The sequence below is a fragment of the Aythya ferina genome (genome assembly GCF_964211825.1).
Source record: "Aythya ferina genome assembly, chromosome: 15".
NCBI lineage: Eukaryota > Metazoa > Chordata > Aves > Anseriformes > Anatidae > Aythya > Aythya ferina.
In genome coordinates this window covers 12,891,856-12,949,334 of record NC_140314.1, presented here as the reverse complement: position 1 = coordinate 12,949,334, position 57,479 = coordinate 12,891,856, and the positions used below count along the sequence as shown (strand labels likewise).

The window sequence follows — 57,479 nt, the reverse complement described above, 5'->3', positions numbered from 1 at the left end:
ACGTCTGGGTGTGAGGCAGCCGTGGAGCCAGATGCATGACACGAGGGTGGGAAAGATCCTAAAGAGAGCAGGAAGCATCAAATGGGGACGGAAAGGCTGGGATGGGGAAAGCTGAGGGCAGTGCTTGCAATGTCCATGCGTGGAGAGCCTCTCCTGGAGCAGAGGGAAAGGAGGTGAGGGTGCAGCAATGGACGCATGCAGGAGCAGAAGGAAGTTGGGCTGCGAGGCAGAAGGTGGGCTGCGAGCGGAGGGGTGAAGGTTTCGTGCCCCAGTTCTCAAAGGAGATTGCATGGAGTTGAGCTGGAATATGGTGAATTTTCTGGTTGTTAAATGGAGACTGATTCGGGGGAGCAGGACGCATGAGCAGATCATACAAGCACAGCAGGTTCTTCGTGGGAGAGAGCTGGCTGAAGCACGGGGTGTGAGCAGGGTTGTATCGACAAGGAGACACCTCTGGGGTGCCTTAGGTGACACTGTGAGAGCTGCCCTCTGCCAGCCCAGAAAAAGCAAAGGAAGGAGGAGATCTCCTCCACTTCTTACCCTCCCATTCCCAGTGCATTTAAAGAGAGTGAAATGGGCAAGGGTACGTGGAAAGTGAAAAGGAGGAGAAAGTGTCTTAGTATTGGTGCTCAGGGACTTGACCACAGAAGTTTCAGAAGGTTGTGGGGCCTTCTGGAGGGTCCAGGGGTGATGAAATGCACCCCGTTGTAGGACAGAGCTCACTGCTCTGCAGGGGAGGTGGTGGGGTGCATTGTGTCCCCAGCCTTGTGGGGACCCGGGCTCATAAAGAGTATAGAGATGGACCACCAGCCCCAGAGGTGGGCCAGGGGGAAGGCTGCGAGGACATCCCCAGGGCAGGTGGTCCCAGGCTGTGGGACACCAACATGGGGCTGTCAGACCTCACATCAGGCCAGCGAGAGAAGAAGAAACCTGTAAGCAGAGAAAGAAACCTCAGAGGTCACAGAAAATGAAAGAAGTTATGGGAACCTTCCAAGGATCACACCAAGCACGAAGGTTGCATCAAAGCAGCCTTCCAGCCCTTGGGAACAGGCAGGGTAACTCTGTGGGGCCGTTTTGACCTCCAGGAGCCCTGCACATCACAGGCATGACACAGGAGAGCTGGCCAGTGCCTTCCTCTCCAGACTCATGGGCTTCTCAACCCCTCCAGCCCTCTCCAGATGGTTGTCCTTGTCCCCTGCCCACCATGCCAGCTGGGGGCACCACCTTCTCTGCACGCCTTTGGGTGCCAGCCACACTGCTGACCCTAGTGGCTTGCACACAGCCACTTCCCCTCTACTCAGCCACACATTTTCATCTGGAGACTGATGTTGTCTTCACATCTGCAGCTCTGTGTGCAATTGAGCCACGAAATCCATGGCGGGGTGCCTGTGCTCTCCTGGGGCTCCACGAGCAGGTGGAAGCAGAGGTGGAGGGAGAAGCAGGGAAACCCTGCGGTGGGGCCCAGACACGAGCTCGTGCGGGTGGCTGATGTGATGTGGAGAGACAGACTTACATCTCCTCAGCAGGACCTGCCTCCTGCCCTGGGGGGCTGCGGCACGGAGGGCTGCGGGAGGAAAGCCTTTTGCGGTGGAGCACGCTCGCCTCTATGGGGAGTAGCCTGGAGGCTCTCGCGGCCTCGTCTCATCTCTCCTGGAGCCTGTGAGCTGCGTGTCACGGGTGGAGGGCAGCAGACAAGGCTCTGACCCACCGGCGCTTGGTTGAACGCTCGCCACCACGCCGCTTTCCACGGCATGCCGGGGTTGCCTCGGGGGGACTTCAGGCTAAGTGAGGCTCAGGGAGAGACGGCTGCTTTTTGGGGCCAGGCTGGAGGCAGAGAGCTCAGGAGAGGTGAGAGATGTAGAAATGCTTCTTGAACAAGGGCACAAGAGGGAGGAGAAAATTTGGACCCAGGAGTAGGGAAGGCTTGTGTACACAAAAGTGCTGTGGCTCGTGCATGCAGCAGGGAGCAGGTTCATCATGGGGCTTGCAGGACTCACTCCAGAAGGCAGCAGTGCTCACCGAGACTCCTCATGTCTGGGAGCCACCACATGTCTGGGCTGGTGTTTGGGGTCGGACTGGCTTTGGGGCTGCAGGTGGCCCTCACCAAAAGCTCTCCGTAGACATGAGCTTTCCAAAGCAGAAACGCCAGATCCTCCAAAATGCTGGAAGTCTAAAGGTTGGGAACCAAATGCAACCAGATTTTTAGGCAATTGGGTTTGGACATTTTGCCTGTAAAGCCGTTTGGGCTGCAAAAAGGTGAAAAAAATATTTAGAGATGAGTGCTGTCAGCGGAGACCAAGCAGGAGGAAGGCAAACATCCAGGTGGGCATTGTCCCAGATCTGTTGACACAGGGACCCCAAAGGATGGCCTCACGCAGTTGTTTTATGGCACACAAGAGCAGTTCAGCTCTCAGCCCCCACACGGGTTGAGGTTCAGGGAGGTTGGGAGCTCCCGGGCCCCACGAGGCTTCCCCCCTCGTCCGAGTGCCTGCTGCTTCGCCATGGCCAATTGCCCTCACCCCAGCCTCTGATAAACGCTTAAAAGCTCAAATCACACAACCTCAGGCTATGAAAACAAAAAAGGACCCGATAGCCGCTAATAGCCAAGTAGCCCCTGCAGCAAAAGCATGTAGTGTAGGGAAAGTGGTTTGCATTGATCGGCGGCTCCCCGCTGCCACCCGCTCCCTGCAAAGCCTCTCTTCCAGCTCCAGGCTCGGCACTGCTGAAAATGGGATAAAACCCCCCAGGAAGCCCCAAATTGGGGGGTTCTGGGTAATGGCAGGAAAGGGGCGGTTTGTGGGGCTGGATCAGGGTAAGTGGCACATCCCATAGAAAAGCTGCTGTGCCGTCCTGCTGAGCACCACCATTTGGGCAGCCAGCTCCCTGCTGCAGGACGTGCTGCTGGCAAATTGCCCTGCAGGGACCACAGAGGTGGTGGCGATGCCCAGACCCTGGAGCACGAGCGGTTTGGACACCAATGTGTGGGGATGTGTCTTGCCCTGCAGTTGTCCCTGACACACAGGGTGACAGCTGTGCAGGGTGGAACCAGCTCACGAGAGCACAGGACCCTCAGCGCTTCTCCCATGGCTCTTATTCCTTGCCTTGTGCTATGGGAAAGGCTGATGGCTACCAATTTCCATGGTGGTGTGGCTCCCTGGCAGCCTACGCACTGCGTTGGAGGACTTTGAGGGCAAAGGGAGGACAGCAGTTTGAGAGTGGGCTCCTTGCTCCAGCCAGAAAAGCTCTGAGGTGTCTGCAAAGACAGGCGTCAGGGCAGGTTCTCAGTGGCAGGGCTTCTCCGACGGACATGCTGTGAAGACCTCTTTGAAGCAGCCCTCTCCACTTCAGCAGTGCTTTTGTCTCTCCCTTCCCTGAGCAGGGTGCTGGGATATGGCTATGTAAGGGGGGAGAGGGCTGCAACGGCTGGCCCTGTGTCCAGCTTCAGCCTGGAAAGAAGGTGGTGAAGCAGGGGTGTGATGGCAAGCCTCAGACTCCCCCCACGAGGTCAGGGACTGCGGTCTCTGTCTTCTGCAGCCGAAATATTGGGGGACATCGAAGGGAACTTGGGGGAGGAACCAGCTCAGGAAGCAGCACGGTGTGCAGGGAACTCCCTGCTGCGGGATGTTTTGGGGGCTCAACATTCCCGAGGCTTCAAGAGAAGCCCCTGTAGTTTCATGGAGGGTCACCAGCGGGTGCCCCAGAAGCACCGTGTCTGCCCTGGGGATGAGCTGCGGTGGCTGAGGTTTGGGGAAAATTGGAGCAGTACTGTAGATGCTTGCCCTACATCCTGGGCATCTGTTTCAGTTGTTATTAGAGGCATGAGCCGGGTGGGCTGTTGATGAGATCCACTCCAGCTGTCCTTAATGTTGCATGGATCGCTTATAACCCTGCAGCTCAGGCTGGGTCTGAGATTTTTTAAAGCGCTGGAGCACCAGAGACTGCGTATCTCTTTCCTGAGCATCTCTCCCTTCTTCGCTCCCTTTGTTTCTCCATCTCTTTCTTTTCCCCTTGCCCCTCCACTCCTTCCATCTGACCGTGCCCCCCTCCCCGCATCCCGGGGAGGAGAGCAGGGATGCTGCAATTCCCAGGCACAGGTGCACAGTCCCTGCCGCGCGCTGCCCCCAGGCACGGCCCCGCACGGCCGCAGCTGACAGCCCACTGGAAATAATGCGTTGTGGCAGAGCGAGACTCAGCAGACCACGAAGATCTGCTGGTGCGGGAACTGCTCAGCAACCAGGAGCCACAACGCCTGGCTCCCGGCTCCGCAGGGCCTGATCCAGCTCTGGGGATGCCTGCACTGCACCCGAGCCTTCTTCCCCGACCCCTGGCTCTCAAGCGGGGCATTTTCCCACCCCATCCCCATCTTCTCTGCTCCCCCCTTTCCATTCCTCTCCGTTGTGCTGGGAGTGGGGGTGGCCACATCTCCCTGTCCCCATGCTCCGTGCTGTCCCCACAGCACCAGATACAGGGGGAACGGATCCCGCAGCAGGGTTGGAGGAGAAAGACCAAGTGTACAGGAACGGAACAAGCAGTTCCAGTCTCCCAGGAAAGATTTAATCTGCCTCTGGTGTATAAACAGCAAGTGTTTGTTCAACTGACCTGCAAACGTGCGGCACGAGGCACGGCTCCCACTCGGCTGCTCCGTGTTTCTCGCCCTCTGATGGGGAGGGGGGACAGGGTACAGCCCAGCCCAGGGCCCGCGAGGCTGCACGGAGCTTGGTGGCTGGAGCCAGGAGTGATGCTGGGGAGAACAGGCAGGATGTGGCCAGGTGCTGTGGCTGCATGGAGGGCACCCATCCTGCTCAGCCACCTCCACATCCCTTCTGCTCGCCTGGCTACCACAGCTCCCAGCCATGACACACGCAGGTGGCCGAGGTCTCAAGGACAAGCCACGGGCTCTGGGCGTGCTGGGGGGCTATTGCCCATGTTGGTGACCCCCCCAGGCAGGAGGCCCTGAGCGCTGCCTGCACATCCTGCTGAGATGGGCCAGTTCTGTACCCGCTGCTCCCCTGTGAGCTTCAACAGGTTCCAATCAAAGTAGGGGACATGGGTTCATGGCACAGGGATTTTTTTTTCTCAGTGGCAGGGTCAGCTTCCAACTGGCACAGTGGGCATGCAGTGCTGTCCCCAAGTCCCATTCCCTGCCCCCTGTCCCCACTGCAGGCAGGATGCCTGATGACAGATCTCAGTATGAGAGTGGGAAGGGTCCTCCGCAGGTCTTCCCTATCCTGGCCTACAAATGCTCTTGCTGTGCTCCATGTAAGAGGTGGGTGGTGATGCCAGCTGGTCCTGGTGATGAGCAGAACGTGGAGGAGCCCCCAGCACGTGAGAGCATCCTCCAGCCCAGCACAGCCACCACCTGAGTGCAGGGCTGGTGGCACTGTCCCTGGGGGCACAGGGCATGAGGAGGGCCCATGAGCAGAGGGTGCCTGTGGATGCTAAGGATACCCGGGACTCTGCAACCTTGAATCAGCCCTCGGGTGCTGCAGCCAGGCTATGGCTGGGCTGGGCTGGGTGCACACCAGTCTGGTGGGGACAAGTGCCCATGGCAGCTTGGAGCGGCCGCCTGAACCTGCCCTGGCCGCTCTGGTCCTGGCTGCCCTGCCTTGGGCCTCCCTTGGGCTCAGACCACGCTGTCCCCAGTGTCCCAGCTTGTTTCTCTGCATGGCCCCAGGTGCCTTCGGCAATCTGGAGATGGGGCTGTCCATATCCAGCAGCAATGTCAGGTTAAAGTCAGTCCGTCTGCCTCTCCCCAGCAGGTCTGTCTGTCTGACCATCCTCTCTGACAACGTCTGTGCACGGGCAGGACTTGGCAAGGCTGCACAGCTCACCAGATCCCACGTTGTCTCCTTCCAGGGCACACAGCAGTCCCCGGGGAGGTGCAGGGAGATTCAGGCGCTGAGCCCCTCCATTCTCACCAGGAGCTGCCTCCAGGTACCCACTACCATGTCCAAGGATGACGTGGGCTGCAAGCTGACCTCTGTCTACAAGCACAAGGAAAGGAAGCCAAAAAAGCCCCACTACATCCCGAGGCCATGGGGCAAGCCGTACAACTACAAGTGTTTCCAGTGCCCCTTCACCTGCATGGAGAAGTCCCACCTCTACAACCACATGAAGTACAGCCTGTGCAAGAACTCCCTCTCCCTCCTCATCGAGTCCGACTGGCCCTACAAGAAGGGCAACCTGCTCCACCCCGAGCTGCGGCTCCTGCATGCCACCGAGGCCACCCGGCTGCGTGGGCACCGGGACGAGCCGGAGACCTGCGACTCCTCGGCCACATTGGGAGGGTCGGGGAGGAGCAAGCAGCCCCCTGGCAGGGATGGCCACGAGGAGAAGCAGATGCCAGGCGTGGAGATCCTGCCTGCTGAAGGGGCTGGTGAAGAAGGCGGCCCGTTCCAGGAGGAGGAGGAGGATGTGGCTGGCCTCTTGAGGCAGATGGATGCGGGGGAGAAGAAGGAGAAAAACGAAGAGGCGGGTTGCCAAGGTGACCCAGCTGAACCAGAAGTGAACACTTTGGTCTTTGGTTTCAAGAACAAGCGAGACAAACCTTGCAAGGAGGTGGAGCCCGACTTCATCATCACGGATGTCTTCTCCCTCAAGAACCATGTCATGAAAAGCAGGGAAATGGCCTCCCCAGACCTAGAAGCTAAGCCAAAGCATTGCAAAGTGCCAAAGAAATGCCTGGCAAGCAGTGGGATCCTCATGGAGCAGTGGAAACTGGTGGCAAATGGGCAAAGAAGGAACACACCTGAGGTCTCCCCACCTTGTACTGACAGCAACATCATCCCTTGCTACCCCCCTCCAGCGTACAGTGACTACCACGAACCTCAGGGCCTCAACCTCTCGCTGCTGGGTATTAACTACCCGCTGAACCCCAGTCTCTTCTCCTACCTGAGCCCCACCGTGGCCAACAGCGCGACCACTCACCCACACCTGGCTCAGCTGCCCTTCCTGGCCTCCACGGCCCAGCTGATGCACCCGCACACCTCCCACTTCCAGCCCCTGCAGAGCCCCGAGCGCTCAGCCTTCCTGCCCCGCTTCTACTACCCCCTGCTCTTTGAGCACACCTTCAGCTCCACCGAAGGCAAAATGTCCTCCAGCAAGCCGGAGGCCCAGCAGCTGGTGGGCTCCGTCCTGCCCACACCTCCCCAGCCCAAACCTCCCAGTGAGCCAACCAAAGCGGGGCTGCTGAAGGTCCCGGTTCTGAAAACGACTTTTCCTTGGCCCAAAAGCGGCAGGGAGGAGGCCGCCTCCGAGCTCAGCCACGGAGCCATGCTGGGGCAGGAAGAAGAGGAGAAGTGGCTGTCCCAAGAGAAGGAGAGCAACACAGACTTGGGCCTCAACAACCTACGCAAAAAGCCGGCCACTGACATCTACCAAAATCTGGCAGGGATGAAGGACGGCACTTTTGTCCCCAGCGCCGTCCGGAAGGCAGAGTTGCCAGCAGTGACCTGTCTGGAGACCAGCAGCCCCGCGGGCAACAACCTGAAGAGGAAGCTTACCTCCAGTGATCTGGATTTGATAGGACCTGAAATGCTGACGCCTGGAAAACTCAGCTACCAGAGCAGGTAAGGTGTCTGATTTCTGCCTCTTCCTTACATCTGGCTGGCCCTAAGCACCACCTCCGTACCCTGCTGTATCCCCGATCCACCCCTTGCCTCTAGACCATGCAGTGAGTCTCCAAGGGCTCAGCACACTCCATGCTGGTGGTCCAGCCAGCAGCCAGCCAGCTCCCACCCACGGCAAGGCTTTCAGCCCTCCAGGACCTGAACAGCCTTCAGGTGTGTCCAGGCACCTGGGCTGTGTCACGCCTTGCTGCCCCTTGCTTTCCCCATCTCATACGGAGCCAGAAGCTATGTGGGGTCTGTGCAGTGTGGACCTGCTCTCCCCAGGCACCAGGGAATCTCCTCTGGGGTCCCCAAGCGTCCCACAGTTGCTGGAACAATTGTTGACTATTTTTAAACATCCACATTTGCATTCCTTTGATTTGCCTTCTGGTTTCAAAGCCCAGAGGGAGGGTCACGCTTCCAAACATTTCCTTTTACCCGGGGCTAGAAATGTGCACAGCTCCTTTTAACAAAATTTCAGTTCCTCCCCTGATTGTGCACGTCCAGCTGTGGCTCCAAGAAAAATGTCACGGTCAAAACCACAGCTTTTGGCACCCAGAGGAACCTTCCCTGGAGAAGCTCTCCGTGCTTTTCTGTCTCCACCTGCCTCTTCCCTGTTCTCAGGCTGGCTGCAGAGATCCCCCTCCAAGTGCCCTCCCTAGTGACCGTATCCATTTCTCCCCTGCAGTGGTTCAAGGGCCAACACCGGCCACATCCCCAGGGTCCTGGATCACTGGCACACGGATGTCCTTGCAGGCTGGCCTGAGGAACCGGAGAGGGGCAACGACTCTGAAGTCCTGCCCTTGGGGGGTGCTGGCCCAGACCCCAGCCTCTGCAAGCAGAGCAGACCACAAGAGACTTCTGCCACCGTGACAGACTCTGAGGCTACGACCGTGCTTATCGGGGACCTGTCCAAAACCTTAGAGGAGTACCAAGAGGTGGAGAAGAAACTGTCTGATCTGGCGAAGGAGGACACTCCCGGGCAAAAAGAGCTGAGGGACCAGCTAGTCAAAATCCGAAGGGAGCTCTACCACATCCACCAGGCACTGGAGAAAGCCACCAAACCCCACGAGGGGCCTCTGGACCTCTCGGTGAAGAGATCCTCCGAGGGTCCGGAGAAGGGCCAGCAGGCCAAGAAGGAGCCATGCAATATGGGCCTGGCCAGCGAGAAGCTCCACGGCAAAGACCAGGGCACCCTCACCAAATGCACAGCCACGGGTGATGCTGGAGATGAGGAGGGGCTGCCGAGCTGCCTCCTGGAGGCCGAGAACAAAACCATCGACTTGCTGATCAAGATGAGCCGCTCCGAGAGCCTCCGGGCGTCCTCCTCCGAGGACCACCTGGGTGCAGTGATCAAGGCCGAGGTGCTGCCGCTCAGCGTGCCGCTGGAGCTCCGGCACGTCATGGAGCCCTACTACAGCCGCACCACCAAGTGCGAGGCAGACTCCAGCGTCCTGCTCTGCTCTGACGGCAGATCTGGCGCCACCCAGGGCCCGCAGCTCCCGGTGGCCGCCGAGGACGGGCCCCTGGGCTGCCGGGCCATGCAGCGCTCCCTGTCCTGCGGCCTCCCCAGCGAGACAGACGCCGTGTGTGTCCACAGCCCTCTGCATGCCGACCCCTAAGCCCACCTTGCTTGAAAGCTCCTGGATCTCACTAGCCACCTCATGCTTGACCTTCCTCCTGTCCCACCTCTCCGCTCCCCCTCTTCCCCACAGCTGAAAGCTTTGCCACTGCCCGACCCCACAAGGCCCAAGAAAAGAGCCTTGTGCCCCTCTCCCCACCATCCTCCTGGGCTCTGCATGCTCAACAGCCTCAGCTCCCCCGTCCTGGAGCTTGCTTTGAATGGGAAGTTACTAGCAGGCAAGAAAAGAAAGCTGCTAAAAGCACCGGGCTTTCAGCAGGACGCTCGTCCACCCTTCTCATCAGAGACATTCAGGGACTTGTGCAGCCCAGCTCCCGTGGCTTGCAGACAGGGGCAGGACCACAAACGGGTGTCTGCAAGGCCAAGCCTGAGTCCAGATGTGGTTGTGCTCAAATAGGTTCTGGTTGTCACCCTTGTAACAGAGCAAAGCCGTGGCTGCTTCGTCTCCTGGTGGCTTCAGGGTCACAGCAGGCAATCGGTTGCCCAGATGGACCCACCCAGAGGACAAATATTTTCCACGCTGTACACACAAGAACATCCTCCCAGCCACGATGACACGAAGAGGTGAGAGACACCTCGCCTCAATCCACAGCTCCATACTTGGGTGCTGAGCCCTCTGCCGAGAGGCTCCATGAGGACTTGCCATGCGTGGGACTGCTGGGCTGTGGGGACACGTTCCTGCCCACAGCTCTTCCCGTGTCTGGCTCCTTCTCTTGCCTTTTCCACAGAAATGAACTTCCCTCCCTCTGTCCCCTCGGCCTCTCCCCATGCAGACACGATGCACGTTCCTCAAAATGACCCATGCCCCTGCAGGGTACCACTCCCACAAGCTCCTGCCCACTGCTCCTAATTCCCAAAAATGTTGTTAAATGGGACAGCAAAATGGGTGAGGCGATGCTGCCGTGAACCCCACTGCTCAAGGGACAAACACCTGAAAAACAGCTGCAAGGGGACTTTGGGATAGGGGGCTACCTGGCCTGTCCCATGCTGGAATGACCCCGAGCAGCTGCTCCCCAGCCAGGTGGGGAGCCAAGCGCCCTGTCCCCTGCCACCATGCTGGGCAGCATCTGCTCTGGCCAGGAGGTCCCCATGCCTGGGCCAGGCTTTCCTGGGCTTCTTACTAGCACGGTGGGTATAGCATGCTCTCCTTGGCCCTTTTTCTTTCCCTCCACACTCTGTTCAAGAGATGGCGAGTTCTCCTGCCAGCAGCCAGGGCCTCCACTGACTTGACCTGGCTGCTCGTTACCACAATGAGAAGAACCCAGATGGGGGCAGGAGGAGAGCCAAAGGGGACAGAAAGCAATGCCACAAATAGGTGACCCATACAGCCCAGCACGGGAGCTGTAGGCACTGGCTCTTCTCTGGGCACAACGAGGACAATGCTACCGTGGGGCTCCCAGGTGCTTTGATGGACCCAAACAACAGAAAAAGCTGACTCTCCTCACCAGATTGCTCTCTAAACAAAGCTTGCAACTTGTCTGTGGGGTTTATTTCTCACTCGCCATGGCCCTTCTATGGCCAGCTCCACATCTTCCTGGTGGGTCATGTCCTGCTGCTTCCCAGCATGGCCCTGGCTCCATAAGGCTAGTGAAGATCAGGAGACCTGACTGTAAGAAATCCCAGGGCTTGAGTGCAGGATGCTTGATCCTGGAGCCCAGGAGAGGTGGAGTTGGGTCCTTCTTTCTGGGTTTGAACAGTGCTGTGATCTTTGGGTGCCATAACATCACCAGCACAGCAGCCCTCTCCTATACCAAGCCCCTTGCTCACATTACCCACTCCCCAAAAGCCTATCCATCTCTCTCCAGCCTCTTCTGCCACCCTGAGCCCCTGTCACCCCGTGCCCATCCTGCCACCCCACCCCTTCCCATGTCCTTCATCCCACAGCTCTCCCCTGCACCAGCATCTCCCCATCCCATCTCAGGGCTCCCTGTTCTCTCCCCCACACCAGCTTCTCTGTGCATTTTCCATGCCAGACCCCTCGCCCCTGGCCCAGGGAGAAGCACAGAAGCTGGAGCTCTGTTTTCCTGTGATATCCATTCCTGCCCACTTGGCCCTGAGAAATATCAGGACTTTTGTGTCCCTCTGCCTGCCCTGGAGCCCCATCTCCTTCCAGCCCCGAGCATCGTGTTGTGTCTCCCAGCAAATCTTGGGCACCTGGGAGTGCCCAAGAGACACAGGTGGGGGAGTGGGCTCTGTGACCATCATCCATGGACTTCAGCAGGAGGTCAGTGCCCAGACCACCAGACAGTGCCACCTTTCCCCCTTTTCAGCTGCTGTATTGCTTGAACACAGGTCGCCTCCCCTCCCCTCCATCCCACCACCCCAAGCTGGGACCCACCCTGCTCAGCGGTGCCGGGGTGGCAGCCGGTGCCTGCAGCCCTGGCTGCATTGCTCACGGCCTCTCCCGCCTCCGCAGAAAGCTGGAGGGCAGGTGGGAAGCAGAGGTCAGTCACACTATTTATTGTTCACAGTTCTACGAATGTACAAAACAAAAACCAAACCATTAAAGGGAAAAACCTCCAAGCGGGGGCTGCTGCTGTCCTATTTGTTGGTGCTGGGCACTGCAGCTCTCCATCCCACCTCCAGATTTCGGGGGCTCAGGGTCAGCCTCCGGCCAGGTGGGGCCAGCTGCTGGCACTGGCTGCACGCAGTCAGTATTTCTGTGTATGTAGGTTTCTTCTGCCGGATCAGCACTGAGACCCCCACCTGCTTGTCCCACTGCCTTGTCTGAAGCCAGCTGTCAGCAGAAATGCCTCGCAGATCTGGTGTCTGGCTGTGGGGACGGTGAGCATGGCTGTCCCCATCCTCAGAGCTGGCAGCAGGGCACCGACATGTCTTCCTCCCCAGTGCTAGCACGGGAAGGAGCAGAGACAAGAACATGGGGTCAAATTCTGCACCCCCAGTGGCACCCTATCTTGCCCCCATCCCAGTGGTGCAGCACCCACTGGAGAGGACGACCCCCCTTCCACGGCCACATGGGGTGGCCCCTGCCCCATGCTCCTGCTGCATGGCCCCGGTGCCTCCAGGAGGCAGCCAGCCCATGGCACCATTCCAGCCCCAAAGGTGGAAGCATTTACCTTTGCATTTATATAATGGATGGGAGTTGAACTACCGGGGTGCCTTATCCAGGCTGCAATCTGCACCCTGGGGGCTCTCAGCCCACTCGGGCTCGGGGCCCATTACACGGCTATTTGGTCACCCTAAAGGCATCTGATAGCTGACCATCACCCGCCCTTTAGGGCCAGCCCACCTGATAGCCATCTTCCTCGGTCACGGTTGACCAAAGTCCCCCAGCTCACACGTCCCCCCCCCAGTTTCCTGCAGCACCAAGGCCGGTCCCCATCACCCACTGGGGACCCCACTGAGGCCGAATTCTCCCCCATGCCCAGCGAGGCCAGCAGCCCCCCTCTGTGGGGTGGGGGGACACAGGGTCACAGCAGGTCCCCAGCACTGTGCGGAGCCCAGCAGCTCCTGGTCAATGGAGCTGCACGACTTTTATGGGTTTCTTACCCCAGGTGGGTACAGCTGCTCCTTCTTAGGTATTCCTTCTCCTCCGGGTTCAAGAGCAAAGGACGTCTCGGGGATGGGGGGGGGGGGAAGTTTCCTAATAAACAACCCTCCAGGGAAGGCTTATCTCGGGCAAGGCAGTAGGAGGAACAAGACGTCAAGGTTCCTTGTGCAAGAAGAGGTTGTCACCCTCCCCATCCCACTGGCACAGGGACGTGGCCCCAGGGAAGCCGGGAGCAGAGCTGGGCCCCTGGGGGTGGGTTTGCTGCACCCCAAACCCCTTTCCCAGCCACGGTGGCTTGGCTGCGCCCAGCAGGGCCAGCAGCAAGAAGCAGATGGAGGCACAGCCCTGCGCCCAGGGGACGAGGGTGCTGCCATGGAAAGCCATGCTGGCAGCGTGCTCGCTGTGCCTCCCAGGGCCCGGAGCGTGTTGCACGTCGAGGCACACAGCAGTCGGCAGCCGGGGGGATGTCATGGTGAGGTGGGAGCCATGCGTGGCGTGGGCAGGGTGCTGGGCGCTCACTCGTGGCGGTGGGCTCCCAGGTGGAACCAGCTGGGCACGAGAAGTGGTTCCTGCCCAGCACAACCAGTTCTCTCCTACCTCAGCGCGGGCAGGCCGGAGCTCGGAGCAGTGGAAAGTTACCAAACGTGGACTAAAGAAGGGCCAAGGTCGGCAAGGAGATTTCTGAGCAGACGTGTGAAGCTGCAGAGATGACCTGGAGCGGAGCTGCTCCGTCTTGGGCAGGAGGGGGCAACGAGCTGGCTTTGAACTGTGAGCTGAGGGCAGGCAGCCACAGCAGGCTGGCAGGGCTTGGAGCTGGGACAACACACCACGAATCGCCCCAAAGGGTCCTGCCCCTGCCTGCCTGGTGCTTCCCACGAGGGGAAAGGGGACAGGGAAAAGCATGCAAGGTTTTCTTTCTGCCAGAGTAGTGCATGCTGTGGAGCTTCTCCAGGACCTTAAGTGAGGAGAAGTGGTGTTTTGAAAGTGTCCTAGAAGGTATCAGCAGGGCCAGGAGGGACCAAAATCCTCTGTGCGCCCTCCCAGGTCTTCTCAGTCCCTGCCCTGCCTGGAAGCATCTGCATGCCAGGAGCGAGCAGGGCAGGACGCAGCCCTCCCCACCTCCACCACCCCAGGCAGAAACGTCCCCAGGGCTGGTGGCACATCAGGGAGCGACCTGCAAGCAGCACAGATGTGCTGAGATGTGTGGCTGATCTGCAAAGCCGTGCAGGCACCACGCACAGTGCTCCCCGCTTGCCCTGAACCTGCTGCTCGCAGCCCTTTGCTGCAGCTCCTGGCATCGCAATTGCCTCGGTGGCACCGCTGCCTCCAGCCCTCTTGCTGTGTCCTAGTGACTGTCCCAGGGCTCTGCTGGGATCACAACTCGAGCTGCTGGGATAAGAGTTGAGCTCTCCATCCCCCTCCACATGCTGTCAGAGTGGGCAAGCAGGCAGGGGGAGCCAGCCCACCTCCTCGGCTTCGTGGGAGGAATAAGAGCACACAGGGTACAAAATTTCCCTGCTGCGTTTTTTGCCCAGCTCATCTGTTATTCCAGCCGGAGGACTCCTTTCTCTGGTCCTGAATGCCTCCAAATGGATGAGAATGGACCGTTTGTGTGTGTGTGCTCAGGGCAGAACCCTTCTGACTTTGGAGTTGGATCAAATGCCTGGAGAGTGAAGCGGGGAGAGTTTGAGTACTTGGAAGATTCATTGGGAGCGGGTGGGAGAGAGAGTCTCTCTCGGGGGCCAGACAGTCCCTAGGGGTGGCCGGGCAGAACAAGAGCAAGCAAGTGCAAGAACAAGAGCAGGACTCCCTCTGCTCCGGGGGATGCAGGAGATGCTGGGCACCAGGGCCAGGTGCCACCCCAAAGCCACCCATGGCCCAGAACCAGGCTCTCCCAGCCCGGGGACAGATGAGGAAGGGGTGCCATGGGGGGGCTGCGTCCCAGGCAGCCAGGCTCACCCATGGGGCAGCTCCCACAGGGAAGGAAGGGGTTTGTGCCAGCACCCAGCTGCTCCGCACAGCTTTTTTGGGGTCAGACTCAGCAGGGAGCTCAGTGTCCTGAAGAAGATTAACTTCCTAATCCTCCGGTGAGCCCCGTGAGAGCAGGAGGCTGTGCAGGAGGAACAGGGCTTTCTTATCACTCTGCCAAGGGAGCTCAGCCGCTATCAGACACGAGAGAATCTCCTCGGTGGGCCAGCTGACTGCCAGCGGGGACCTGGGGGTCTCACAGGTGGACACGTTGTCCCGGGGCTGGGGGCACGGCAGTTTTAGGACTTCCCACCCAACGCTCTCACAGCAGTCCCGGGACCCCGCTGGCTGTTGCAGAGAGGCACAGGCACGGTGCATTTGATCTTTTGATAAATTAATGTGGCTCAGCACCCTGGGTGTCCGGACAGACGGAGCCGCCTGGTGTCTGCGCAAAGCCACAACAAGCTCGTGTCCAGCTCTGGCACCACGGGCAGCCAGACCCCTGCCCGCCACCCTGCTTCGGGTCTGTCTGTGAACAGTCTCAGCCAAAATCTCCCCACAGGGACAACGAGCCCTCCATGGACGCCGTGCCCATCTGTGCCCCCTTCCCTCTCCCCAGCCCTGCAGGTGTCATCTAGATGGGTTTCTGGTTGTTTTTTTTTTTTTTTCCACAGCTCCACATCTAGGTAGCAATCCCACAGCACCAACCTCCTGGCACATGTCCACGGTGCCCGGTGGGTGCTGTGCCCATCCCCTGGGCACGGGGACTGGCAGAGATCCAGGGCTTGAGCTCCCCGGTCTCTGTGCTTCACTTGTGGACACTGAGGCAAGCCGATAGCCCCAAGTCAGGGGAGGAAAACTCTAATGGGAGAAGTTCTCTGCTAATGCCTGCCAGTGCCATGCTCCAGGAAAGCCTGAATCGCTCCTCATCTCTCTTCCCCCTGCTCCATCTCCAGCGTTGGCAGCCGGACCATGCCCCTCGCTTTGAACCCTGCAGCTCCCGGTGCTGGCGTGGGCAGGGGCTGTGCCGTGACACGGGCGTCTCCTGAGGTCTGGGGGTGGCTTTGAGACGGGTTGTGACAGAGGCACGGTCCTGCAAAGGTGAACGGGAGCCCCAGGGCCAGGCTGTGTTTGTTTATCCTGGTGATGGAGCACACCACGGCGAAACAAAAGGTCAGGCCCTGTTGCCCTGGGAGATGGTTTTTGAAGCTTGCCTGCTGTCCTCAGATGGAGTGGCCCCGGTACTTGTCATGTCAGGTTATTTTTCTAATTTTGGCTGGTCTGAAGCAGCCCCCAGACCCTGTGAGCTTCGGGAGCACACCGAGAGGACCAGAAGGGCCCCAGGCAGTGAGCCAGGAGCTCCCAGCCCTGGGCTTTGGAGGCAGCTCCCCGTCCCACAGCTCCCACAGCCAGCCAAACCCAACCACCTCCGCCTCCAAGCACCCCAAAAGGCGGGGGGAGCCTGATCCAAACTTCATTATCTTTGGCCCATCTGAGTAACGGGCAGACACAAACTTCTTCCAGCCCAGGGCCACATTTAAGGCAGATGCTTTGAGCTCAGCCCTGGCCAGAGTGGACCAAGCACCGTGCAAAGGCAGCGCTGCTGGGGAGGGAGGGCAGGCTCTGACCAGCACCTTGCAGGTGGGACCCAGCTGATTCTGCTTTTACTCCCCACTCCCTTTGCTTGAGCTGAACCTATAAATGCCACCTTCAACCCTGAACATGACCTTCCCCAGCAGAGGGGAGCCAGGGCTGAGCCACGTGGAGATCAAGAGCTGGGCTCTTTCCTGAGAGAGTCTCCACTGGACCTCAAACCCTGGCACTGCAAAAATCCCCCGTCTGCTTCTGTGAGCAGTGGCACTGAGGCACCCAACCACACATGGCACAGGCTGGGAGCACACAGGGGGGCACGGAGAAGCAGTGAGACAAGCCAGGAGTCCTGATGCTGTGGGATTGTCCCTGAACCACCTCCTGAAGCCATCTCACTCAGGTGCAGCACATCGCTCCCATCACAGAGACCTCTACATAAAAGCCCCAAATTGCCACAACACCTGGGTACCTTGGGGTCACTCCTCCCCGGATCCTGGAGGAAAGGCACCTTCTTTCCGGGCACGAGACCAGCAGGGAATAAAAGCTGTGTGTATCAGCCCTCATCTTGCTGCTTCTGGTTGTCAGCACGGGGTGCTGTCGTGTTTATCCAGACTCAAGGGCAATCGTCCGTCACTAACAACACAAGGCAGTGCAGCACCCTCGGCCCCGCTGCCCCAAGCCTGGCGAGGGAGCAGGACAGAGCCAGCAGGAGGGCAGTGCCACTGGGCAAGGACGGGCAGCCCTGGGACGTCGGGACAGGAGGTATGAGCTGGGCTCCTGGCCATGCGTGCAGTCACTGAGCTGTGCCAGGGACAGGCTTAGGACCATGAACGAGCAGCTCAGGACACGCCACCAGGGTGTGATGGCACCTTTGGGTGCCCAGTGTCAGGGAAGCGAGGTGGACACTTCTGGCATTGGGTGTGCTGCGGCAAGTCCACCTCGTCACTGCCCAGCTGGTGACTCAGTTTCCCCCAGTGTAAAATCCAATTTCTTGGATTTTGAACTTTGCTTGGTGCCGAAGGAAGACCCCAACACGTCCTTGCTGCAGCAGAGGTGGAGGGCTGGTGGAGGGCTGGTGGAGGGCTTGCTTCCACCAACGGGTCCCTGCTGCCGGGGGCCTGAAGCACAACCACTGTACCTGCACTTCAGGGAACAAGGTGGGAAAGCTGTCCCCAAGCCCCAGATCCAGAAGAAATTGGATTCCCTCCATATTCACACTCATTCCCTCTGTTGCCTAGTTGCATTTGGTATCTCTGCAAGTATTCGAGGAATGGATTTTCAGACAATTGCAATATTTGCACCTGGGAAGGCCGATTTGCCTCCAGGATGCCTTAGCCCAGTACAACAATTTAGCTGTGGTTTGGGGAAGCTTTACTTTTGCAGGCACCAAAGCCCACATGCTACCAGACACTCACGGGACCCAGGGTAATCAAAGTGAAGCAGTGGCTTGCAAACAACTCAGAACAGCTGAGCATGTCCATTTATAATAATAATGATGACCACATTTAAAGCAAAATTAACTTCTGTCTCTTCAGGAACTTTAATAAGGGCACGTTTTTCTTACTAGCTCCTGGCTGTGTGTTAGAAGCCATACGATATCCAGCCCCTGGAGAGCAGATAGCAGAGCAGGGCTGTGGTCTCTGGTTTTTTGGACGGCTCATTCCTTGGTACTTGTGTTCTTAAAACAGAGGGAGAGTGGGCAAAAAAAAGAAATTGCGGTTCTCCTGGTGGCTCTCACATCTGCCAGAAAGCTTAACCTGTTTCTGAATTGGTTGCGTACGCTGAAACTGGCTACCAGATCAATACCTCCCTTTTTCTTCCTGTCAAGGCATTAACTGTTTCAGGAACAACTTGATTTGTTTAGACAGGGAGGGGCTGCCTTTAGCAAAGGCATGCACTGGCCAAGTGTGAAATTGTACCACATGGGAGTGGAGGAAGAGTTAGCCTCAGTTTCTGAGGTGCTAGAGTGGACTGAGAATGCTTTGGGGAGATGTGGTTTACAGAAAACAGGGTCAAGAAGTGTTAAGGGCTGAGAGAAGCCACTAATCTCATGAACTGGAGAGGTGCAGATCACATCCAGCGCACTCACATGCAGGGCTCTCCCTTACGCATAACTCCTCGGGGCAGATCTGTCAGCAGCCAAACTCCGACCAAAGCCCATGGACCTTTTTGGTTGCGGATCCAGCTTTCCATCTCTTCAATTGTTGTGCCACTGTCCCTGTTTATCTCTATATTCTGAGCTCCTAATCAATGGGACGGGCTGAAATCTTGTCTCTGTTGCATGGGGGTGAATGCAGCCCAGCACTGACACCTTAGCCCTGGGCGGACAGCAAACACCTGGGCTCAGAGCATGTTCCCAGAGATGGCAGCAGGCAGGGCCAGTAACGGTCCTATCAATTCCTCCAAGCAGGGACACGAGACTTGCCATGGACTACACTCTGGAGAGCAGCCAGCAGAAGGAGAAGCTTCTGAAAGCCATCTACACCCTCCAGCTGAAGTCAATCGCCACGTTTCAGACAGCCAGCCCTCTGCTGAGCAGCCAGCCGGGCATGGGCATGGTGACACACCACCATGTCCACCAGCTGGCAGACAAGACCAAAAGCTTGTGTAGAGACCTGGACAACATCAAGAACCTCCTCCACTACTGCCGGGACGACCTGGTCCGGCAGATCCCCAACCCCACAGGCAGCCGCTATGGGGGAGTAAGCGGAATCCACTGCTCCCTGGAGGGCTCCATCTACGTGACAGCCGAGGCTGCTCCCTGGGTCCACGTCCTCAGCAGCACAGGCAAAACACTGCAGTCCCTGCCCTGCCGGCAAACGGGGATGGAAAGTGGCACTTTCCTGCCAGAGGACGTGACTGTGACTCGGACAGGAATGGTGGCTGTAGCCGATATGATCAACGGAGCTGTCTGGGTCTTCAACCCTCACACCAGCCCCTCCAAGGGGGAATGGATAAAGATCAGAAAGGTCGGTTCCCCCAGGGGCATTGGAGTAGACTCCACGGGCAAGATCTTGGTAGCAGACTATGCCCAAGGCCAAGTCCACAGCTTTGCGCTGGACCGTGCCTTCAAGACATCGAACGTCCGCTCGGTCCCCAACCTGCAGGGACCTCGCTACGTCAGCCCCGCGCCCAACGGAGGCTTTGTGATAAGCGAGGAGTGCGGGGACGTCAAGGTGTTCACGAGCAGCCATCAGCTCGTCTGCTCCCTCGGCAGCAAATACGGACACCAGTTCGGCAACCCGGCGGGGGTGTGTGTTGACGTGGAAGGCAGCATTGTGGTGGCAGACGAGCAGCGCCGCACGGTCCACTTGTTCCCGGAGAGCGGGGCTCCTGTCTGCTTGGTGTCCACGGGGCTGAGGAGACCTGCCGGCGTGGCCTGCTCCTCCTTTGGGCACCTCTTTGTGGCAGACACAGGGGAGAATTGTGTCAAGGTCTTTAAGTACCACATGAGGCCCCGCCAGGCCTTGGGGACTTTGTGACAACCCCAGCCTAGCGCCCGGGCAGGGAGTGAGGCTGGTGCCACCACAACCCTGAGGAGCTTTGGGTCCGCAAATGATGCTGCTCCTGCAGCCAGGCATCGTCCCCACGCTTAACTTTAACTTTGTTCCGACTTCTCCAGGTGGCAGAAGCAAGGACTGGAGCAGCAAAGGATCATCTCTGTGCCTCCTGGGTCCACCAGAGCACCTAAAGAAGGACTGAGTTACTCAAAACCGAGAGGGTGGTCGTGCACTGGGACAGGCTCCCCATGGCTATGGTCATGGCACTGAGCCTGCTGGAGTTCAAGAAGTGTTTGGACAGTGCTCTCAGACATGTTTTAATTTTTAGGTAGTCTTTTGTGGACCCAGGAGTTGGACTCAATGATCCTTACGAGTCCCTTCCAACTCAGGACTTGATTCTATTAAAAATGGTTGTGTGCTGGTGTCTTGGAAACTCGTTATCACCACCCCCTTGCGTGCCTCTTCAAAGATAAAACAATAATTTCTCTTCCACACACGCACATTTTCTGTGGCCACAGTTCCACCTTCCTGAGGCCAGTGGCAGAGCTGGGCTGAAGGGGTAAGGCCAGGCCTTCTTCAGGAGAAGGGGAAATGGAAGGCAACCATTCCATGCTGCGTTCCTGACCTCTACAGGGAAGCAGCGACTACTGCACGGCGTAGGCCGCCTGTGTGCATGTGCAATGTTAACACAGCCCGGGGACTGTGCTAACCCCCAGGGCTGGGGGTTTTGGGGTGCCACAGCCCCTGCCGCTATCAGCAGAGAGCTGGCAGGGCGCAGTGGTGGAGGGAAGGGCGTTTTCCTCTCCTGCTGCATGCATTGCTGGGGCAGGGTGCACCGACAGCACCGAGGCCTCTGTGGATGTGCTGAAGGCAGCGGCTCTGCTGCAGGGCTCTGAACCCACACAGGGCACCCAAACCCTCGTCCCTCACCCCCACTGAAGGTCTCTTCCCCTTGCTGACCCCACAACCCAGGAGCGTGCCTGCAGGGGAGCTCAGCACCGCTGGCTGCCGGCCAGGGCATTCACGGGGGCAGGGTGCGGGGAGGGGGAAGGGGGTGCCAGCAGCAACGCCGAGGCCCTGCCCTGCCCTCCCCGGAGCGATATCGGCTCCCAGGGCTGCTTATCAGCGGGCTCAGCGCGCCCAGCCCGGGGAGAGCCTCGGGGGCAGCACCGCAGGGGGAGCGGAGCCACCAGGGGCTGCGGCGGCGGCTCCGTGAGGCCGGGCCTTGAAACACAAGCGGGGAGCGGGGCTGGGGGAAGCCGGGGGAACGACGCCGGGGAGCGGAACGCGGCGGGGCCGGGCCTCGGCCCTACCCGGGCCGGCTGCGGAGCGCAGGAGGCTCCGGGCTGCCGGAAGAGGGCGGGCGGCGGAGCGGTAGGCGGCGGGCACGGGGTGCGGGGCGGCCGGGCCGGGAGGGGACGGGAGAGGAGGGGATGGACCGGGCCGGGAGGGGATGGACTGGGCCTGCCGGCCCCTCAGAGGCCCGCTGCCGGCTCCCGGGAGGCCCGGGCTGAGGGGCGGTGGGTCGCGGTGCTGCACAGGGGCCTCCGTCCCTGCATCGCCCCGCTTGGGGTTTGGGGTCGGTGCCGGGGGGGCAGCAGGAACGGGAGGCTCTGGGTGCCTCGGGGCTGCCTGCACGGATCCCAAACGGCTCCCAGGGGGGGCACAGATCCCAAATAGTCCCCGGGGGGGCACAGATCCCAAACGGCCCCTGGGCAGGACCTTCCCTGCCGGCCCTGCAGCAGCCCCCGGGCTGTGCTCCCTAACCGGAGCTGCAGCCGAGGTGTTTCGCTGGCTGAACGTGGGCTGGCTTTAAAAGGTAAGGGGAAAAGCAAAATAGGAGAGATAAGAAGTGTTTCTCCTCCGTGAGAGTTTTTCCTGGATGAGTGTGGCCGTCTCTTTTTACCAAAACAAAAGAGAACAGTGGAAAATAAGTGTTTGAATGAAAAGAGCCGGCTGATAATCCTCCTCACTGCATGGCCAAGCCTGTAAGGCGGGGAGTTGTGCAGCAACATGGGCAGTCTTGTAGCGATACACTCAACTCTGACATCTCTTGAGGAAAAAGAATAAAAATGTAACTTTTAAAAAGATATCTGTCCAGTGTTACGGGTGGTAGCTTTGGTAATTAAAACAAGCTGGAAAAAAAAAAAAAAAACACATTCAAGGTTTCATCAGTTTCTCAGGGCTCTTTAAAATATTCAGCTCAAATTCAGGTTTTTAAAATATTCAGTTATTGGTAAACTTTAGTTGTAAATTTTTTGGTACTGCAGTGCAGCCAGGATGCTCTCACTCTAGCTAAACCTGTATCATTTTAAATAATCTGTGAGCTTATGTATGTAGGTATATTCACAACGTGTTCAGTCTCGATTTATTGGTTGGTTTGTTGGTTTTGAGCCCCTGTATTTATATTTGTATCTTTTATTTTATTTTACCTGGAAGTACATATGAGACAGCAAAAAGAAAGTGCTTTTTCAAACCTAAATCTAACTTCAGAGTGTTTGTAAAAGAAAGAAATGTGAAATGCGGGGGACAGGTTTTATTTCACTTTCTTAGGGCCAGTCTGTTTAATTGTGTGTGTTAGCTGATTTTCACCAAAAAAAAAAAAAAAAAAAAAAAAGCCACCCTGACCTTAGCTGTTTCAATAGAAGTGAAAGGTAAGCTTGGATGTCTTGGTTTTAGTCCGTTTGGGCTCTAAGAGTCGTTAAATATTGGTGAAAGACTGCATTTTTCAGTTGGACTGCCGGTCTTTTGTCTTTATCACACCTGGTGTCCTGCACCTTCACAGTCTCAGGATGTCACATCTGCCATTTCTCTACCCTTCTTTTGGTACATTTTTCCACTTCACTTCCTCTTCTGCTGGAGGCTTGAAACCCTTTGGAAAAAATATGTATTATTTAAGGTTCTCCTGAGATCCTGCATCCTTGCAGGCTCCACGTCTCTGTGGTTATCCCTCTGGTCAAGTAGGAGGAGATGTCAGTCCTCTGTGGCCTCCAAATGCTGCTCTCGCCATGGGCCGGAGGGCCCTCAGTGCCTGCAAACACAATTCAGCAGCGCACTGCTAACAAAATCCCCCGCGAGCACCTTTACACCTGTTTGAGAGGAAACACTGGGGTGAGTTTTGCACTAAAAGGGAGCATTCAGTCCCAGAGAAACCTTACTCCTTGCAAGCACAGCAACTGCGGGGCTTCTCCGGTCGGAGGAGTGAGCTGTGCGCCAAGGAAACTTCACCTTTGCCTCAAGGGGCTGACAGCTCATCCGTGAGCAGACATCTCCTACCACTGTATTTGGCAGGGCTGTGGGTCTGGCAGCAGGTTAATCACTTGCCTTTGCCACTTCCCCGTTGCCTACTCCGCGCCCTAGCAGATTGCCAGATGCTGAGATTTACAAGATCAATTGTCCTGCATTGAAAAGAGAGGAAAAATAAAAACACCAGGGACCGCTGCGTTGTGCGCCCTCTCTCCATGTTATGAACACGCTCTGTGTTTCTCTTTCCAACTGACTGGGTCCCTCGCAGAGGAGCCAGCCTGGGGGCCTGTGGAGTTTTCACATCTCTAACAAAGCACTGAAGGACAGAAAAGGACAGCGGGCGCCGGATGCTGATTGTTCTGTGCCAGCGCCCTCCTTACAGCAATTATATTTCTGTTAGAAACCTCCACCTTATTTAAAGAGACATTGTCAGCCGCCTCGAAGCTCCTTTTTACAAAAGACCTATAAAGCCATTGAGATGTTTTCTTGATGACCTGAAGAAAAATACTTTAGATAAGGGACATTGATAAAACAGATGTGCCTCTCCTGGTTTGGGATCTAATGCATTGACACCGCTATGTAAACTTTAATGAGTTAATCAGGGTAGTCCATCCACAGCAAGCTAATTGTCTTGGTTTCCAGATGAGGGGAGGGAGACTACAGGAGGTGAGTGATCAGTGGGTTTGTTACAGAACACGGCTCTGGGTTCCTAGCTGATAAAGGAGGCTCTGAAATCATCCTCCTTTATAGCATAAAGCAATAGTTCATTGTCAGTAATAGGAGGAAATATTCCCCAGAGGCACTGTGGTGTGCTACTGCCTAGGCAAGTGTGGGAAGTGCTCAGGAACATTCAGTGTCAGAACCAAGCTCCAAAGCTGGATGGATTCCTGGTCTCGGTGGTCCAAGAGGCCGGTGTGCCATCGTGGAAGGCTGCTCCGGGGCTGGGAGAGGGCTTTGCTGAAAAATTCACTGCAAAGACTGCAGATTATCAGGGCCCTCCTAGATGCTTCTCTGATCGAAAGGCCTGGTGGCTGTCACTAATGTCATTGACTCGTTCCAGTGCAGAGACAAGTAGTTGGACTTAGTGTTTTAAAATTCGGCTGGGCCCCCTTACCGGTGGCTTTAGCCAGCTGAGGTTTGCCTTGCATTTAATTGCCATCCCCAAGTTTTGTTTCTGTGTCTCTTGGCAGGTGTGCTGTTCTTCAGGGATCGCTGACATGGTACTGAAGGTGTTCTTCCCTTCGTGCTGCTCCTCAGCAGAAAGCGGCATTTTGATCGGGCGCTGGATCTCGGAACAGAACTCTGCCGTTATCCTTGCTGTGGTCCATTTCCCTTTCATTCCCGTTCAGGTGAAGCAGTATCTCAGTGAACTCCAGCGGGTGACTAAGGTCAACGTTTCTGTGCTTGGCTCATGGAACAACAGCAAGCAGGAGAAAGAAGAGAGCCTGAGTGAGTTCTTGGAAGACCTTGGGACAATATTCTCCCATGAGCCCTGGATTCAGATAAGCAAAGAGGGAGACAGCAAATTCTGGAGCTGTTCCACCCTTCAGAAACGGTCTAATAACCACAGGGAAGAAGAAATCATCTTGGTGTATTATGACCAGCGCAAAGTTATGCTGTCCTGTCTGCACCCCCCTTTGGACACGGCTGCCACCACTGCCCAGGAGGCAGAGGATGCTTCGAGGCTCTCTGCCATCTTCGACACCGTGGCAAAGAGCAAGGTGCTCTTCATGACGGACAAATACGATGATGGGCCCATCAAGCTGACCCACTGGCAGTCGGATGGCGTTGAAGCCAGTATCATCGTGGAGCTGATGAAGCAGGCCTCTGTGCCCGCCTGCATGCTGCTGACATTCCTGCTTTCGCTGATCTCTGGGGCCTGCAAGAGCAGGTAGGTGGCGTGGCATGGGACAGCTTGAGTTTGTGAGGAAATGTGGTTCATACCATGTTTCATACCACATTCATACCTCAGTGTAGGGTTCCTGCTCAACCCCAATAGGAGCACTTTATATAAAAGTCAGTTTACTCATCAGCACCATTCATGTTGTATCTCCGGTACTGTTTTTAGTTCTATGGACCTCGTGTGCCTCCAAGACGTCTCCTTTTCTGATCTGAGGTCACCAGCCTGTAAAATTACCCTTAGGTGGTACAGCAGGTGATATAATAGGTATGGACTGCAGAGCAGGGCTCTAATTTGACAGGTGGATGTGCCTCCTGTGGGGCTCCTCAGTCCCAGCTGCAGCACAGCCCCTCTCCTGTGCCTTAACCCCGGCAGGCACGGTGCAGGGGCTGGGGATCGGGCTGACGGACCTCACGCTGCTGGCAGGGACCAGCCAAAGTGCAGAGCTGGCTGCCAGAAGGGGAACCCCCTGATACGAGTCTCAGATGTGAGAAGGGTGACGGGAAGGGCTGCTCCGTGTGCCAGTCACACCACGTCCGCAGACCAACCCAGTATAAACCAGTGGTGTGTCAGGTTCTGTGGGCAGCGGCATGCAGCGAAGCTCCCGAATGAACCTGCTGTTGGAAACAGGCTGCTGCAGAGCTGGTATTAAAGCGTGGGGAGCTCCACTGAAAACAAGGGGTTCAAGGTACCTCAGTCATGGTGGAGCTCTTGGACGGGTGGGGGGGCTTTCTGGGGAGGCACTGAGCTCTTCCCCATTGCGCTAGGGGTAGCTCAGCCCTACTTCAGTTTTGTCACAGCTGAAATGTTGGTTTTCCAGCTATTGCATGGCTGGCAGGATGACGTGAGGGTTTTCTTTATGGCTCAATAGCCACGACTTCCTGCTCCCTATTTGCTATGAACACCTCCATGGCTGTGAAACATCAGTTAATGGTGTGTCTGAATCCATCATCCCCCTAAGAGACACTGGTGTTGCAGCTCTGGGACCTTACAGCAGGTTACAGGCAGTGCTGGTCTACGTGAAGCCTTGGTGAAATCCCTTAATCTAAATGATGAAACAGAATAGGATGCTTGAAATGTACCACGTGGCAAATGTGTGTGCTACAGAGGGCTTCTGAGCAGACTGGAAGGGCAGAAGCTTCTGCAGGCTGTCAGATAACACGTCTGGTCAGCCAGCCCAGCGAGGCTGTGCCAGGGCAGGGACTGCAGGTCAGATTCTGTGCTGCAAGGGGACACTTTGATTGATCAGATTTGGATAACAGCTACTACTGTATTCATGGATAAATCTTCTCAAGTGCAGCCTAAGGGTGTGGGGAACAGTCTTTGAACAGGTTTCCAATTGTATGATGCTGTCGTGAAAAATTACAGTGAAACTCTTCATATGCAAGGGTTTGCTGAGCAGCTGGGTTACGTGCTTTGGTATGAAGGAAGAACTGCCCATTGTTAGACTACTCCGCTGGAAGACACTTCGGGTCAATCTCAGACGTGATGTAATCAGGGACCACCAGTACCTCCAGGGATGGCTCTGTGGATGCTGAGCATGCATTTGGCTGTTCATGGAAATGAAGGCAGAGCTTTGTGGCTGGGTAGAAGATTGGGAGTCAGCTCTGAAGGTCCTTTGCCCTGCGTGGATTACGTTTGACAACCAACAAGCAGGATGATCCTTTGCCATGCAGGCCCTCACCCTCAAAAGCCAGCCTTGCTCACCTTGATCAGTCAGGTCCAGTCCAAGCCTCACAGGTCTCCAGAAGGCCATAGGCCAAGCATAACTTGGGAGCTCTGTCCCATTCCTTGCAGTCTGGCAGGCTGGGCACAGATGCTGCTGCCCAGTTTATCAGCAGCTATTCTGATTTTTCAGCTTTTCCTAAAAACCAGGGCAGACATTTGGAGGCAGAGCAGTGGCTGGGCTAGCAGCCAGCTGCGCACAGCAGCAGGCAGAACGCAAGGTTTGCTGTGCTTAAACCTAGGTTGAGCTTGTTCTTAACCTTGGGACATAGGTGTAGGTTTCTTTCTTCTTTGTTTTATTCACCCATAGTATCAATGTGATATTTGCTTATTTTACTGAGGTTTTAAAACATTGTTCTTGGAGGAAATAGGTTAGCACCCGGCTTTCTGACAAACCTCCTGCTTGACCTTCGAAGTCATTTACAGAATCACAGAATCACAGAATTTTCTAGGTTGGAAGAGACCTCAAGGTCATCGAGTCCAACCTCCAACCTAACGCTAACAGCCCTCCACTAAACCATATCCCTAAGCTCTACATCTAAGCGTCTTTTGAAGACTTCCAGGGATGGTGACTCCACCACTTCCCTGGGCAGCCTGTTCCAATGCCTCACAACCCTTTCTGTAAAGAAGTTCTTCCTAACATCTAACCTAAAACTCCCCTGGCTCAACTTAAGCCCATTCCCCCTCGTCCTGTCACCAGGCACGTGGGAGAACAGGCCAACCCCCACCTCTCTACAGCCTCCTTTAAGGTATCTGTAGAGAGCAATAAGGTCGCCCCTGAGCCTCCTCTTCTCCAGGCTGAACAAGCCCAGCTCCCTCAGCCGCTCCTCGTAGGACTTGTTCTCCAGGCCCCTCACCAGCTTCGTCGCCCTTCTCTGCACCCGCTCAAGCACCTCGATGTCCTTCTTGTAGCGAGGGGCCCAAAACTGAACACAGTACTCGAGGTGCGGCCTCACCAGAGCTGAGTACAGGGGGACGATCACCTCCCTAGCCCTGCTGGTCACGCTGTTCCTAATACAAGCCAGGATGCCGTTGGCCTTCTTGGCCACCTGAGCACACTGCTGGCTCATATTCAGCCGACTGTCCACCATCACTCCCAGGTCCTTCTCTGCCTGGCAGCTTTCCAACCATTCCTCTCCCAGCCTGTAGCTCTGCTTGGGGTTATTGCGCCCCAGGTGCAGGACCCGGCACTTGGCCTTGTTAAACTTCATGCAGTTGACCTCAGCCCATCGGTGCAGCCTATCCAGATCCTCCTGCAGAGCTTTCCTACCCTCAAGCAGATCGACACACGCACCTAACTTGGTGTCATCTGCGAACTTACTGAGGGTGCACTCGATGCCCTCGTCCAGATTTAGCACAATTTGGTTCTGTTTACCACGTGCTGTATGGTACAGCCTCGTTGTGCCAACATCGACGATGCAGAGAGGGTTCAAGGATGTCAAATGCACGTGTCCTTCCCGTCCCCTCTCCCTGTGCTGGGCCAGCCCGTACCCAGCATAAAATGGGGTCTACTGAAATCAGAGCAGGTGACAGTGGAGCCATTGCCTGAGGAGATTTCCTGGGTGCCTGCTTTCACTTGAAACATTTTGTGTGACTTAGGCTTTAACTAATTTATAGCAATTAGTTATTTGATGTATAATATTAGTGGTGCCTTTTGGAGAAGTCACTGAGGCGCAAGGCTAACTGTTCCCTGGTGCAAGGAGAAGGTCCTGCACAGACAAACAGTGAAAGATTCTCAGTTAAGAAGTTCCCTTCTTCCTTTGCTCGACATGTTTTCCCTTCTAGGGCTTACTACAGGATTTCTTTCCCAGATCTTTGGGATGTTAAAGGATGGTCAGCTTGGAAGAGCTACAGGAAAAGATCTGTGATGTCCACGCAGGCTGCAGGGGCTTGGGGCTTGTTTGGCTATGCCACTGCTGCGTATTTGTGCTGGGGAAGCAGGGCAATGTGGTTCCAAGTCTCAGAAAGCGAGCAGCAGCCCTGATCCACGCTTACCAAATGTTCTCTCATCTCACGGTAAGGCACTTCTTCAGCACCACCTTGTGCTCCGGGGTGGCCACTGCAACTCCATCTTCAGAGGGTGCAGAATTCCCATTGCCACTGACGGTCCCTAGTGGGCTGTTCGGAAGGTCAGAGTGATTTAGTACCGGGGCAATAAATTCGGTGTGCTCTGGCTTGTTTGTTTTTAGAAATCCATTTACTTGCCTCTCACTGACACTGGGACCTCTGGTTCCTCACCCAGAAGGGAGGCATTGTTCCTGCGGCTTGTAGCAGAGAGCAAAAGGCAGCTGTGGGTTCTGAAGCTGTAGCATTTGCATGGGATCCAGGTCCAGAAAGATTGTTTTTCATCTGATATCTGAAAAAATCCTTGGAAAAAAAAATAATTGAATTGGAAAATTGAGTTTTACTCATGCAGGCTATGTTAATTTATTGCTAAAATTCCTTATGTGTGGAAGTATCCCAAAGATCTCCTGCTGTTTAAATAATGCAGAGATACGTCATTCTTGTTTTTTTTTTATGAGTTTGATTGGTTTTCCATCACACTTGTAAAAATCATTCCGTATACTGTGTGATGAACAGGTGGCAGCATCTATGGCAATGCAGAGTCGGTATGCGTTGGGTAGGAGACGACACAAGAAATATTTTTGGCTTTCTTCATCAGTCCCCTTACAGATGGGAGTTTCCAGAGCACATCTTGAACTATTATATCAAGCTTTTTGCAGTGTGTTTGTATTTTGATTTAAATAAACGTGTACGTACTTGCCAAAGAAAGTATGTTAAGTGGAGTAGAGGTTGGCTCGCTCAAGTGGAAGGAGTGAGAGAGTCAGCCATGGTATGGAGAAGCAGAGAGCCCTGGTGCATCCCTTCCAACACGCGGGGCAGCATCTTGGCCTGGCCCGTTTGAGCAGCCATGGGGTGCTCGTGGGGACGAGGCTGCTCTGGGGATCTGTCTCACCCATGTTTCCCAGGCAGGAGAGCAGCAGCGTGCCCTTCCCTTTGGCAGAGGACACCAGAGGTGGCACAGCTGAGAGCCGCTGCAAGCTGGGGAGCCGTGGAGCAGCACGGGGCCACGAGCCATCGCGTGCCACCTGGCTCAGGGTGCTCTGGCAGCTGCTGTTTTGACCAGTGGTTTTTCACCGTCAGCCTCCTGGGCATAACAGCACGGGCACAGCACGTCCCCCTTCCCCCTGCTTTGAATTTCAAGTGCAACCCTCTGCTTTAGCAAAGGTTTTCCAGGAGAGAACTTGGAGCCGCCAGGCTGGGATATAATGGGAGGAGAAGCCTCGCCTGCACCTGTGCCTTGGCGAATCTGCAAACCCAGGTCTGTGAGGTGGGGGGGGGCAGTGCCCACCTCCCCGGCACACGTCGGGTGTCGCCTCCTGGCAAGGCAGCTGAGAAGCAGCGTGCTGTCGTCTCCAAGGTGGGAGGCTGCGAGGCAGAGCTGAGTAACTCGGAGGCCTCGAGTTGAGAAGAATGATTCACGGCACACTGCGTGTATTTCAGGACCCAGCTATCTGAAATCTGGGGGGAAGGGGACTTCAGGACTCTGTCGAACTGAGAAACCGTGCCTGAAGCCTGGTTGAAAGGGCTCAGAAGGGTTTGGGGGGAGCAAGGGGATAGCAGCCCCGGTGAACCAAGCAGGGTTTTGAACCAGCCGTACTCCCGTGATTTGTGTAGAAGGCATAAACAGCAGCCAGGGCCTTGGTCTGCCTGTCCTGCGTCCAGTCCTGATGACACTCTGTGCTAAACTACAGGCTAAATTCCTCCTGATGAGGTCTGGGGCAGGCATGTGCGCTTTCATGGACATCTCCAGGCCGTGCTCACGAGCAATCCAAACAGCTGTACAATTTCAAGAGCGAAGCAGGATACCGGGAATAATTTTAGCGTTCAGAATGAATGTAAACTGAAGGAACATGCCAAAGCAATAAAACAAGTAGGTGAAAGAAATAACTAAGAGTGAATATTGATTTCTGGACCTTTAATGAGTGAAACAACTGCTGTGGACAGGAAAGAAGCGATCCCAATTATGCGAACATCAGAATTTATTCCCCACAACAACCCCGGTACTCTGTGTCACTGCACTGCTATTAAGCACTCTGACAAACCTGCATCCAGTGGTGTCATTTTGGACTACACAAATCACACTTGTTCCTTCTTTTGTATGTTGTGTGGTAATAAAAGTAACTCCCAAAGATAATTGAGCATCATTTAATACTTTCCTTCTGAGTCATTAAAAAATGAAACATGTGACTGTTCCCTCCCCTACAAGCTTAAAGTGGGTGCTGACATTCAGTATTTAATTAGGATTCCAAAGTTTGTTATCTGCATAGTGCTGGTCAACCTTGCCAAGGGGGTGGAGAGAAGATAGGACTGAAGACCCTGAGAAGGGCATTTAAAAGTAATAAAGAAAAAGAAAAGAGGGAGAAAAAGGGACAAACTGTAGGGAGAATGCAGCTGTCCTTTATACCAAGCTCACTTGTGATTTTACTAATCACGTTGGGGTCTGTGAAGCAGTTGTGCTGTGCTGTGTTGTTGCAGTATGTACAGAACTGCCTTGATTCCAGTCTCCTGAAAACCTGGAGCGGGGTGCAACCCTAGTGCTGTATCCCAGAGCCCAGGGTGGGATCAGTAACACGTTCTGCCTTCCAAGGAAGAGCAAGGCACTTGGTTCTGCAGAATGGAAATGAGAGGTTGGGTTGTCTGCTTTAAATGTCTTGGTCTGGGAAAGGTTGCTTTAATTCTGTTAACCTTTAAGAGAGTGGTGAATATGTAATATTCTTTAATGGTAATATGTTGATGCTGTTTCTGGTTACATAACCTGACCTTTACACTGAATGTTTTGCATGGAGTTTGTACAAACAACATGCAGCCTGCTATACGGCAGAAGCAAAAGAGGAGGTTCCTGTTGTGTTTCTGCAGGATGCTGAAGTTTTGGCCTTTGTCTTTCCTGTGGAGCAAACTCTCAACTTGTGAGCAGCTGGCACATCGCCTGCAGCACCTCCAGGTCATCAGCAGCAACAAGAAGGCTCAAAACCAGACCCAGCTAATGAGGTATGGAGTACCCATAAAGGCATGCACGTGTTTGCTCTAGCCCTGTCTCCTCTGGGGAACCCAAACCATGGATCCTTTGCCCACTGCAGGGATCTGCAGCTGGCCTGGCTGACACGACAACACTGTGGGGTCCTCGTTGCACCACCCTGTGTTGCCTTGCTTGGTCTACTCTCTGCTAGTTTGCAGATTTCTGCCTTGTGCTCTGTTTTATACCACTTACACCTTTTGCCAGATGTATGCCTTCTTCCCTAGCCTGGGAAAGACGACTGGGATATTGCCCCCGAAAAGTTTGTACCGCACCCACATGCGGCGTGTTGCTGTCAATACTCCCACAAGCTCACTGCTTTCACATATGTTGCCAAGGTTAACCAAAACCTGCAATCAGTATTCAGTGACACTTTCCAAAAGAGCAGAAAGGTTTAAATGCTGCCCTCTTTCACCCACTCTTTACATACAGTTACTGGAGACCAGAGACTCCAGCAGCAGTAACAATGTCAGTGTAACAGAACAAGCAAACGTGCAGCACAGTGAGTGGAACAGGGAGAGGCAGGGATCTGAGACAGGTCATCCTGAATGTCCTATGGCCATTACACAGCAAGCCTTGTGCTGTGTAGTTCCCTGATCCTGCAGGAATAGACTTCCAGGGAATGCTTAAAATGGATTAGTAGATTTGAAGGCCAAAAGTAACTGGAATCATTCAATCTGGTTTCCAGAATAACTCATGTCATGGAATTTCATTCAGAAACTCTAGCAGTGAGGGGCAGCTTGGTAGCCCTTCTGGATGTTTATGAACCCAGAAACACAGTTTATTACATTGCTTAGTAGTTCACCTACCACTAGAGGTGGTACTTCTTAGAAAGCTAATCTCAGCATGGGTGCTCCAAGTGACGGTGCCCTTAGTACTGTTAAATTCCCGCTGGGTGTGCACATACACTTTGTTTAACGTTATTTTTCTTTGTAGCTTTAACCCCGCTTTTCACTCCCCTTATTTAAAAAAAGGTTTCATGGTGTGGCAGGCTCGGAGTCACTTGGTGTTTGGCCCTAGAAGTAGCAGCACATCAGTGAAAGTCAAAAGCACTCTGCACCACGTTTCTTTAGTAAATTGTCCCGGTGTTCCTGAGACATGAAAGATGCTATGTAAGTGAAGCCAACAATTGTCATTGAAACTTGAAGTGCTGTCCTTTCTTTTGCTCTAACGTTGTTTCTTTTTATCGTGCATGCAGGAAAGCCAACATCTTTGTCTCTCTGCTGATTGATGTGGCTCTGGGAATACTGCTCATGTCCTGGCTGTACAGAAAGAACCGGATCGGTCACCTTGCTGACACCCTCATCCCTGTGGCTGATGTAAGTCTGGTCAGAGCCATTCCTCTTTCAGCTTCTGTGGGTACTGACCAGCTCGTGATGCCTGAAGTGCCTGTAAGGAGGCAATGCCTTAAACACAAGGATTTCAGAGAGAGTCCTGTCTGAAGTCATGCAAATTAGGTCTCCGCAAGAACAGTGAAATCTTCAAATCAGGCCTCCTGGGGCTGTTCAAAAGGAACACAGCTCTGGCTTGAGTGTGCAGTAAATAGTAATTAGATACTTACTCGAGGATTGTTCCAGCTCCCAAAGTAACAATTATGGCTTGGGCAGAGCCGTGCAGCTGCAGGTTGGAGTGGTTATCAAGTTCACAGAAGTATCGTCAAGTTGCTTTATGGGGCATTTGGGAAAAGAAAGCTGTAACTTGGGTTGAATCTGATAAACTGCTGAAAAGTCAAACCTGATAAGCATGCAGCTGTGCTTGTGAAGAGGAAGTTCATGGGGAAATCCAAAGGTATTCGCTAGTCAGGATGCAAACACCTGAAATCCTAAGAACTCTGGTGTGCAGATGGTAAACAAGGAAAACTTGCTGTGTCCTGTGCTTTTCTCAAACAACTCCTCTTGCCCACTGAGATCCCTCAGCATCAGCATAAATTCATGAAGAACAAGTATGACTCATACTGCCCTGCTTTTCTGGTGGCTCATTTTAAGTGCTTCGCTCCAATATATCTGCGTAGTGGCAGAAAGGAACATATAATGCACTTCGGAGGCTGGAGGCCAGACCATTAATCTAAAGTTAGCTCTGGTTTTAGAGCTTCTGTGTCTTGGGAATACATGTGCAGCCAACGTTGAGCATTGTCATACAGCTGCACAACCTAATCCTTTCTCTGCTCACTTCTCTTTCATTTCTGGGACAGAAAATGAATCTTTCCATTGGTTTCTTTCTGGGAGCTGGAAGACATCCTCTCATCGCTCTTTTTCGGTTTCATGGTTGGGAGGAATTTTATTCTGATTAGAGAATTCCAGCAGCAATTTGTTTTTTACTAATCCTGTCTTTCTTGGGAAGAGATCACAATTCCCTTGACAATGATCTGCTTGGTCCATGTCTAACATTTTCATTGTCACAAGCCATATGTCTCTGATCATTCTTGTACACGCTGTGCTTTCAGAAAATGTGTATGGAGTGTGTATGGAGATCCAGCATAGCTGTGAATCATTATTATTGCTATTTTTGTTGTTTTTCATAGTCAAGCTTAAGGACAGCATGTTTTAAGGAGTGCTGCAGACGTTATTGAGAAGCAACGTTGGGATAGGAAGGACTACATTTCTTCTGCAATACACTTACTCCCGTAGTATTTGAGCTAAAAGCTAAGAATCATTTTGTAAGTCTTATTCCTAAGTCTTCACCCTTGCAGATATTTCAGCTGGAAAAGTTTAAGTTCTCTAAAACTCACCCCGTGGGATTATTCCAAGTGTCCAACTCTCAAAAATCTGATTTCTTAACAAGTCTGTAAAGAAGTGGCTTTTGGCTGTGTTCCCATTTGCACAGGTGGCTCCAGGAGGGGTTCCATCTGCCCGGTGTCTTTGGCAGATGGACGCTCTCTGTGCTCAAGGTGTATCTGATCCCAGCACCTGTCCTGGACAGCCTCGCTTGTGGGAGTTGCTCATTCATTCCTCTTTCAAAAAATTAGCTCACCTGTCACTCCACTTTCATATCGTAGCACCAGTTATTTTCATCACTTCTCCTACGTGTGCTGACTTCATTACCTCAGTGTCACCAAGAGCTGTTTGATTACTTTTCTGTAAGTATAAACTTCCCCTTGTATGGGTGGCCCTGTATGGTTTGTGCCTTTCTTCTCCACAGTATCTCCAAGCTTATCAGTTCAGGCCACTTATAACTCCTCTGACTTTCCAGCTGTACTTTCTTCTTTCAAGCTTATTAGATTGTGGACGTATAATCATTTGGAGTCCTTTTACTGCCTTTGGTAGGCATCGATTTATGTACATTATGTGCAGGCCTTAAAAATGCAGTTTTGAGTGATCCCAAAATATACCAATGACTTCAGCGTGTGGTGTGCAAGCCAGCACCACTTCTTTTCCGGTATGACAGCAAAATCTCCCCTTAGCCATTCAACAGTAGGTTTCCACTTTGCTGCTGAGTGTCCATCTGGTACACATTATTCCCATCACTTGGGCTTTCTCAAGTGCTTGTGCTGCCAAATTCAGTAATGCAAACTTTCCCCTGTGCAGAACAAGTTACTATTCCTTCCCTAAAGCTCCTTGCTACTCTGCTTTTGATGTGCCCTACATCTGATGATGGCATTGACCTTCTTACATCTCTGTATCTGCTAGTAAACAGAACATTATATATATTTTAATAATCTTATCATAATATGTATATATGTACAACCTCATTGTAACCTTATGGATTTGACTGATTTTAACATTGGCAAATTTTTAGCTGTCTGGGGGCTGGAAGCAGAGCTTTTTCTTTTTCTTTTTTTTTTTTTTTTCCTAGTAAACATCCTTCTGGAAGAAAGCAGGTGCAGGTAGATTATTTTGACTCTCAACAATTGCCAGGGTCACAAGCTCAGCCTGCTGACGTGAGGATCAAGCCGTGTTCCCTAGCTGTCATTCGTCATCCCCTGATATAATGGTTCTCAAATCAGCACTTAGCTAGCAATTGTTGATGATGCACAAGACATCATTGACTGCAGCTCCCACTTTCACAGCTTGATGAGCTGTGCTGTGCTGACTGTAATAACAAGTTGCCTTTGTCAGTAAATGAAGCAGATGTGATTCAGACACCTAGGGAGTGACTGGGGAGTAGCTGTATGCAACACGAAGGACTGATTTTGGAGCAGGCTTTAAAAAACAAGAATGGAAAATGTGAATAATCTGCTCTCTGTAGGTGCCCTTACAGCTCCTACCCTCCTCCTTCCGCTTGCTCCCACCAGGCTTCCCAACAGCAGTCCTTGTTTTTGCCTTCCACAAAAATATCCAATTCAAAGTGCTACATTTTTTTCTGTTTTGAGATGAAGAACTGCTTACAAACCCTCCTTTTTATTTTTTCCTCTTTCACCTCTTGCATCCTGGCTGTGTTCTCTTTTCCTTAGGCTGTAATCTCTTTGAAACAAATATTTATCATAGATCATGCCTCCAAACATGTGACTGGAGCTTAGAGATAATTGGATGCAAGTTCCTATTTAGTTACGTTTTCTAATATATAAACAAAGCTAGTAGAGAGGACGCTGCCTGGAAAATATTCTTCGGTGTTACTTTATAAAATCACAGGTAGGTGCCTGGCAGGGAGTGCTTTGGCTCTGCTTTCAGTGCCTTGTGCTAGATGCTTCACTCAGTTTGCACTGCACTTCCCAGTGTCCACGGTGCCTGCCCTCAGTGGGCTGTGTGTGTCTTTCTCCGTGGTTGTCACAGCACCACAAGACACATGGAGACAAGCAAGAAGAACATGGCTGTGAAGATTTCCAGTCTAAAATATTGCCAGCCATGTTAGCTTTAGTCTCTGGTTTGGTGATGTCCTTACACCCCTTTATGAAAGCACTTCCATGTAATTCACTGTGTCTTATTTAGTACCACTGGTCACATTCAGTATGCATGACTGCAACAAGAGGATTAGACTCCCAGTCACCTTTTACGATCCTGCTTGCTATTGATCAGTCCTAAAATATCTGGCTGCAAAATAGCTTGCAAGGTTATGCTTGAGGCCTGTGTTTTGAAATGCTTTGCCCAGCTAAATAGCAGCAAGCCAGGGCACCTTCCCAGGGTTACGTGCCCCTGTCAGAATTTAGTGGTACCACTGGAACTGGAAGCCTTCAGAAGTAGTCAGAGCTGGAAAACAGCCTTGCTGAAGGACTGCTTTCAAGCATTTAAATATTTCATTAAAATCCCCAAATGCTTTTTCCAAGTTACAAATCCAACACTTTAAATATTAAAACCAGTCTATTTATACAGTAGCTAAAAGTTCTCAGTGGTGGAGGTAAGATCTGTGGGTTCAAATCAGTTCTGACTTACTGCAAGATATTTTAAGGGACGTTGAGGCAGAGGGTAAATGAATGAAATAAAGAGGCAATCTTGTTCAGGGGATTTTCGGATAAAGTGAAGATGGAGCTCTGAGTTTTGCCACTACACTAAAAGTAAATGCTTACAAATCCACTTTGCAATGATCCAGATGGTCAATGAAATGTAATCATTTATTGGAAGACATTTCCTCTTAGGGAAACTTTCCCTACAAATGATGGGGAAATGAGGCTATAGCACATCAGCCTCAGGTAGCATGTGTTGACTCTTATGCACACTTATTTACTCACAATCTGTGTTCATGTGGGACAGTGGGTGAGGTCACTTCTTCCAGGTATGTTCCCCACCTCTTTGCTGCCTCCAGCACTCTCTGAGGAGCAGAGCCGAACCATCTTCTGCCCTGCCTACTGCAGTCAAAGCAGTGTGGTGTAGAGAGAAAATCAGTAAATAATTTGGGATTAAATCACTAGAAATCGAGAGTCAAAGCCCTCTGTGATTTGGGAACAAACTCCATCAGCATTGTTCTCAGTGATTCAGAAGGCTTCTTTTTTACTGGGATGCCATGGGTATCCCTCTGAAGCCTACAAGTGAGACAAGACAGTGGTTTACCACAGAGTAGAAAGCAAGCTAGTTTGTATATGAAGCACGTTTACATAATTGTGTTTTCTAGCCTGCCGTAAACTCATACAGGTTATTTCATTGTAAAATTTTCCTGTTTTGTCCATGAGCACACAGCCATCCTGCCCTGTTACAGATCCTGGCTGCTTTCCCCATACTGAGATTGCTCTCTCAGTTCTGACTTTTCAGTTTTCCATCCAATTAAATTCGTTTGTACACCAGCATTTGCCATCTATTTCAAGAATACTTATTACACGAAGAAATCAGACTACAAGTCTACCAAACACATCCATGAACAAACCCTAGGCTCATGTTCCCAGCAGAAACCATTTAAGCAGTTTAGCTCTCTCTGCTGTTACGTTTAGGTTCAGTAAAGAGTCATTTTCCGATAAAGTTGTGTTTCTGAGTTAACTAGTTTTCTATAGTCGTTTGATTTTTTTTCTCCATTGCTTTGAAGGGTGTGGTGAAATAGTTTTTTGTGGGGTAACATGTTCAGTACACTGGACTTGTTTGATGTGGTAGGAATTTATCTCAGGCTGCTTACGTGTTTGCTTCTATGTGTTTGTAGCATGTAGCTGAAGAGCTCCAGGACCTGCTCCAGTGGCTAATGGGAGCACCAGCTGGACTGAAAATGAACCGAGCTTTGGATCAGGTGTTGGGCCGTTTCTTCCTTTACCACATCCATCTTTGGATTAGTAAGTGCAGTTGTTTAACTTTTCAGCCTCCCTTTTCATCTCTTCCCTCCCAAGTGCTTAATGTTTGCCTAGAGGTGAATGAATCAAAATGCACTCCTGCAAGTACAGACTCGTCTGTGAGTCTTCCCGCTGTGGGAACCCAAGCCAAAGTTGGATTCCCACACAAGGAAGTCATGCATATTAAATAAAGTGCTTGTCGTGGTGCTTTGCAAGAAGTGCAAGTCACTATGGATCTTGGTTTCTTGGTGCCATAGGTGGTGAGTGTCCAAGGGAAGGTTTTAGGTCTTATGTAGGCATTGCCCTGTAAGAGGCAGGTGATAGGATAGGGAAGAGAAATGTGTTTTTGGGATGCAAACACAAACCCTGCCCTGCCACTGACTTCAATTTAGTTTTTTAGAGCTTTTCTATGTGTATTCCCTCCTTGAAACACCACACTGCTGTTATCCTTAGTAAGTGTCTTGATAAAGGAAAATAGTCACGATGGGAACAAACTCCTTAGTTATTATACTGACGTAGTCTACTTGACATTCAAGTAAGTGACTTTACTCCACTTCAGTGATGAAAGCTGCTGTGTGTCTCTAGACTGTTTTATTTTACAAAATTCATTTGGGATGGTTTCTGTGGGAATAAGAAGAAAAGAGAGATCACTTCAGTAAAGCTTGACATGTGCAGTTAAAAATGTAATCAGGAACCTGGACACAAATTTAAAAAGGTAAGCTCTGTGTGGAGCAAGGTGACTGCTCTGCTCAATCTGAGCACATCCTTGCCTTCCTCACAGAGCTGCCACACCTGAACACAAACCCAGGGGAAAAGAGAGCAGTTTTTTGTCCTCCTAAGCAGAAGATGGCCATCTAAAGGAACTTTCCAGTTTCACTTCTATATTTTTGTGGCTATGATTTCTGGAGCAATGTTTGAACAGAGGGGAGAAACCAGACGGGGAGAAAATCAGTCCTTTGAGACTGTCATCATAAAATGTATCAGTCAAACACTGACCCTGCAATGTCCACTAGGCTACATTCACCTGATGTCCCCATTCATTGAGATGATCCTCTGGTATGTCGGTCTGTCGGCTTGTCTGGGCCTGACCGTGGCTCTCTGCATCCTCTCTGACATCGTTGCCCTTCTGACCTTCCACATCTACTGCTTCTATGTCTATGGAGCAAGGTGAGTTGATCTCACTTGGTTGTGTGTTGGGTATGTTTGTGGAGAAAGTCTGATGGACATTCAGGGCCTATCGTTATTTTGTGGAGCACTGCACCTAACAGCTGTCTGCTGCGGCAGCTATTGATTACCGATGGAGTCAAAGCCTCTTGCTAAAACCAGATGGACACTCAATATACAGAAAGCATTAGCAAAAAGCAGGGACTGGGGGTACCTGGGGCCACTGTGGCTTGATTCCTCACCAAAGAATCCACAAAACCTAAACCTTGATATATCAAGTCTATGAGACAATGAATCATCTGATCCCAGGCCCAGCTATGATACTAGGTACATTCAGTCCTGCTGTAGTTCTCTTGAATTCACAGCTTAAGCCAGAAATTAATCTGTTGCTTTCTTTTATGCATGTAGAAATGATAGCCACAGCAGTGCAAGCAATCTATCTTTCAGTTCTCGTTTTATTCTTAAATATTTACTTATTGTTTTAGTGATCTGGAAAAATAGAACTACGTGACAGGTAGAGGGCAAGTTCACCCTATCCTTTTGATTCAACCTCTCCTAATATTCTTCAGTGGCACTCTACTCAGTGTTTTTTCAGGGAACTAGAAGAGAGGAGGAAAAAAGGGGAATGCTTGTTCTTCCGGAGAAACCCATAAGTCCCTATCTCTGCCTGGCTTCAGGGATTCTTGTCTGGACTGTGGAGCCCAGGTGGCAGCTTTGGGGTTACAGCAGGACTGTGACACCATCCGGGTGGCATTGTCTGGGCCTACTGGAGGGCCTTACTAGGGAGCTAGGCAGGGGCTCTGGGGGAGCGTGTGGCTTTGGGGCACCTCCTGTGCTGGGCACGTTGGGGTTACTGTGCAAGCAGTGCCTGCTGCCATGCTCTGTTCCTGCCCTCCGTTAAAAAGTGCTGCAGCAAGGCATCACACAGGCCGCTGGAGAATAGCTGCTCTTGCCAAGGAGACGAGATAGAAGGTAATGAATAATGGAACCTTTGGCTTATAAAGTACAGAACTGCTGTTGTTCCTCCCCAGGCTCTGAGCAGAGGGCTCCGCATTGCAAACAGCAGAAATAGAAGCACTTCAGTTACATGTAGTTTAGGGATATGAATTGGTTCTGTTGTGAGCGTAGGGCTTACACCCAAAATCAGTCATGTCAGTAAAGCAGAGTTTCTTCCCAACACCTCTAGTTCACTAGAATTTCTGTTTTGGGCTGTGAAAAGTGCCCTTGGTCCTTTCCAATTGTGAGTGGAAACAGGAAAAGCATTTTCTTTGCTGATTGCTTTCCCATCATGAGCTGCAGGGAGCCCGTCTACCAGCCTGGGCTGTGTGTTAGAAGCGTAGAGCAGCTGTACGTTACCTTGCTGCTGGCACCAAACTGTCCCTGCTGTGCTTGGTGTCCCCACAGAGAGTCAGGAGCGGGTACCAGTCGCCCACACCAGCACAGCCACTGCAGCACCTTCGTGCAGCTGGCGGAACAAATGCTGGCTCAGGTGCTGCTGAGGTCTGAGCTCCACCTCTGAAACAACCCATGCAGTGAGACGAGAGCGGGCATGTGTGTGCAGGCAGCAGTGAAGGCAGAGCAGGTCCATCAGGTCCACACACCTGGTGTCGTGCTGGGGCATGCGGGCGGTGGGCAGCCTGCATCCCAGCCGTGTCAGGTGTGCGCCAGCGAGCTGGAGGAGTGCTCCCGGCACCCTCTGGCCCCGAGATGAGAGCGCTGAGCTGTGCCTGCCAGCCCGGGCACCCTGCCAGTTCCTTGAAGCAGTTGGTGTTCCTCAAACCAGATTCCTCGCTGGGGTAAGACTCCTCACCGCTGCTTTCACAACGCTGTCTTGAAGGCTCAGCAGCCTCCGCACTTGAAGTAGGCTGGGTGACCGGTCTGGCTGCTGGAGCTCAGGCTCTGATCTGCCCCACGGGTTGGTTCTGTCCCCGTTCCTCACAGCCCTGTATGTCAGACACTGCTGCCCAGGGTTCTTGGTGACTCTTCTCCCTTCCAGGGGCTCTTTCTTCCTCTGTGTTGTTCTGTAGATGACTCTATTTCCCACCTCTTACCAACCCAAGCATCTCTCACCATTGCCCTTCTCCTTGGAGAGCTCTGAGTGTCGCAGCACCGAGTGAAACAGCCTTAAAGGACGCGGTAGGGGTGCCACCAGCTGTTTAGTGGATTTCTTCCCACTCTTGTGGATGAAGGTGCAAGGGCTCCAGTCCCCTCCTTTGCCTCTCTGCTGCAGAGGTAAAATGGAATTGTACTGATGCAAGTGTGAAGGACAGGGCCTTGGCCACCCCAGCTGCGGGAAGGGCAGGTCTGAACCCTACAGACTGAGGTGTGCGTGGGGAAACCACCTTGCTGCTCCTCCTGCTGCGGGAAGGGCAGTGGCATGGGGCTGTCGGTGGCTGCTGCTCGTAGTGTCTGCCCTCCTGCAGCGCTCACCACTGCACGTATGCCAACCTCTTCCCCAGGAGCAGAAATCCAGAGACTTGCCATAGACAGTGGGCATGGCGAGGGGGTTGCCTTCCAGCGGTCCGGAGCTGCCTGCAGCAGCCAAGGGTCAGCCCCGGGACAGCCCAGCGAGTGGTTAGCATTTTATCTGAGTCTTCCCCAGGTGGATTTCTCCTGCCACCCCGAGCTGCGTGGTGCAGTGAGTGAGTGGGCACAGGGGTGCAGTGATGATGGCTCGGGAACTCGCAGCTCTAACGCGCAACATCTTCTCTTTGCCCAGGCTCTACTGCCTGAAGATTTACGGCCTGTCATCTCTCTGGCGCTTGTTCCGTGGGAAGAAGTGGAACGTCCTCCGGCAGCGGGTGGATTCCTGCTCCTATGACTTGGACCAGGTAGTGCTGCAGCACCGGGGGCTCGCTGCAGGGCACCGCCTGCAGGCAATGCGGTCCTGCTCTGCTTTGGGTAATATTGAGAGGGAGGCCATGGGAGGCTCCGTGGTGCCCAAAACGAGCACATTGTGCAGCGCTGCATCCCCTTCAAGCAGACGCTGGGCCCTGCAGCACCCCTGCACTCTGCACGCTCAGGTTTGCCCTGCTGAGCTTCGCTGGGTGCTGCGGATTCTTGTGGCTCTTGGAGCACAGGATTGGGTACGGGGAAGGAGGCAAGTTAAGAAGTGGTGCCCAGCAGTGTTGCCGTAGGAACAGACTCGCCAGCGTTTCTATTAAAAGGCCCCGTTTCATTCACACTGTGCTGGATCCTGGCCCACACGTTCTCGCTCAAACAGCAGAGGCAGGTTTTTTTTTGTCAAACACTGTAATCTCTATTGAAATTCTGAAATGCCATATGAAAGTTCAGCAGAGCCTGTCTGCGCCACACCTGCTGTTGCAAACATTGCTAAAATAATAAAATAATATTTGGTAACTTCCAGGGCCAGTGCCTCTCTGTTGCAACAGATAAGCTTGAGCTTCTGGCACTGCAGTGGGGGAGCTAATTTTCTTTTCTTTGGTGCAAGAAAAGCAAGAGCCTCTGTGTCAGGCTGACTGTTTACGCCAGGGTTCTGCCCTGTGTGCTTTGAGGAGAATTGGTTTGGCACTGCAGGCTTCATCCTGCTGCTCCGGAGGCCAGTGGGAATTCTGTCATTGGCCTGAGTGGGACGAGGCACTCAAAGCTGACCTTAAAAGACTTCTGGAGATGCTAAGCAACTGCAGTGCAGTGACAGAGGAGGCGAGAAGCAACTGCTGTGAGGAGGATGGGTTGGACTGCGATCTATTTCTGGTTACATGCATAAAGCTGGGATGTTGATCCACCTCTGTGACAGGAGTGTCTGGGTTATTTGCTTTCATAACATGCCGTGGCCATGTTCTCTTCCTGCAGAAATGGCAGTGCCCTGTGTTCCTGTGGCCTCTCTGTTCTGGAAGCTGTGACTAAGAACTGAAGAGTCAGATCTTTATTTGTCATAAATCCATATTTCTCCACTGATTCTAGCTGGAATTAATTAGACTTCAGCCAGCTGGGCCAGCCCAAAATGGAAATAACTTGTTCTGTGGGCAGTGGAGCTAATGACACCTGCTTTCCTATGGATTTTTCTCCTTTATATAGTCTAAATATTGCACCCCCCACTCAGTAACTCTAACTTATTTCCCACTGAGCAGGATACTGAAGTCCTGTGGCCGCTGTGGAGCTGCAAACATGCAAACTGGGCAGCCAGCTGCTGCCTGTGGGAATGGTTATCTACCCAGCTCTCCTGAAACAAGGAGGAACAAAAATACTTCTCAAACGTCTATAACATTCCCTACCCTTCCACCTTTTTATGGTAAAAACTGACTGGTGGCTTTAAAACTTAAAGGGGTAGAGGACGGACAAACAGCATGGTCACATAAGCCCTGTTTCCTAAGGAAGCCAGACTAAAATAGGAAATATTGGGCATTGTCTATAAAGGAAGAGTGCTGTCAGGATCCAGCTTGTTTGTCTTTCCAAACGTAGTCACAGGGAAGATAGCCTCAAAAAAAGGCCCAAAAAGAGAAGTAATACTGAAAATATTCAAGGTAACAGAATTATTCAAATAGGGAATACAAATAAGTTAAGAATCTTGCAATCTGTCATTGTTTCACCATTTCCTATTTTTATTTTATTTTGCCATTGCTTTACTAATGATTGTTTGTTTCTTTTTCCCCCAGTTATTTATTGGCACATTGCTATTTACAATCCTCCTGTTCCTCCTGCCTACAACTGCACTGTATTATTTGGTGTTTACCCTGGTAAGATTTCATCCCTGAAGCTAATGGTATTATGTCTTCTGAGGTCTTTTTTTGTCTTTTTTTTTTTTTTTTTTTAATGCTTCCTTGTCATTTACTGTCATCCACAAAGAGAATCCAAGATTTATCTGAGTGTACAGGAAGGGTTCTCACACAACCCATGTAGGCCAAGCAAGTGGAATTCAGGATACGTGTCTGTGTTTCTCCAAAGGGAATTCCCAGCAAATCCAGGTCAGCAGGACATGCTGTTCCCCCGCTTTCCTTCACCCAGAAGTTATTTTTAATCTTTCCATGCCATGTCTGGGGTGACGACCCCTCTAGTTTGATCCAGAATAACTTCTTCAAGAAGTTAACCTTCTGTGTTAAATGCTGTCAGCCAGGCTTTGCTTGGAGGATTGGACTTCTTTATTTTTCCTTTCTTCCCCCAATACAACCAGTCCTATCTGCAGCCTGCCTGAAGCAAAATTTTCCACAGACAGAGGCCTTCACATGATTTCAACATCTTTTATGAGCTCTCTCTTCTCAGATGAGCTTGACAGCAAAAATAAATGCTGTCTGACAAAAGGAGGTGCTTTAGTCAGGGGACACAAAGCACTAAGCAGAAAGCTCATTTTTGACTGCTTTGCTTTTGCTTAAATGCTCTACACGAGGTTTCTTCAAGCAGAAATTAGCTACTTCAGCTCATTGCTGGAGAGTGGGAAATTTGCATTCACTGATGGAGTTCACTAGAAATGGAAGCCTGAATTCTCCCTCTTAGGCTCTGACAGTTGAAAGTTGAGATGGTCAAAGAACATCATGCAGGGCCTGTCTAGACATCAGACCCACCTTGGGATGCTTTAGATTACACACAATGTCAGACTGCAGATTAACTCATGGGTTTTCAAGGGTTACATCTCCTGTTTCTCTGAGATTTGCTTATTAAACTGTTTTTCTGTAGCTCCGTTTGCTGGTGGTGATCGTGCAAGGCCTGATACACTTGCTAGTTGATCTGGTTGACTCTCTGCCTCTTTATTCGATCATCCTTCGGCTCTGCAGATCCTACAGACTTGCAGGTAAGTCCTTCAGCACTAGATAAGCAAAAGGTCACGGATTTTGCATTATGCATTTCATTCTGATGGAATGGATAGCTTCTAAATAGAAAGATGCAGAGGGCTGGGAAAGAACCCAAGGCATAAGTCATTCTGTTGTCCATACTGTTAAATAGCTCCTGCAAGAGCACGATGAGAATGTCAGTGGAAAAACATTTGATGCTGAATCAGAATCACGAGCACTTTTACAAAGCCTGTGATAACGAAAAGTGACACCCAAGCAAACACCATTCAAATCAGTTATTTATTTTTTTTAATTTCAGTTCTAGTGTATTAGGCCAGGTAAAACATCTGCGAGGTAAACAAGCTGTTAACCTGGTGTGTTTTGGTTATGAAACAAATGGCAAAAATACTTGGGAAGTCTGCTCTTTCAGTGGGCTGGATTGACAGAGAATGTGAATCACTGGAGCTCCAGTTCTCGGCTGACTTTACAAACTGAAGTCCTGAACTGAGATGTTTGGTTCAACTTCAGAGGTCTGGGGAGGTTTCAGACAATCCTTCCCTTTTTGAGATTAACCTATCATCATTTTTAAACTATTTATCATTTCTCACCTTTTGACAACAAGCCATGGTTAGTATCAGAGTAAGGGATCATTTTGAATTGTATTTCACTGTCAGTAGATAGAGTTGATCCAGTTAAAACCAGGCCAGTCTAAATCATTATCTTCCATCCATTTAAAGAGCATGCAGTGGGAATTTTAAAAAACAAGAAAAAGCTTTATCATCATCAAAAGAAAGCTAGTCATCAAAAGTAAAGGAAGCCTAAGGGAACTGGTAACAGCCCTGTATGTTGTAGTGGTGCCAGGTTTGATTTTGGGAAGGTAGAGCTGAGTGATGTTACCAAGGCTGTTGTTTTTCCATGCGTGCTTTCTGCATGTTCCTATGAATTTCCTACTAGAAGCTTCTTAGCCTTTCAGAGCTGCTTTTGGAGAACAGGAAATGCTGCTGAAGAAAACTGATCCGGTAGACAGCAGGTCATAGTTTAGAAGGAGATCTTGATGCCTCTGAGAGTTGTAAGCCCCTATATTCTCATCAGTCTGGGGTTACTTCTCAGTTTTAGCCAGCCACCCTTTGCAGGGTGATAAGCCTCCACCCAGGTAGAGGATTGTCTGCTCAGTTTTTTGTTACCAAACTTTTGCTGCTGGCTATTTGTTTGTTTCTCTTAAACACTTTAAGAAAGAGAACACTGCAATACCATGCTGTCTGCTAGATGAAGAGGCATCTCTGAGAATTTCTGCAGCCTGCACCAGAATATAAAACAGAATTGGAATGGTGACAGATGGAGCAGTTGAATCAAATTCAAAGGACTTTAGAGAGTACACATCACTTGATGTCCCCAATGCTTAGATTTTGCCTCCCTTTTCAGACTCACATTAGAAGTCTTCTGGTGTATGTTACGGCTGCTGATTTTACAAGCACCATCAACATGGTTCTACCAAAACAAATGAATAGCTTTTCCTATCAGCAAGGGTTTGGCGCATTGTTTAAGTTCATCTCAGTTCAGTGCTGGCATCCGGACTCTAAGTTCCTTGACTCAGCCTCTGAATTAACAAAATCTGATATTGATGAAGCCTGGGCCAAGGTAGATGTACAATCTAAATCCACACACCAGAAATTAAATCCGTATTTTCTTTCCCCTCATGATGTGAAATTCTTTGGATTTGAAAAAATTACTGTAGCTACATCAAAGCTGATGTCCTCTGTGCAAGAGTTCTGACTGCCAGTGTCAGCTCGAGGGATGACACGGTGGTTGGGATGGATACAGTGTGATGCTGATTTAGAGTGTGAAGTAAGGCGTAGCAATGAGGTCCAGGCTTCCCAGGCTGCCCCACACCCAAGTCAGCAATGCACTGTTTGACTGTGAACAGGTCATTTCAGTACTTCTCTGTCACTCTCACCCAGTGTTGATTCACATCACAAACTTTGGGGCAAGCTCTGGCACTCTCAGGATGGTTCTGTAGGTCCTGTCTGAGTGCTGCCTCCATAATAACAGGAACACAAACAAGCACTGAGCTTGCTCTACTGCACTGTCATGTGAAACAAAACAAATGGGGTCATGTCCTTACCTCTCTTGTGCTATTGGTGATGGCTGTGTACAAAAAATGCTGAACCGTGAGCTCTGGAACTGGCTAGCAATTTCAGAGGATAGCTGAGGGTTCTTCTCTGCTGGAGAAGAGAAGATCTGGAGTAAGATCTTCCTGCTCTGTCTGTGAAATTAATTGCTCAGAGGCTTCTGAGCATTATAGCTTATAGGTTATTCTAAAATAAATCTGTATTTTCATATATAAAGTTTAAGACTCTTGATCAATTAAATAATCAGAGAATCACAGAATGGCTGAGGTCGGCAGGGACCTCTGAAGATCACCCAGTCCAAGCCCCCTGCAGAGCAGGATCACCTAGAGCACGTTGTGCAGGACGGCATCCAGACAGGTTTTGAGTATCTCCAGAAAAGGAGACTGCACACCCTATCTGGGCAACCTGTCCCAGTGCCCTGTCACCTGCCCAGTAAGGAAGTGCCCCCTCATATTCAGACGTACCTTCCTGTGCTTAAATCAAGAGACTGTTAGTTTGCACAGAATCATTAAGGTTGGAAAAGCCCTCCAAGATCGTGTGGTCCAACCATCCCCCAACCACCACTATCACCCATATGTCCCCAAGCACCACGTCCAGCCTTTCCTTGAACACCCCCAGGGACGGTGACCCGACCACCTCCCTGGGCAACCCGTCCCAGTGCCTGCCTGCTCTTTCTGAGCAGAAATGTCTCCTCATTGCCAACCTGAACCTCCCCTGGCACAAATTGAGGCCACTCCCTCTGGTCCTATCACTGGTTATCTGTGAGCAGAGGCCGACCCCCAGCTCCCCACCCCTTCCTTTCAGGTAGCTGTAGAGCAATGAGGTCTCCCCTGAGCCTCCTCTTCTCCAGACTAAGATCTGTGGAAGGGGTGTGTGTGGCCATGACGTAGAGAAATGGCATTTGCTGGTTTAATGGACTGGTCTTAGAACAAGCCTGCAGAGTGCTAGGCCACCCACCTGAAACTTCAGTGCCCGCTTGTTTCCCTCTCTCACAAATTGCCTGCCTGAAGACAAGTTCCTGGAATGCCTCAGACACCTCCTCTTAGCCAGAACTCAATGAATCACTTTGAAGACTTTTTCTCTTCCAGCACATTTACTTGTTGAGACCCAGGGTACTCCAACATCTTTTTGAAGCCCGTGTTTCGGTATAACCCAGCAAAACAGAGGTAATTCCTCTCTGCCCTGTACAAAGAAGGCATTGTGATTTGGGAAGAGCTCTCTGCTAGACAAGAGCATTCGCTCCCTAAAGGACAAATAAAACCATATAATTTCAGTTAATTCAAAGCTGAAGGGAAGAAAGAATTAATTTTTTTTAATGTGCAAGGGTCAGATAGATACTGTAGTGACAGTGCCTACGCAGATGAAGAGCTTTGTTTCTGTTTGTGCTCCTGAGTCACTGTTTGATCTGTGGCAGCTCGCTGCATTGCTCTGCCTCATCTTCTCACCTGTAGAAAGGAATGACAGGGGCACGCTTGGCTGGTGCAGGTATGCTGAAGATGGATTGGTTTTATTTCTGTGATTTGTCATCTTTCAAAGAAAAACGCCTCTTCAGATGTAATGGTTACCTTTCTTTGAAGGATTTCATTCAGTGTTCATGTGCAATATGTCACCACTGGAAACCGAAATGTTTATTTATCTTTAAAGTATTGGGACTCTAGCAAGTCCAAAAGGGAATATAAAAGTGGCAGGTTTGATGGGCTTAGTAGTGTGTTAAAAACATACGAATTCTGGTTCTAATAGGTAGTGGGTGCTTTGAAATGTTTATAATGCCTGTAGGCCAGCCACTTTCCTCCCTTAGTCTGAAAGATTTGCAGACATGCCGTATCCCCCATGAGTGAAAATTAATGGTGATCTCTGCCTCCTGTTCCCATGAAGTTCCCATCCTGATGGAAGTTTGGGAACAGAGGCTGATTACTGCAGACCCTGTCATCATCAGTGCTGGCTGGCTGATTCTGGGCTTTGTGCTTTCTTCAGTACTGTATTTTAAGCCTGGAAGTCAGAGGGCTGGTTTTAACAGAGCTGAGAGAAACATCCTTTATCATTACATGTGAAACCATTTTAGAGAGAATCTGTGTTTCCTGTTGAAAATGGGTAAGGGTTCGCAAATCAAGAAAGGTGGAAAACTCCAGTTCTAGGAAATCAGTGCTCAGCCAACAGAGCTGAACAGCAAATAGCATGGGCTTTTCTCTAGCCTGGACTTGGTTTCTTTGTTCTGCTTCTTTTCAGCTGGTGTGAAGTTCAGAGTCCTGGAACAGCAGGATGGAAAACCTCTTCGACTCCTTATGCAGGTGAGTAAAACCATTCAGATTGAAAGACAGTGAAGGGCTGGGAAAAGATTTTCCTTTCCAGATGTGTTGAAAAGTCATAGCTGTTCTGTGATGCAGTCAGGATGAGTACATGGGTGAGCGAAGAGAGGGAAGGGCCTCCTGTTACTCTCCTGAGTTGACTCTGGCAAGGTGTGTAGGAAAAGGTTACCTGCACTTTTGTAACACTGCATTTCCATGCTCTGTCGCCAGATATAATAAAGCAAAATTTTTCTGAAAAGAAATGATGTGATGGTAGCATTGGAGTTGTCATTATGCTTTCATGAGTGATTGTGAAACTCCTATTTCTTGACTTTGCAGGACTACTCCTGTATCACAACATGACTTTTCTTGCTCTTTGCTTCCTACGAGGAAAGTCTGAGAGGCAGCATATAGAATTTATAAAAAACATTTGCACACTGGTGGAACGCGTGGGAAGGAATTAACCATGGCTTCCCAGCTCTTTTGCTTTTTCCATCAGCGATCCAGTCCTCGCCCTATTTCAGCATAGGTCAGATCTGCACAGAACTGGCACATCATCTAGCAGTGATTCAAAAGGGAATCCCTTCCACAGATGTCTTCTGGAGCAAAACTAGCATTTTCAGGGCATTCTGTCTTCCCACTTCCTTAGTTCCAGTAGGACAGTGGTGTACGAACCAGAATCTATCATTCTCCGTGCCCAGAAGAGTCCGTAAAAAGGAAACTGTGGACACCAGTGGTGAGGCACAGGAGCAGCTGAGCAGACAGTTTGGCACCAGCGTGTTTGTGAGCCAAGGTAGATGGCTTCTCCAGAGGAAAAATATCAGGCCTTAGATAGAGAGCAGAGGCAGTGAGTCATATGAATATGATGAATTTTCCTTGGACCACTGCAGAAAGATCCTTTTGCTATCTAGAATATAGCATAAGTCATCATTTCAAGATTTGGAAGTGCTTTAGTGGATGTCTCTTTTGGCCTTCTGTTCAAATAATAATGAGCACAGCATCAGTAAAGGCACTTTTTTTGTTCTCTTTGTGCTGGTGGAAATGAAAAATGAGCTTATGTCAGAAATTCTGCTGAATATACCACTTTATGATAGGTCTTTTGAGAGGAAAATCTAAAAAGCCTATTTTTAAGTGACATGCTAAGATTCTTATGTATGGTACATGCTGATGCTCCTTTCTATACTTTGCACCGTGGCTTTGTCCCCTCCCCATATGGTGGCTCTGTAGAAGCATGCGTGATGGCAGTAGGGTCATATGCATGTAACTGTGCCCCAAATGATTTAAGCTACAGGTGACTGATACATTCACAGCTGCCCTCTGGGGCACTGGTAATGGATTAGAAATCAATAATGCTGGTTTTGAGCATTCATGTTCAGCTTGTGGTTCAGCCAGGGGATTATTTTGACTTTTAAGGTAGTGTCGCTGGAATGCAAAGTCCAGGCATAGGCAGGCAGAGGGTAGGGGATGACATTTCCATCCCAAATGCTACTTAATTTCTCCAGGAGTTCTTACGTAGTTCAGTATTTTCTTTAGTGTTTAAAATCATTCATTTTGGTACACAAGAAGAAATATTTCTGGCAGCATAGCTCAGCTGACTGATAGCCCAGCGAGAAGACACGACGTGTTTAATTCATCTGTATATCTTCTGCCAGAAATGTCATCTTTCACAGCAGTTGCTTTGAAAAGGGTTAAGCAAAAGAGGAAAGGAAAAGGGAACAGTTCCGTCATGAAACAAGGGGAGCACATTATATCAGGATATAATATAAATTAATATAAGGATATAATATAAATTTGAACTGTAGTAATTGCATAAAAGGACCTCGTATTGCCACTTCACTAATAACCATTTGCTTTTGTTTTGGTTGTTTCCATTTATAATAGGAGAGACAGAAATATATATTGCACTGGGCTTAAATTTCCTGTTACTTCTCAGTAGGCAAGTGTTACCACTCAGCATCATCACTGCCTAGAGATGATTTTCAAGGATAAACATGTCCAAACCTTCCAGCCCACATTGCTAATAGCCAGGGGCAGGTACACCGTGCATCTCCCTCATACAGCAGCAGTTCCTGTCCTCCTCCAGTATGTTCTCACTTACAAAATACTGTTTTGTGTAGAGTTGATGAAATAAGCAGAAATAGTTACTCAAGTTTTACTGGTTATAGTGGTGGTGTGTTTTTTAATTGGAGCAGGGGAAGGTTTCTTTGGTCTTTTTTTTTTTTAAGCTGTCTGTGACCACGATGTGATTAGGTTGGTTACAGTCATGCGTAACATCCAATAAATGCTGTGGTCAGTCCTTGGCCATAAGGCTGTGGAGTGTGTTTGAAATATGAGCTGCGGTAGTTTGGGTTACACATACCTCAGGTGGGATGAGCTCAGCTCTTGGGTTTCTGGTACAAATGTTCATTTTGATGGCATTCAGAACCAGCTTTCTGTGCATCTGTTTGAATCTGTCCCACAGCTGGACCCCACTGGCTCTTCTTTGGCTTCTCTCAGCCTCTGTGAGCTGCTGCTACGACTTTTTTTTTCCCTAAACTTCTTAGGGATGCTTCTGCACACAAGCATTTTCTCCTTGTCCTTCAACAGTATTGTACTTCGAAACAGTAAAGACTTGGCAAAGGTCTCCGAGACCAATTCTAGTGAACTCTTTGCTTAATTGCTGTTTTCTGGAGCTCCATCTCTTAGTTTATCCTTCCCCTCTTCTTGAACACCAGATAGGTGAAGCAAACTGGGGGTGTAAGCAAACTCCCAGAAATCTGGTCACTCTTCAGTGGGCAAAGGAAATACTCAGCTTCTGACAAAGTAGTGACTGTGTGTGTTTTTTTGCTGCCTCTATCCTTTTCGTGTCTGGATTTTCTACCACAAATTGTAGTCTCTTTCTTCTTTCACTCATCTGCATGGTTTGTTCCAGCATAAGTGGACCCTTTCACTAGAGGAGGACATCCTTCCATGTGCTTCTGTTGCCCCTTCTCCAGCTAACAGATCTGTCTGACTCCCCCATCTTCCAAAAGACCAACACAGCAATTTTGTAACTGCAGTCAGAGGCTACGAGCTTACGTAGGTAGGGACTGCAGGCGGATCGTTTTCGGGATGGTGATTGAAATCAAATCGAAAACTGTGAATTCAGCCAAAGAGACTTAATTTTGAATGGTAATGAGCAGCCCTTTGTGTGGTCTGTGTACTGCTCTGCTAGAAGACGATTCCACCACGTGTTGAATAAGTGATACCAGGTTCAGCTCAAAGTGTAGCTGTGGGCCAAGGGCTTAGCGGCTTGAAGTAGTAGGCCAGTAAAAGAGATGGCTGAAGTGACACATTATAGTTCTTACAAGTCTTAGTACATCCCCAAAGGAGCATTGCATCTCTCCAACCACTGCAGCCCCTTAACAAGGTGACAGCCCCACACCCTTGTAAACTGAGCAGCACTCTCAAATCCTTCAGATGTTCGCATCTGCTTCTCTGCTCGGAAATTATTTGAGTAATACTCCTTGCCAAGCTGGATTTGTTAGTGTTCAAGGCTAAATAGATGTGACCAGCCTGGAAGGGAGTTTGGCATTTTGTGAGTAGTGGTGTTGATGTTCCAACAGAGGCTGGTTCTACACCAAAGTCACACTTGCCTGCCTCTACTGCCTGCACCTCCTGCTTCAACGCATTTTCATTGTTGCTGTCCCTCTTTCTCCTCCTCCTAGATCAACCCTCTGTCGTATGGCAGCGTGGTACAGACATACAGGCTGCCTACGTACAGCTGTTACCCTAAGGATTCCTGGACATCCCTCTGCAAGAAGCTGTTCCTTGGAGAGCTGATCTACCCTTGGAAGCACAAAGGAGAGAAGCAGGACTAAGCAAAGCAGAAGAGCCAGGACCGAAAGGCTTGGTCAGAAAAACGCATTGATTCCTAATGCTTTTGGACCAAAGGTATCTCAGAGCCAACAGCTGCTGGATCCCTTTAATTAGATGTTGTTAATGTGGGAGGGGCTGAATTCTTAAAGGCAAGTATTTTTAAACATTGTTCTTCAACTTTCCCCTTCCCCTACACTACGTTTGAGCTGGTTTGGTTTGCAGGCTGTTCCTTGTTAATGCAGTGTTATCCTACCCGAGATGTCTGCCTGCTGGCACCAGGGGCTAATGATTTTTTTTCTGATGCAAAAGGTGAAACCCATCAGTGCCTCATGGACCAGCATTTAGTGTAATCAAGGAAGTACCTCTTGGATGGTTTCACGCTGTATATATCTTTCCATGTCGCATGAACCAGCCCTTCAGGTGGTTCAAAGTCACAATGTTGAGGTACATTCTACCAAAGGGTATTTTGGACCTTTTATGCTTCAGCATTCAAGCCAGCTGATCAAAGTGAACACGGAGGATTGGCTTTTAGAGTCACACACTGAAAATTGTACAGTGGGATTATTCAGGTTCAGGGGATATTTATTCCTTTCCTTTTGGTTGGGCTTGGATTTCCCCCCCCCCCAGCCCAGTGCAGCACCGAAGCAGGTATGAGCATAGAAACAATGGGACTGAAGCCCCAAAAACATAGACTGTGGTTCATTTGTGCCTACATGAAACGCAGAGGATCTCATCGACATTTTTCAAAAGCAGATCTGGGGAGAGCTGAGCCCTGAGCTGACACCAGGACTGGAAGTGCAGGGCGCACAGCCTCAAACCCCAGCCTGCCCAGGCTGACACGGCAGCGAGCCGTGGTAGCAGAGAGCTCAGGGCCCTGCCAAGGCTCAGGGCTTCTTTCTCAGTCGCAGTCCAAGGCAAACACAGCTTTGCTGAGTCCGGCTCCGGCTGCGGTGTCTGCCAGAGGACTGCAGCAGCCCGGCTTGGTATGCAGCTCAAGCAGCGCTGGGAAGCGTGTGCTGGGTTCCCTTGCAGGGTCAGTACATCTCCCTGTTTCTCAGGGCCCAGATGAGAACCTCTTCTTGTGCTGCCTCATCTTTTGCACTTTCTGGTGGTCAAAGAGTTTTTGTAGTGATTTCAGATGAGGTATTTAAAGCCACTTCTTTCCCTGTAGCCGTAGACACATTTGTCTCAGGAGGATTTTCCTGCTTTGGATGCTACCTCTGCAGTGCAGCAGTGACTGGCTTTGCTGCATCCTGTTCTGACTGCGTGCTTATTTTGACATCTGTTCCCCTTCCCAGTGAGTCTTCTCTTCCCTGTCCTGGGGAGAGTGCTTCTGTGTACAAGAGTGCGATGTCCCGCTGTGTACTTTGCTGTTGTGCAGACAGTTTTATACCGTCGTTACCTGAAAGTACACAGACTCTGGGTCTGCGAGCTCCTCCTGCCCTGACTGAAACCGATGTAGTGTCACGGCACCCTGCTGCTGCTTTGCACTCCCCAAATGGCTGCATTAAATGGTGTGCTAGATCCTTTCCTCTTTTCCTCTGCCCCAGAAGGCTCTGTTTGTCTAAGGGCACAGAGGACAGAGGAGGAGGATGTGTGTGCTGTGGCGGTCTGCACCTCCACTCGCAGGTTAAGAATTTCCTTCCCCAGCCCCGTGTCTCGTCTGTGTGCCTGGAGACAGCGCAGCAGAGCAGGATTACAGCCCCAGGAATGTTGGCTGCTTTACAGCGTCCCTGGCAGGTACATTTCGTTTGTCTGTAGCTGCTGACAGCCTCTGGCACTGCAGCCACTGCCTCTGCAGTCACAGCTTGATGGAAGGAAAATGCAGCTCTGTAGGCAAGTGTTTGGTCCAGACATTCCTTAGCAGGCAAGCACAGAAGCTGCCGAGGTCTGGCAGTTTTCTTAAGGGCATGGTGAAGGAAGGCAGCACTGCACAGGCACTGCTACCAAAAGGTGATGATGTGGTTCCTTTGTCCAGGGCCCTGGTGGCAAAAAGCCCCTCCACCACTGTTGCCACCTCTGGCTCTGGATGGGCCATCACTAGCTGCAGAAACTGCAGAGATTCTTGTTGTTCTTTAACAATCAGTGCTTAAAACTCCTGTACAAATACAGCATCTTCTTTTGGAACTCTGTTGTCTGAGTATTTCTTCCACCCCAGGTTTGAGTAGGTGCAGGCTGTGGGTCTGAGAAATGGTTTGTGCTTCAGCTAAGTCACCGTCCTGGAGAGCCAGCCTTACCTGCCACTCAGCAGGGCAGGTTTACATTTCACCTCCTCTTGTGTTTCCATTGGAGTAATTCAACAATTTTCCCCCTGCTTCCTCCCATGCCTGCATGGTTTGGCTTACGAACTGCTGAGGGCCACTTTATTATTTTTGGTACTGTGGAAATAATGTTCCTAATATCCTGGCTTTTGAAATTTCTCTGTAAGACAAAACAGCTCATGATGGTCCTGATCCTGGCTGTCCTTTGGGATCGAGTGACCTGAACGCATCAGGGACAGCACAAAACAGCAAACGTGACCTTCCTATTGGGAACCTGCCAAGCGTGTCAGACTTTCCAGCACTGGGTCTGTTCGCTAGCGTCTGGTACTGACTCTGGGGGTGATGAGATATCAAAGGGACAAAAAGCTTCTCCACAAACTGGAGCCTGAATCTTCTGTGGCCTCAAGTACCCAGCTGGAAGTACCAGCCCCCGGTGGGGACAATTCTCCAGTGTTGGGCAGAGCTGGTGCCGGAGCTGTCCTGCTGCCTCTGGTGCTCGCCGTTCTCCTTGCCTGTGATGGTGTCCGAGGCTGCGAGTTCCTTCTGCTGGATATTTGCCACGTCTCTGTTCTTCCTTTCCAGTCGCTGATGTGAACTGGCCTTCCCCCACCCTTTTCCGATTCTGCGCGGAGACATTACAGCGACTTAGCAGACATCCTGCTCAGGAACATCTGACCTTACGGCATCTCTAATGAGAAGGTGGGATCAGCATCGTCTGCTACAGCAGTGCAGGCTGGCATTTCCCTGGGGGAGAGGCTGCTGATAAGGTTATGGCACTCATTTATTGTGCCACAACTTAGAGCAGGCAGCAAGCCGTCTTTGCCAAGCATCATTCAAAGACTGTAATCTTGCAGGGTTTTTTATAATACTGCATTTCCTTAGCATTATTATTATTCCTTTTACCTTTTGTTTCCCAGTGCTGGCACAACATCTGATGTGCCTCTTTACATAGGCATGATTTTTGCGAAGGAAAATGTAACTCACTGCACATAAAACTCCATCCTAGACAGTTCTGCCTCTGAGAAATACTTTCCTTTCCTAACCAGAATAGCCTGTGACGATGCTGAAAGGAAATCTCGGTAATTACACTGCACCAAAGACTCTGTTTATGGTTTTGGGAGGCTTCCCTCATCCTGCAGCTAGACTGTGCTTTATTCTCCTGGCACATACAAATACATCGTCAGACCCACGGAAAACGAGCATCGCACGTACGTATAACCCACACGTGGGCTCCCACGCAGCAGCTAGCAGGGAGCAGAGCAGTGCAGCACGCAGAGAGCCCTGGAGCCAGCGGGAGGGCAGGGCATGGTGACTCCCGCTTGGCTCTTGCACCCAAAGGAGCCGTGTCAGCCTCACTGGCATTGTGCAACTCCACAATTAAAATTGACACCTGGCACAGAGGCATGTGGGTCCTAAGCTCTGAGAACACCTTGCTTAGCCTGGGAGCAGCTCCTCGGCTCCAGCTGCACCAGGAGCGGTGTCTCCAGTGCGAGCCAGGCCCTGGGCTTTAGGGACGGGGCAGTCTGTCTGCCTGCCCAAGCTGCTCTAATTTCACAGAGGATCCACAAGGGTAGGCAGGTTTCTTCTGTTTAATAGTGTGAAATGAAAGCAGGCAAATCTCCTGTTTGTCATCACGCAGATAATGAGTTGGTTTCCTCCTGCCATGTGTTGCCTGATCCCAGCGCTGCG

At 51.5% G+C, this 57,479-nt stretch overlaps 3 protein-coding genes across 5 annotated transcripts; all 3 read left to right on the top strand.

Annotated features, from left to right (window-relative positions):
• Window positions 1-5,651: 5,651 nt before the first annotated feature.
• PRR35 (proline rich 35) lies at window positions 5,652-9,229 on the top strand (the record flags this gene model as incomplete). The annotated part of the gene is made up of 2 exons (XM_084537007.1): window positions 5,652-7,568; window positions 8,296-9,229. The coding sequence occupies exons 1-2, from the start codon at window positions 5,665-5,667 to the stop codon at window positions 9,227-9,229; spliced, it is 2,838 nt and encodes a 945-aa protein (XP_084393133.1). The 5' UTR covers window positions 5,652-5,664.
• Window positions 9,230-16,781: 7,552 nt separating this feature from the next.
• Window positions 16,782-20,251, top strand: NHLRC4 (NHL repeat containing 4). 2 transcript variants are annotated; one of them, XM_084537509.1, is made up of 2 exons: window positions 16,782-17,080; window positions 18,729-20,251. In XM_084537509.1, exon 2 carries the CDS (start codon window positions 18,745-18,747, stop codon window positions 19,798-19,800), a length of 1,056 nt encoding a protein of 351 aa, XP_084393635.1. In that variant the 5' UTR covers window positions 16,782-17,080; window positions 18,729-18,744; the 3' UTR covers window positions 19,801-20,251. The 2 variants fall into 2 exon arrangements, with proteins under 2 accessions (XP_084393635.1, XP_084393636.1); XM_084537510.1 differs by having other exon boundaries at window positions 16,804-17,080; window positions 18,726-20,251.
• An 814-nt stretch (window positions 20,252-21,065) lies between these two features.
• Window positions 21,066-55,656, top strand: PIGQ (phosphatidylinositol glycan anchor biosynthesis class Q). Of its 2 annotated transcripts, none has more exons than XM_084536344.1 (11): window positions 21,066-21,192; window positions 24,255-24,955; window positions 31,610-31,741; window positions 32,965-33,085; window positions 38,265-38,391; window positions 39,402-39,555; window positions 42,272-42,383; window positions 44,169-44,249; window positions 45,184-45,298; window positions 49,634-49,695; window positions 53,379-55,656. In XM_084536344.1, the coding sequence occupies exons 2-11, from the start codon at window positions 24,282-24,284 to the stop codon at window positions 53,529-53,531; spliced, it is 1,731 nt and encodes a 576-aa protein (XP_084392470.1). In that variant the 5' UTR covers window positions 21,066-21,192; window positions 24,255-24,281; the 3' UTR covers window positions 53,532-55,656. The 2 variants fall into 2 exon arrangements, with proteins under 2 accessions (XP_084392470.1, XP_084392469.1); XM_084536343.1 differs by lacking the exon at window positions 21,066-21,192 and adding an exon at window positions 21,431-21,637.
• The last annotated feature ends 1,823 nt before the right edge of the window (window positions 55,657-57,479 follow it).

Bases quoted from the DNA above. Each gene is read 5' to 3' on its own strand.
- PIGQ (XM_084536344.1), top strand. From the start codon at position 24,282: ATGGTACTGAAGGTGTTCTTCCCTTCGTGCTGCTCCTCAGCAGAAAGC. The intron at 31,742-32,964 runs GTATGGAGTACC...TCGTGCATGCAG, and splicing joins AACCAGACCCAGCTAATGAG to GAAAGCCAACATCTTTGTCT. The intron at 39,556-42,271 runs GTGAGTTGATCT...CTCTTTGCCCAG, and splicing joins TTCTATGTCTATGGAGCAAG to GCTCTACTGCCTGAAGATTT.
- NHLRC4 (XM_084537509.1), top strand. From the start codon at position 18,745: ATGGACTACACTCTGGAGAGCAGCCAGCAGAAGGAGAAGCTTCTGAAA.